The sequence below is a fragment of the Pyrus communis genome, chromosome 1, assembly GCF_963583255.1.
Source record: "Pyrus communis chromosome 1, drPyrComm1.1, whole genome shotgun sequence".
NCBI lineage: Eukaryota > Viridiplantae > Streptophyta > Magnoliopsida > Rosales > Rosaceae > Pyrus > Pyrus communis.
Genome location: NC_084803.1, coordinates 23,544,730 through 23,616,818, shown reverse-complemented (window position 1 = coordinate 23,616,818; position 72,089 = coordinate 23,544,730). Strand labels below are relative to the sequence as shown.

Below are 72,089 nucleotides of genomic sequence, written 5' to 3'. Positions count from 1 at the left end.
GATAGCGACGATAGCGAAACTTATTATAGTTCGGATGATGAGTAATGCAATTTATTTGTGACTTGCTATGTAAAACATATTAAATGAATTTTTTTTGTAATTTAATTATCTTATGTTAAAAATAATTGTTTTTTACTTGAATAAATATAAATTAAAAAAAAATTCCCTTGAGCTCATTGCGTAGCGAATTAATTTCCCTTCGGTTACACAAGGAGCTGAAAATTTTGACTTTTTGGTGGGCATGAAAATAATTTCGTGAAAATTTGAATTTTTTGCGTGACGAATATCTTCTGTTCGTCGCGCAAGAACCTCGGGATTAAACTGAAATTGCAAACATTTTCCTCTAACCTTTTCCTCTCTATAAACTCTCTCCCTCCTATAGCCATCTCCCTCAGATCTCTCGCACTCTCTCTTCCTCCTCCGACTACCCTCTATCTTCCTCTGACGACAAACCTCTCTTTTTGAGGTAATTTTCAATTTACTTAACTCTAGTAAATTTAGGAATTAAGGTTCTAATGTCCTTCAATTTTTATAATTAATTGATTTCTGGTTGCTCGAAATCTAATGCTTTGAATATGGGTTATAATTTGCTTTGATAATTGCTTTGATTTTATAATTGATGTTTATACACATAATTTGTCGACTGCACATTCATGGTAGGAGGGAGAGGGTAGTATTACAACGTCAGTGCCATTTATAACATCTGCTTGTTGAAGAGCTACACTTTATTGTTTGGAAATTTAAATTAATGGGTTGTGCTTGTTGAAGAGCTATGCTCTGTCACTATCTAAAGAGGGTGTGACAAGTTTATGGATGAATACCTGCAACAATTTAATTAGTTATCAACGACATGCTTTAGTAGGGCCTAGGAAACCACATATATATGAACATGGAGTCAAGGGAAAATTAGGGAACATCTCTGGAATCTGATTGTATAGAAGGGTGACAGAAGCTCTTATCATGTGAATATTAACTAAAAAGCAACAAGATGAAATACGTAATTGCTTTTCTAGTCATGTTAAAAATGTCAACATTAGCAGTTGGTCTGAGAAGGGATTCCTTTGAGTTGTTTGAGTTCAATTCAACAAACATATTTAACTGCAATCTGGTCATGTCAACATTAGTAGTTGGTCTGATAAGGGTACTAATTTTTCTTTGACTGCAATTTGTTGTTGAGTTGTTTTTTGCAAAACAGTTGAATTTATTTAACTGCACTTTTATTTTCCCCTTGGTTCATCTTGAATTATGTGCATTCAATGGGTTTATTTCAGTTTTCTTTTAAATTTTTCTTCTCAATAGTATTTTGGGATAGAATCATTTTTGTGTCTGTCAAGTAGAGTGGAGATTTGGTGAAGATAACATCGGTAACATTGTTATATTTGAGCTACAGTTCAACTTGCCTGTTTTGAGGTGGACATTGGGTGATATTTGTTGTACAGTTCAATGATCTTTTATAGTTCAAGCCCTATCTAACTTACTAAAGGATATTGAAATTGTAAATAAGCATAAGTTGTGTTAAAATTCTTGATGTTGGCTGTTAGGAATGTAAATGTTGATTGGAAGAGTTAAAGTTTGAGCTTGTCACTAATTGTGAAATCAATATAGTAGATGCTACTACTATTAAGCATGGTCAAAGCTCTTCTATGGTTATGATTTTTTCACTAGTGATTGAGTCATCCTGTTCATTTGTGTATGAATTGTACAAACATGTGCCGAGTCCCACTACACTATGCACTATAATTATAGAGGGCTATTTTAGTGTTTAGGTATATTGGGGTAAAGATAAGGATGTTATGTTTGTATTATGTTGATTTGATTCCAAACTAATTCTTATTGCAATTGCTTTCTTTAATAAGGTTTGCTATCCTATCAAGAAGGATGAAATACATGTTTTACAAGCTGTCATATCCGTGCATTATTATATTTTCAATTTAATTGATTGAACACTTGGGCAAAGAATACTACTAACTGATTGAATACAAGGATGAAATAGATGTTCATATTTGTGTTGCTTTCTTTAATAAAGTTTCGTGCTGCTTTATTCCTCATCATTTGTTATATTTGTGCATTGTTATATGGTCACACCCAACGGCGTTATTCACATTTTTCCTTAACGAGAAAAAGATAAAAAGTATAAAGTGAGCTTTCTTCTTTCTAACTTGTGTTTATTAGGTATGCCTACTTAAGTGGAACTCTCCCAATTATATACGAATTTCATCTTGAGGCTTTAGAACTAGAATTGTAATTAGAGCATCCATCACATTTATATTAACTTTATCCAACTTATTGTCATACATGAAGCATACTTCTTACAATGAGAATAAAGGGAAGTCCTTGCTACTTTTTGTTGGAGATTTTCTAGTTAATATGATCCTTTGAGTTGGCAATTTTCCAGTTAATATAGTTATTTTAGTTGGCCATCTGACATTCCATCTTTCTTATGCTAAGATTCAAACTACTATGCTAATTTTAATTTAATCAGTTGATGGTTTAGTCTGCTTATTTTTACTGTTGTAATTACTTGATTTTAATTCAAACAACTATAATGCTAGGTTTCAAAGTCTTGTGAAAGCATTTCCCTTGAAAACCTCATCAAGGTATAAATGGTTGATTTATTTGGATGCATCTAGTAAGTAGGCTTTTGTGGCTTAAATCCTATGTGCTTGCTTTCTTTCATAATCGATACACTGTTTTTCATCTTTAACACAAAACTTTATTGCACAAATTTCCAATAGAACTAGAATTTTTCTTATGTCCTTGATTCAGTGTTATTCTTTTTATGTATTATTTTTTAAAGTTTCTAATATAAATGGGAGAAGCTTATATGATTATTCTAATAAATACTATAGAAGTTTTAGAAGGATTATGACTGGTTGATTGTACAACCAACAGTCCAGAGAGCAATTTATTATCTTCTCATTGTGTAGATGTCACATCTAATTAGAAGTCGTACAGGCGATTTCGAATGCAACCCGTTCGATTCCCCCGCCTTTTACTTCAGCCACCACTGCTCCAACAGAAATGAACTACAGGCCGATTAATCCGATCGATCTGATTGATCCGATTGGTCCTGGGGTCTTCCAGGTGCTGGCATCATCAGCCTCTTCGGTGGTGCAACCTGTTAGTGCCAGGCATGGTCATCAACGCCTCCACACGTCCGACACATCGGCATCCACTACTGATGCCTCGGGGTCCCAACAAGGTAAACATGTGATAAACACTGAGAACTGAATTTTTCTATAATGCCTTGGTGATTTCTCCATATAGACTGTTCCATCTCATACAGGACGATCAATTAAGCTTTGCAACCTGAAAGTTTGTCATTTTATTTTCAAAAACTGCTCGAAGAAATCTCTTATGCTAAATTTTGTCAATATTTATATTTCTAATAAAATTTGCCGTATTCTGTTATCAGTGTTAGATATAAATGATTTTGTTTGTTGGAGCATGAATGCCAATGATCGATTTACTGTCAAACATGCTACTTGAATTCAAAATAATGTAACAACAAATAACTTAAAAACTAAGTTGCTAAATAGAATGTGGAAGTTAAATGTTCCTCATGCGATTAAAAATTTTAGTTGGCTTTTGATTCTAGATCGATTACAAACTAGATATACACTATGTAATGTTTAACTTGGCATCCACTACTGAAGTATTCAACTATCGTGATTGTTGTTTGATGTCATATATTATTCATTACATTGTCTAGGGTTTGGGAATTGTTATAACTTTAGGGGAAGTGCTGGTAAAATTTTGGTTTAATTTGTTGTGTTTGTTTCACTGTTTTTTATTTTTTTTAGAAAAGAAAAATGCCCAGGAACCTTGTCGCCAGTTGAAGACAGCGAAGGTCACCCAGGTGACCAACGGACGTATCACGATCGGATACGATGACCGGCATCGGGTTGCACCAACGGTGGAGTAGCATAGGGCATTGGCCCATGACATTGGCCACGTCGTTCGGACCTATTGCCCTATGTAATAGAAGTCTTGGAAGTCGATGCTAGGCAAGGTGAGGACGAAGGTGCGCGCACAGTTGTCGGTAAGTGTCCTGCCTTTTAATTGTTTTTCCTTTAAATTTTATATATTTATATTACTTAATGTATGTAATTAATTTGTTACATTGCAGATGAACTACAATTTCGACGACATTAACGATGATATGTTGGCGTACGTTGAGTGTGGCTCTACAATCAATTTCAGGAGCCCAGCTACGTCTACGTTTTTTATATTAAGTTTAAAAGTATTATCATTTCTTACTAATTTTTATTGTGAAGGAAATATTTGTGAAAACTAGTTTATTTGAGCAATATCTATACATGCAATTAACAATTAAAAGGATGAATCATGCTTGTATGCACTCAAAAACAAAACTTTACCCATGAAATTCAAGGCCTAGTGAGTGTGGTGAACCAAGACTCAACTCAAGAATAAACTGAGTTGAGAAATATTATACCTTTGTTGATTCCTCTTTGCATAAGCAAAGGCTAATCACCCAAGAGATAGGGCCTTCATTCCTTACTTCTTAGCTCTATGGATTTCTTGGATGATGATGGTAGAATGGATTCTCCAAGTTCCCAAAATAGAGAACCTCTAAGTCTCCACACCAAGGAGATCATTGATGAAGAGATGAGTGACCTAGAGAAAGGAAGATTTCTAGCTATGTTCCTCTAGGGTGGCCGGCCTCTTAGAGAGAAAAAAGAGCTTTTTGTGTCCAAACAAAACCTAAATGAATTTTGGCTATAAAGTTCTTTATATAGTCCCTTCACTTAAGTGACAAAAGAACCAAAACCCTTCATTCTCTAATGTGGCCGGACTTAAGGGTTTATTGGGCTTTCAAGCTCTTTATGTATTCAAGTTGTCATACAACTTGAGTTAATGGGCTTGACATTCAAATCCCATTGGGCCTTGTCCAAAACTAACCCGAGGTCTATAACGAAACTTATTCATTTGATTAATTAACATATTAATTAATCCTAGCCATAAATAATGAAACCATTTAATTATCATTACTTATCTCCGTTGTTTCTTCAATCTCTACCTTACACGGTGTATGATCCATTAGGTTCCTTTTAGCGAGGAAGTGGGCGATTAGAACTCTTCAAATCGATTGTGAATTGAAACATACTTTCAATTCTCCCTTTAGTGACTATACACATTTAGGGCTTCCACAAACCATGAATGACACCTAACAGTATGTCATGGCTACCCAAGCTAATCAGAAGAGGTGGATAACCTATTCAGTTTATGATTACAATGCAATACGGTCTTTCTTTAATACAATGCTCTTGACCACATTGTTTGGTTTGATAGTTTATTCATGTCTATTATCTAATGTGATTTTTCTAACTTATATGATTACCCTGAATGTGATTTGGAACGATTTCCTAAATCTCATTCATACTCTGGCCAAAGATTCTTAATCATATCATAGAGTACTCTCCTTCAAACGGTTTGAAGGTTAGAAATCCGTTGTTGTGCATTCACTTGCCCCCATGGCTTTGACATAGTAAAAGATCAAAGACCTAACCACAAGACAACTATGATGGCTCAGGTCAAATGACTACTTTGCATTATCCTAACTATGAGTTCTCAAGTGACATGAGTATGAGAACTCTTCGTTGATCGTGTTCAGTGGACTCATTCTCTATTGAGCACCTACATGCTTGTCTTGATGTCAATCACACCAATGACTCAAGACCAGTCACTCTCCTTAAGAGAAGACATGGCACGTACTGATCTTAATGGACTGTCAATGCCCAATTAGCAATCCTATGATCATGAACATTTAGGATATGTATACGAAAGAAAATGGTCTCATGAATCTAACTTCTTTAGATCACATTCTCCCAATTGCATATTCCTTGGACTTATCATTTAAGCATATAGCATTTATATAAGACGGCTTCAAACAATAATCTTTTCCGTTTATATTAAACTAGATTAGTTTAACATGTGAAATGTTCGTAAAGTATTATCATATGATTGGTTTTAGGGCACATTTCCAAGATATTGATTTTTTTATATTTCATTTAAATTAGAACTAATACATTTATTTTTTGTATAATAGAAAAAGGTGAAAGCCAACAAGAGCAATCAGGGGAAGAAATATGCTCTCCACCATTCCGATTCGAGACTCTTCTCATATAGGATGGAGGTGCGGCGACAAGTAGTAATAAAGTTTTTCATATTCAATTTTTTCTATGTCAATAATATTAATTTTTTTTTTCGTACTAACATTTTTCTTCTCTTGTTCTATTCAGGGGGGATCAAAATTTCCGGAGATCGATGTCTTTAGTGACATTTATGTTCGACCTGGGGATGAGTTGGCTGAGTCCCTTCATGTAAGTATTCTTCAATTGTAATTACTATCTTACCCATTCAAGTATCATGGTTATTATTTGAATGTTATTATTAATATTTCATGTTATATTACACAGGCGACAATGATGGAGAAGCGGCAGTTGGTTCTTCAGGAGTCCGCCTCCCAGTTTCTTCCCGAGACTCCACTCGAGTCTGTGGATCCCCCCCACAGGATATGGGGTTTCAGATCCTTACAGAGACCTTGGATCAGACTCTCGAACGAAGGCTGAGGACATACTATAGGGGGATGGGGAATGCTCGGTGGCAGGAACCTAGAGCCTCTTCATCATCCCAGTCAAAGAGTGAGGTGACAGTTTTGACAGCAGAGGTGGCCGACCTTAGGACTGAGCTCGCCTGGTATAAGAGCTAGATGCCATTGATTGTACAAGCCCTCAGTCAGTCCGGCATTCGTCTCCCGGATGTTCATCCCCCATCGACATCCGAGCCCCTCCAACCCAAGCATGCCCAGAACTTTGCCCCTTCGACCTTTGAGCCTGTCTCCAACCTTGAGACCTTCCAGTCACCTCCAAATAACGACCTCATATATTACGCCACATTATTTTCTTAGTTTTATACTCCTTTATTTTTTAAACATTTTCCTTGTACATACATTTTACATTTATTTAAATAAATTATTTTTCTCTTCATTACATTTTTAATTGCAATTTAATTTTATTATTTTATTACAAAATTGAAAAAACTAAACAAAAAATTAAATTTAAAAGAAATACATATTTTTCTTTTTGCATGATGAATACCTTCATCTCGCAAAATTCTAGAGACTAACAAGGTTTCGTCGTGAAAGAATAAATTGTCGTCGCGCAAAGTTTCGAGAGACGAATATTAGTCGTCCCACGTTTGTATCCTGGTATTTGTGCGACGAACGCATTCGTTCCTAAAAATTTTGTGCAACGAAGGCCAAACCGTTGTGCCGCGTTCTTGCGACCAATGCTATTGTTCATCGCGCAAAGTCTTTCTTCACCATCTTTGCGCAACGGATTATGTGCGATGAAATTTCCGTCGCGCAGACGATTGTGCAACGAAAATACACTTTGCGCGACCAACTTTTGTTCGTCGCGCAAATAGTTAAACGTAGTAGTGTTTAGTCATGCCTTTATCCTTAGCTTCTACACTAAATAACCTTTAATCTTATCTGAGGTTACTTGATATATTTTGAATTAATTCGAGCTGATTGATTTAATTTAGCTCATAATTAAGGGCTCGTTTTGGAAGTCCTTTTAAATAACTATAAATTCTTTTAGATAAAATGTTTGTGAAACCAATCTTTAGTAAAAATGTAAATTAATCCTCAAAAGGCACTTGAAAATGCCACTTGCAAGAAGACATAACTTATGCTTCTTGCAAGAAACACTTCAAGTTTTTTTGGAACCCAAAAAACGTTCACTTTGAAAACGCTTTCAGTTATTTAAAAGCACTTCACAAACGAGTCCTGAATAAAATCCTTAATTTGAGAAATCAATCTATAGTTGGGGAATTTTGACCAATTAGGGTTAATTTATCCCATTATAGAATTTGACATAAATTAATTGATGGAGATCTCAGTTGACACATGTCATTTTTGGTAGCCCGTTTTGTTTGAGAAGTCAAGTGCCACATGTATTGTGTGAGCTCCACAAATTGGACAAGCGAAATTTTGATTTTTCACATGTAATTAGAGTAAATATCTAGACTTAGGTTCTTCCTCTTTATAGTATATTTCTGTGCTTGATGATTTTTATCTGTTGCTAATAAATGGCGTTTTATTGCAGTAGAGGAAAACAATCATGCTTATACACTCTGATATGAGTTTAATCCTCACCGATTCCCTTCTTTCCTTAATAATTAACAATTTAACCTACTAACACTATCGTTTATCAAAATAAATAAATAAATATAAGCCTAGCAATATAGGTATAGAGGTCACTTTTTGTTTCTCTATTTGGGAAGAGATTTTTCAGTGTAACCGTCATACGGAGTGGTACACTACGTGTTACTATATAAATAGTAGGATATGTGTTTTTAAAAGTTAATAACTTAAAAAGTAAAATTTCTCACCACTTACATAAAAACACGTGGTGTATCACTTGTGTTCCAGTCACAATAAAAAATTTCTCCTATTTGGGACCGGGAAGGGCCGAGCGACGAGAGAATAGGATCAAAAAGCACGGAACCGGCATGCATCAACCGTTGCCATTTACAACTACGGCCTCTCCAAAAAACACGTTCTCACCTCCGACTCCCACTCCTGTTTCCTTTTGTTTGAGAGTGAGAGGTTCAGAGCAAGTAAAGGCCCGGTATTTTTTATTGGATACAGAAAAAAAAGGCCCTCCTCTATTATTATCATTTATCATCAACTCTTTTATTTGATCAACAACTTACAACACAAGAAAGAAAGAAAAAGAAAAAACAATAACAGAAAGAATAGGGTCGTCTCATCTCGTTGCAGCAATCAGAAAGAATAGGGTCGTCTCATCTCGTTGCAGCAATCAGCAATCGCAGCAGCATCGCAGGCAGGTGTGTACTAGTTAGTGTTATTATATGCCACACACACGATCGAGTTTCAAGCTTAAAGCTCCTCTGGTAACGCTATTTCTCTTTAAATCTATGATCACTTCGGCTTGCCTTCCGTTGGTTCATCGTTTTTGTTTTCTGCAATTTGGTTCAAATTTGATTTTCCTATTCACAATTTGTCGGTTCTAGCGCAGTTGCTTCCTTGATAGACCATTTATCACTATGATAGGTGTTTTTCGGATCCATCCTCATAGATCATCTACCTGCATTTTCCCACATCTCTTTTTGTTTGTTCTACTTTATTAACTAGGTGTTTTTCGGAACCAAGAAGTATCACCAAGTTATTGGGGCTTAAAATTCTTGATCTGCCATGCCTGAGATTAGGGCGAGTCCAAATTGTCTAAATATGCGAACTAGGTTTGGTTAAACGGTTGTTACCATGCTTCATTTTCATTTTCATTAAATATTCTCGTAGTTGTTAATCTACAGAAAATGTAGTGAGAGAAAGAAGAGATTCGAGAAATTCTAGAGAGAGTAATAGAAAACAGAAACTTTCAGTATATTGATTTTCTCAAGTGCTAAGCACTCTCATACAACAGTATTTATACACTTCTCAATATTCCTAACAACCTAATTGACTAACTAACTCTCTAATCTGAATACAAGTGGCAGTATCTCAGCCACACAATATATGTCTATCAGTAGTAACTACGCTTGATCAAGCAGAAAGTTAAGTAATGCAAGTGCAACATACGTGAATCTTGGCCATTTCACCTGTTACTGTGGTACATGATACAAAATACGCATTCCATGGCATACTGTTGGAATAAAGTAACAACTAATGTTGCAATATTGCAGACTTGCATTGGTTATAGAGTGAAACGAAAATGGTGAAGATATGTTGCATTGGTGCTGGATATGTTGGGGGACCTACAATGGCAGTGATTGCACTTAAGTGCCCATCTGTTGAAGTGGTCGTCGTTGATATCTGGGATAAACGGATTGCAGCTTGGAACAGTGACCAACTTCCCATTTATGAACCCGGCCTCGATGATGTCGTGAAGCAGTGCCGCGGCAAGAACCTCTTCTTCAGCACTGATGTGAAGAAGCACGTCAAGGAAGCCGATATAGTGTTTGTCTCCGTCAACACCCCGACCAAAACTACGGGTCTTGGAGCAGGTAAAGCTGCAGATTTGACATATTGGGAGAGTGCTGCTCGTATGATTGCAGATGTGTCCGACTCTAGCAAAGTTGTTGTTGAAAAATCGACCGTCCCTGTCAAAACAGCTGAGGCAATAGAAAAAATTTTGACCCACAACGGCAAGGGAATCAAATTCCAGATCCTCTCAAACCCTGAATTCCTTGCCGAGGGAACTGCGATCGAAGATCTTTTTAAACCGGACCGGGTCCTCATTGGTGGCAGGGAAACCGCTGAAGGCCAGAAGGCCATCAAAGCATTGAAGGATGTTTATGCTCAGTGGGTTCCTGAAGACCGTATCCTAACCACCAATCTTTGGTCCGCAGAGCTCTCCAAGCTTGCTGCCAATGCGTTCTTGGCACAGAGAATATCGTCTGTTAATTCCATGTCTGCGCTTTGTGAGGCTACTGGGGCCAATGTTACACAGGTTTCACACGCTGTTGGTAAGGACACTAGGATAGGCCGGAAGTTTCTTAACGCTAGTGTCGGTTTTGGGGGATCCTGCTTCCAGAAGGACATCCTGAATCTTGTTTACATCTGTGAATGCAATGGCCTTCCGGAGGTGGCAGAGTACTGGAAACAGGTTGTGAAGATCAATGAGTACCAAAAGAGCCGTTTTGTGAACCGTGTAGTTGCATCCATGTTCAACACTGTGTCGACAAAGAAGATAGCAATACTAGGGTTTGCCTTCAAGAAAGATACTGGTGATACAAGGGAGACCCCAGCAATTGATGTGTGCAAGGGGTTGTTGGTTGACAAGGCCGAACTGAGCATATATGATCCGCAGGTAACCGAGGACCAGATCCGCAGAGACTTGACTATGAGAAAGTTCGACTGGGATCACCCGATGCACCTGCAGCCGATGAGCAGTAGTAGCACTCTGGAGCAAGTGTGTGTGGTCTCGGATGCCTATGATGCAACAAAGGGTGCCCATGGTATTTGCATTCTCACTGAATGGGATGAGTTTAAGACTCTCGATTACAACAAGATATATGAGAATATGAAGAAACCGGCATTCATTTTCGACGGTAGGCATGTTATCGATGTAGATAAACTGCGCGAAATTGGCTTTATTGTCTTCGCAATTGGTAAGCCCCTGGATGCATGGCTCAAGGACATGCCTGCTGTCGCATAAAACTATAACTGCTGCTCAGTTTTCATTCCAACTCCTCCAGGTCTTGTTTTTATGTCTGTTTGTATTATTGTTGTTGTTGTTAGTATTATCTTTGATTAATTCCATATATTTAGATGTGGTAACACACCACATCACGTCGCAGATGAGGAAATAATGTCCATTTTCCAGATGTAATTTTTCTTTATTTAGTCAGGGTCCATTCTTTTAAGGTTCAATAATATATTTTTCATGTAATCAATTTGATTGTAGAATCTCGTACTGCAGATCAATCACAATATCGTAAACATAAACAGATGGCCATTTGGCGCATGAACATAGACATGAGCTTTTGATTTCGAAGGACTTGCACATTTAGTTTTAAAGCCTCTTTCCCGAAAGGTTTTCTGGTTATCAGCTTTCACAAGGAAACCCTCCACGCCCTACAGTGTCACATACACCGGAGTTGAATGAGATAAAAATATAATTGGAATTTAAAATTTTCTCACCGAAATGGACATGCATTGGTTGGTTTCAAAACAAAACTACATTTACATGCCGATTCCTTATAGCGGAAGAATACTTACAATTTAAAACTTTAAAACCTATTTTCCAAGATCTTTGATATAGAGATTATATATATATATATATATATATATATATATCTCACTTATTGTTGACCTTAAGAATTACACGGTATAGCCCAAAGTATCTAACTACGTCCTTATGTAGATGATTGTTGATCCGCGTACCAATTCGCTACCAAGCTCAATTGACCGAATAAGATGGATGTGGTGGAGTGATGATGAAATGTGTTATTGACTTCTACACCAAGCGTCTTCGGCTGAGGAGGAACACTCTTGGCATTGGGTTCTAAAACCTAAAGACAAGGTTATGCCTTTTGGTCGAAGTTTAATCTTCTATACCAGGTCCGGTCGTTTCAACTATATTGGTGAAAATATAGGTGCGCTTAATCGATATCAGGATGTAGGGACAAAGATACTCAAAAGAAATGAGCGTCTTTATAGTGAAAGTTGTCCGGTCGTCTAAATGTCAAACTCTGATACTTATGAATAACCGATTAAGAACACCTCACTTTGTTGGGAGAGTTGATGAAGTGGCCTCTTTTGGCGAAAGAATTAGAGACTCTTTACCAGTTGAGACTTGGGGTAGATAACCAGCTGAAAAATGAGTAAGCGTTGTTTAACCAAAAGCTGATTTTACAACTGTAGTGATGTTTAACCAAACTGAATTTATGTCGGCTGTCAACCCAATGATGTTCAACCAAACTGAATATGTGCTGACGTGTTAGTGGAGCAATTAGTATTTCTCAAGGTATGAGAAGATTTCGCATAGAGCGCTGATTTGTATGTTAAGTTGAAGGTCATCTCTACCTTGCAAAACCTCTTTTATTTATAGGGTACTTCTCTTCACATGCCTAACCACCAATCCGTAGACAGAATCCCAAACTGCACCTATCTCTTAGATGATAACACAATATTCACTTATCTCCTTTTTTTAGTGTCAACAGAGATATACTAATAACAGAGGAGATGAGAGAGATTTCATTTACCTTTTTTTTCTTCAACTAGCTGGACCCACCTCTCAAAGATGTCAATTTTTATTTTCCAACCAAGATAGATGAGTATTATAGAGCCCTTCCATTAGAGAGTTATCTTATAAAATCTCCAATGATTGGAAAATTTCTCCGGCCAATTAAGAAATATAAAGTTTTCATTCGAAAGAAACTTGCGCCTGGTATTAGAGATGCCCTAAAAGAAAATTAAAGGTAAGTCACTTAGGTTAACCTATTGACAATGAAGTTAGCTCTAGAATTAATTCGAAACTTTATAAGATAGAAACTTGCCGTATAAGAAAGGACCAAATTGGACTGATCAGTGATTGGTGATTAGTGGCCTGTGGATACTTGTGCACACCAAGTGGAAATAAAATTGAAAGAGACATCGTATGGTACTTGAAAATATGGGATATTTTGAGTACTTTTTATGTTAAATATTTTATTTAAATATAAAAAAACAAAAACAAATTGTATACTCCAAACCGTAAGAATTTGAATACTAACGCTGTGGGCCGGATTCTTGTACTCGCTTGTAGTAAAGCTGAAAACCAGATAACATAAACCAAAACAACACTGGATGATGAAAGCCATGAGGAGGACAGTGACGGAGAGGTTTTTGTCTTTCATTCAGTTCCGGTTTTTGTCTTTCATTATGTTATCCATCTGCGCCCATCGGTTTTCCATTTTTTTCAATTGTTTTTACCCAAATTTTCAGATAATCTTCTTCTTCTTATCCCTTCCTCGCATCCCATCGCTTTCGCTATCCTCCACCGTCAGATCATACTACTTCCTTCCTTCCTCCCGCTTAAATAATAATAATATGAACAAACTTCAGTAACCGCTACTCACAGAAGCTGCTGTGCCCACCAACTGCTTGCCGAAATGCCAGATACGAAAACGACGAGCTTCAATCTCCACTTCCTCTTCTTGCTCACCTATCCTATGCCGGCCAATGCCCAGAGCCCCGAGTTTCAGAACAACGGCTATGGCTACGTCAACAATTTGAACTCTTCAATGGCGCTCATCAGTGTCTTCCTCGTCTTTGCCTTCTTCTCCGTGGGCTTCCTCTCCGTCTACTTTCGCCGCTGCGTCGAGTCCGCACGCATGGAAGCCTCCGGAACTATAGCCCGCGCTGCCGGAACTCGAGCTCACGCCGCCTCCCTAGGTTTCAGCCGGCGAGGACTGGACCCGGCGGTGATCGAGACTTTCCCGATCCTCGTCTACTCCGCCGTCAAGGATCTCAAGATCGGCAAGGGAGCTCTCGAGTGCGCCGTGTGCTTAAGCGAGTTCGCCGACTTCGAAACGCTGCGTTTGCTTCCCAAATGCGATCACGTCTTCCATCCAGATTGCATCAACCCCTGGTTAGCCGCTCACGCGACGTGTCCGGTTTGCCGCTCCAACCTCACGTGCGCCGATTCGAATCCGCGCGCTACCGCGCGAAACACCGATTTAAATGTCGAAGATTCGAGTTCCAGGAGTCCGATTGAAATCGGCGTGGTACGAAACGACGCCGTTGTGCTCAATGTGGATGAAAATCAAAGCGGGGACCCACAAGCGGTTGAGAATGGTAAACCACGAACGAGATCTGGAATATGTGGAAAGTTTCCGAGATCGCACTCGACGGGTCACTCACTGATCCGACCCGGATTGAACACGGAGAGGTACACGTTGAGACTGCCGGAGGGGGTGAGGAAGCAGCTGGTTTCGAGCGGGAACAGTAAGCTGAGGCGTTCGACTAGCTACGACGTCCTTTTGCGCCGCGGCCTCGGGAGTTCGAGGAAGGGCTATAGGTGTGGCCGCGGTGAAGGGAAAAGCAGCGTGGATAATCAAATCGGTTGGGTCGACCCGTGGGTGATGTCGCCGTCGTTTTTACCTAGAGGAGGTGACGGAAATGTGGTGTCTGGGAAGACGCCGTTAATGTCTGTTAAAATGCCGTTGGATTGTCTCCATGTCAAGGCGGAGAGTTCAAAAGAATCGATGTCTCGGCTGCCTGTGTAATTTGTACATAATAATTGTGTATAATGTTTTTATTTTCGGAAGTCATTTGCATATAATTTTTTAGCTTGAAAAGTTGTGTTGGTATAGTTTGTAGGGAGGAATTTGTGTCTGCTCGTTATTGCGGGATTGAAAATTGTATGAAAAATTATATTAGAAAGAAATAAAAAATTGTGTTGTGAAAGATTAATAACCTTTTGTTGTCTAAACCCATGCTTTAGCTCTTTTCTTGGGGTCCTAACAAAGAATTAGTAGTTGTAGATTAGAGCTTAATCAAATTTATGCGAACAAATTAAATCAAGTAAAAGGAAAAGAACAAAAGTTAAGAATTGTAGCTTACATTGAAACTAGATTCAAGAATGTCACCGTTGAAAAACGCTGAAACTCTGGATTTTCAGAACCAGAAGGGAAGAATTCATGCATAAAGTTAAAGCAAAGATATAGATTACCAGCCCCAAATATTAAAACTAAAACAAAATTCAAGTTTCTGTGTGAAAACTTAATTGGGTTTGCGTATTAAAAGTAAAAAATCACAAAGCTAATAGTGATGAAATGAAGTGATGATTCTAGTTACCTCAAATCGTCGAGGACTGCTAACAGAGTGGATGAGCTTTGCGATGTGAAGTGGTTCATCACTGTTATTGTTAATTAAGTAAAAAGTGGCTCCTGCAGGAACTCTAATCACATCTCCGTGTTCCATGTTGAAGGTCTTCATTCTGGACTAGGATTCTCTCCCCTCCTCTTTCCATCCTCTTCCATTCTCTCCTCTCACATTCTCTTATTTTGTTTTTATCTTATTATAAAAAATTAATACAAGATGTTGACGTAGCTTAACCGTGACCGTTCAAATAGGAGGGGAAGGAAGGGGAGGGAAAAAAAGAGGGGAGAGAATCCTACTTCCTCCTTTCTTTCTTTCATCGAGAGAGTACAAGTACGTTGTCCTAAAATCGTAAAGTAACAACAAAACGGAGATATTAGAGCTTAATGTTGTAAGCATAATTTATTGAACAATTATGGAGGCTAGAGAGAGGTGAGGCACATAGAGAGAGAGAGAGGAGAGAGATGTGTAATTGTGAGGTGTGTGTTATTTCACACCATTGTGCCTTTATTTATAGTAGTAGGGAAGGTTAAATTCTTATCCTAATACTATTACAACTCTAATAGGATAATATCTAACTCTAGAGAATATTCCAAGATATCCCTATATACACTAGGATTGACACAATCACATTCCTAATCTAATAGGACTGCAATACTCCCCTAGAATGTGTAAATACTCAAACAAATGGTGCATCAGGTCTTTAGCGATGAAGTAAGTACAGTTGATGATGAGCGAATGAGAGTCTCATATGAATGGAAGAATGCATAAATGGTAAAACTCACAAAGCCTCGCTATGGTAAAACCCAAGGTGGGAGAAAAACCCATAGACTAAGGAGAAAAGTGAGAAGTTGCATTAAGTCAAAACTATACGTCTTCTATATCTAAATAGAAGATCTCACAGGGATATGATCAGCCCAGAATGGGTGCCTTGTCAAAACCTAGTTAGGTAGCAAAAACCCAGTGTGAAAAATACTTATAATTGTAAGGAAAAAGAGTACATTAAGATTAAGTGAGTATACTAGTACATTAAGATTAAGTGAGTATACTTCTGGATACTCCCCCTGAGTTTGACAAAATTTCCAAATAAGAACTACAAGCATTGCATATGAATAGTTAGGCATACCAATTCCACGGACAAGCTTTTGGAACGTTGACTTTGGCAATGACGTCATGTAGAGGTCGACAAGGTTGTCTAGGATCGGCTTGCATGGCTTCAATCTCCTTATGCTTTGCTGAAGTGATGTAGACGCAATATGTCTTGGTGTTGACTTTGTTGATTTTTCATGTCTTGGTCGGGTTGATACATGCGGCATAGTCTTCATGGATGGTCGTCGGGACTCAACGATGGATGAAAACAACAAGTACTTCGAATATGCTCAACAAGAGCTCTCAATCATATTTCATGTATGGCATAGTGAAGTAAGGAGAGTCTTGAAATGATTCGAAGATTTCGTAACTAAGGTTATATTGTGGACTTGCAAGATATTGCGATATCCATAACGGTAAAGACATACCATTCGGGGATTTGCCTTGTGCTGGTTTGATAAGTAACCAGCGTCAACATAACAACAAGGCCAACATCATTCCGAGGATCAAGGGGGTTGGATTTGCTCGAGATGATTTGGGATTAGCCCAAATCCGTAGTACTTTTCAGGGTAGTGGAAAACATCTTTAATACCAATTCAGTGGTTGCTTGTAGGCGCGGTGTTGCAACTTTAACAATAGATTAATAGCAAATGAGATGTCATATCTAACGCAATGAGCTAAGTACAACAAAGTGCAAAGTTGAACTCAAATATGAAAATTTGGATTCCATAACCTCTTCAAGGGTCTCATTTGCATATAGCGTTGGAAGATCATAGGTATACTTAAAAGGTAACACCTTCAGGGTGTAGTTCGACTAGTAAACCAAAATACCGTCAGAACAATGCTTCAACTTCAGGTTAAGGTATAAACGAGTTTTCCCCAGAGCCTTCATCTCAAATTCCATCTTCGGGTGCAAGGCAATTTTCTTAAGCTCTTTTAGAGTCTTAGTGAGATGTATGTCATCGACATAAACTGCAATTCTAGGAATTCGGAATAAGACTTCATAGTTTAACATGCAAGGGCATAATTCATATCCCTAACTGATCAAATAATCACTTAGACGGGTATACCGTGTGATCAAAATGGATAAAAATTTGGATGGATGAAATTTTTTTAAATCTAGCATCAAGGGGGAAATTGGCACCTCTATACAGGTCTAGGGGGCAAATCGACAAATATGCCTAAGATTTATATAGTATATGTACCCTTAAGTAATTTGGTCTAATGGTTTGCTTCCATTTTTCTATCCATTAATCATTTTTTACATTAAGAATTCATATGAGTACATCGCTTTTTTTTTTGGTCACATATGGGCTTTAATGTTGAAATGGTATATGGGTACATTCTTGTGAATTACTATAATTGTACGTAGGTACTTTTTCCTATAAGATTTATACAGTATTTACCCCCTTAAGTAATTTGATCTTATGGTTTGCTTCCATTTTTCTATACCATAATCATTTTTTACATTAAGAATTTATATGAGTACATTGCTCCTTTTTTTTTTTTTTTTTTTTTTTTTTTTTTTTTTTTTTTGTCACATATGGGTTTCAATGTTGAAATTGTGTATGGGGTACATTCTTGTGAATTATTATAAAGGAACTTTAACGAAAATCTCTTGGTACTGTTCACTTTAACGAAAAACTATATTTGTACACTAAAAAGTCAATCTTGATACTATTCACTTTACCCTTTATTTTGTCCTTATAGTTAAAATTCAAAGTTTTCAAGTCATTTTCATTAGTTTTTTTTTATTATAATTGCACATGCGTACATTCTTATGAGAACATTTATCTTTTATCATGACATTCAATAAAAAATAAATCTTTTTTATAACTTATTTTCCACATTTTAATCACCAATTTTTAATTGGTTTAAGGCTTTCTAAGGGTGGAGTTAGTTGTGTAATCCCATAAACGTTAAATTTCAAATCTTATGGGATTTTATATCCCATAAATATGGTAATTTATTTTATTTAATTGCTTTAAATGTTCGGACAAAAAAATTGCTTTAAAGGATGTCTATATTACAATATTTAATATATGTTTAATTTAAAATATAAAATAGTTGACATGGAAATTGATTAATGCTAATGTGTTGATGTGTACAAAGTCAAAGGACTTTGATCAAAATCTAAAAATTAATAGGGTCTCAATCAATGTACATGGACCGTATCCAAAGTATCTCCCAAAAAAAAATTCATGTTAATTATGCTTATCAAGAAGGTCCTGATGAGCATATTTAACAATGCGTAGGTCATGTTCACATGAAAGTTGCTAGGTCCAGGTGTTCCTTCCTTCTACTCCCCAATCTAGCACATAAACTAATCCATCCATGCTTGGGTATCTTTGGTTAACATTAATTCGGGCACCTCCTATTCTCTTATTGCGTTGAAATCATGCAGCTGCATTAGAGTCCCAAAAGGAATATCCTCATGTGGTAGTGGAGGCATCCCTATTTCAGGAGAAATGGTTCCAAAACACATAAGCTCTGGATTCCAACCTGGCGTAGGTACCATCACCATACTCTCTTAGGCTCTTCTTAATATTTTGTACTTCCCTGGATTAGGGTTTTAAGGAACATGATCCTCTCTGCCTTCAGCCTTACTATTAACCCTTTCTAGTTATTTCTTGCTTCTCCAACTAAGTCGTCTCTCTCTTTCTTGGGTAAACTTCTTGAACTTAACATTTTTCAGAAGCCTTTAAAATAGCAGGAATTTTCAATGAGTTCATATGAGCTTTATGTTGCCTCTAAACCTTTCTTATCATGTATGCCCCCATTTCTAGGGCAGGTCTTCCATCTCTGCCCACTATATACCATTTTCGACCCAGTCGGGCTGAATTCACCTTTGTAACTGGTGGTATCGGGCTCATGGTTATTTCACGCCTTCCTTGTTTCATATCGTTGTACTTATCTTCTACTTCTTAAGAGGCTTCGAAATTTCTAAATACTTAAGACAAACCCTTAGGCTCTGAATCTCCTCCCAACATCTGGAACACATTCTTAGTAGTTTCCTTGTTTGTTTCAACAACCTTAAGAATACTCTTGCTGGCATTCTGTTCTTCTATCTCATTTCTTTTGAACAACACTCGATCAATGATGGCACTTGATGTTGGTACCTTGAGCTCACACTCACATTGACATTTGCTACACAAAACTACTCTTTTGACCATAACTGCTTGGGGCATGTTAGGCAATCTTCTGACGCTTTCTGTTGGCCTACCTACTTGCCTTCTTTTTCCTTTTTCATCCAAGGTAACTTTTCCTTTCCCCCTCTCAACCCAATTAAGATTTATCATGTTGATTGGGGCCTCAGGGAATGGATCTATGTCAATCATCATGTTGACCTGGGGTTTCTCCAGTAACAATTTCCCTTTTACTATAAGGTTTTAGATCCAATCTCTGAATTGCATACAATTATGAATGTGGTTAAGGGTATAGTGGACCTTGCAATATTTCTTCCCTCTCAGTTCTTCAGGTTTGGGCATCTTTTTGGTGCTATCGAGCAAGATTAGCCGAGCCTTCACCAGTTCTTTATAGATATATACGGCCTTAGTTAAGTCAAAGGAATATGATTGATACTTTTCAGGCTTTATAGGTACAAAGCCACCATCATTCATCATGATCTTCTGGTCTTTGATGGGTTGAACTAATCCCTTCACCATCAAAGGTTTAAAAGGAGTGGTCATCTCTGTAGCACATAACTCTATCCTTTCTCTTATGCTGTTATCATTTTCTCCTACCTATAGGCCTTCAAACTCCAACTAGTGTATTAGCGCTTTACTTTTATAAAATGGAGGCACTTTAGATGAATGTTTCACTTGGTGTTCTTCCGCCAACAACTTCTCATACTTAGTGGCCACAATTACCAACTTATGAAGCTCGTTAAACTGTATATTTGGGAATTAACATTTCATACTGGTCTTCCTAAACCTCATCATAAAATCCTTCATAGATTCATGTTCATATTGCTTCACTTCCACCAGATCATTAATGGTTATTTCAGGTTCCACCCTATAGAACTGCTCACGAAAAGCCATCTCCATCTGCCCCCAGTTGGTAATGGAATTAGGGGGGTAACACAGAGTACCATTGGGAAGTCAAGCCTACTAGTGAGTTTCCAAGCAATCTTAGTTTGTAGTTGGGGTTGTTCTCGAATGCTACACAGTGATTTGAAAACTTGAAAATGTGATATCTGGAAGACACATTACAGTCTTCCCCACTAAAAGTTGGGAACTGAGGCACCTTGAAATTGAGAAGGAAAGGATTATTCTCTTCAATTTACTTAGGACAAAGCTTCTGATATGTTATCTTAAGCATCGAGCGAGCTTGCGGTTGAGCATTATGTACCACCATCTTCCTCAATTTTGCCAATTCATTCATGAGTTGTTAGTTAGCCATATTATTGTGTAGGGGATAAGAAGTCCCCCACTTCGGGCTATGATCGATGCCCGAGAAAGGTTCCTTTTGTGGGTTTGGTTATCTTCATCTAGCTTTTCATCTTCCTTATCAACCAATGGTGGTGGCGTGTAAGGAAGAGGCTTGGCCCTAGCTATGGATAAGCCATTTCTGTTTGTTTTTCCCATCGAGTTAGATGCACCAATCTTTATCCCTTCCTGCCCGACCTGCCTTCTAACATTTGGTGGTGGTGGCAGCGGATCGGGTAAGCTTATCTCTTAAAACTCTTCTTCTTCTCACTGACTGGTTTGAGACTCTTCCTTCCTTTTCCCTTTGTTCTTCCTTTCTTCAAATAAAGGAAACAAAGGAATTGTTGGTTCCTTTTCTGGGCTTGCCTGCATGATTTTTTTACTGGTATAACCATCTTTTAGTAAGGAGTACTCTAACTATAACAACCTTTGTAGCGTTCCTATTAAGGAACACATCCTGCTAACTTCTCATCTAGTTTCCAGAGAGATCATCTCCATACTCCTCAATACTTGCACCATGGTGGCTTGTAAATCTTCACTAGTGACCTTTCCACCCGACTTCTCAAAAGAGGTCGAACTTTCTAAGATTCTGGGGCCGTTTAGTGAAGGAAAGTCTTATGGGTAATCTGTCATGCCTGCTTCTGTTAGACAAAGAGGTTGTTAGAATTGCACCTTCCATCTGAATGTTCGATCCTTCTTTTGTCATGGCATACAATATCACAAAATAGGTCCCATCGGGTGTGCCAAAACTATGGTCGGGCTAGATTTGTGCCTCACACAACTCCCCGAGGTCTTGCTTATCGGGCAAGATTTGCTGCTTGGTGTGCTACAATATGAGTTTGCTATTAGTTTGAATGGTGCCCTTGTGGGGCATTTGTTAGGCCTTAAGGCTCATAATCAAAACTAGTATGGATCTGAGCATGCCACTGTTATCTTTGTATAACAGATTATTCTTTATTAAATGAGTTGATTACCTGCGCCACAAGTTACTTAGACTTTTTTATCTTATTGGATTGTTACAAATAGTTTAAGTCTATATAAGGTTATTTTTCTTGCCTTGTAAACAAGCACTTTTACTCATAATATTGTATGTCCAGAGAAAGGGAGTTCAGGGCCCTTCGAACCATTTCTTTGATTACAGTTAATACTAAAGAAGTAAGGTTAATTAGTTTAACTAGATTATTCATATATGAAACTTTGAACAACAAGCAGTTGAAAAAGGATTTAAAACATAATGAAAGATACATTAAACAACATATATACTTTATGTAAGCACAAACAAAAGAGACTCGGGCAAGATTATAACCTTGTCAGGTAAGGTTCATCTTCTTGCGACTATTTCTCTTTGTGTGTTTTACAAGGGTTGTAATGTTTGGAGAATGAAATGTAAAACAGATTTACTAAAGGGATTCGATACTACAATACTGGGAAAAGGTAGTAGAGCTTATAAAACTTGACAAAAGATGGCTTTCTATGGTGAATCTATGAATAAAAGAGCAGAGTCTGGACAAAATGAAGCTTTTTGGTTTCTGGCTTATTTGAGAGCAAAGTTGGATGTCTTTTGATTGATTGGTTGAGTGTTCTTGTCTTTGGTGTCCCTTGCTACTTTTACAGACTTTTTAGCCCTACTGTCTAAGCCTTGCCTTTTGGGGATGGCCTCCAGAGTATGGTGAGTCACCACTTATTTACCTATCAATGCCCTTGAAAAGTACTTTTTGCTGGGGATGACCTATCCTTCTGAGTGTCATTTCTCACGTAGGCTTGTTGCCTATTCCTTGGCAAAAATAATTTTTAATGCCTCCTAGGTTATCGACTTGTCCTAGCCCAATTCTCCTTTTGCTTTTTATATTCTTGGGCCTCCATTCTCACTACGCCCAACATTAAATATCCACTCAAACAACTCCAAGCAAGGAAACAAATTAAGGGAGGCTGACTCCTCAAAATGGAAGGTATAAAACCTATTTGTTTTCTTTGTTCTTTGTGTGTGCAAGAGATCGACACTCATTGCTTCCAAGTCCTAATTCACATTGGAAATACCAACTCTAGTTGTCAGACAATGCCTTCTGCGAGCAAGCCTCTTTGCTATCAAAACTCTCGCACAAAGCCTTGAAAATGAAGCAAGTGATGATCTTTGCAAGGATGGTTAAAGTCCTGTCATCAAGAACTTTCTCAGCACAACATGTCTGCACACAGACACGGAGGTGCCCGAAAGTAAACTCATCCAAAATGTTCATCTTCAGCAGCTCGGATCTACTCATCAAGCTTCTTCTCGACACAACATGTCTCTATGTAGACATGGAGGTGCAGAAAAATGATCTTTACGGGGAAGGTCAAAATTTATTCAGCATTTTCTCGGCACAACATGTCTCCACATAGACACAGAGGTGTCGGAAAGTGACCTTTACGGAGAAGATCGAAATCTACTTGTCAAGAATTTTCTCGGCACAACATGTCTCTATGTAGACACAGAGGTGTCTAAAGTTATTAGGAATGTTTCTCACGTGGAGAACAAAAAGAAAAGGTCGTTTATGGCTAAATTATGCCACCTGCTGCACTATTTCTTCCCCAAGTCACAAACAAGAGTCAAGCAAGTCAACTTCTGCTGCCAACTTCTAGGCTAAATTTTGAAGTGGTATTTATTCTTCTTTTTTCCAAGTCTACTTGCTATTTGAAGACCAAAAGAAAGAATAAAGCCAAAGTCGAGGTTTCAACTAATATGCACCTGAAAGGCTCATCGTTGGCAACGAAGTCTCAATTATAGAAACAATGTGCAATTTGACTCCCTAAGACAAATTATTGAGAGAGAAACCCGTTTGCAAGCTTCGCGAGGTCAGCTCTATAATGCAATATGCAACACTAAAATGATCTTGAATTACACTCAAAGCTAGCTCAAAACCAAATTCAAGTGTCAATAATAAATTAGTGGGTTCACATAAAATTGCCCATTAATTTTATTTGACAACCAAATGGCATAAAGCTGTTTCAAATTTCAAATTACACAAAGCCACTCCAAGTGGCACAAAGTCCTTGCCTGCATGAGCTGAAATTGCACAAGGCATCAAATCCAAACAAATACATAACGAACTAAGTCGGTTTGATTCCATCAAGGATATTTAAGCAATATAGTATCACATTGTAGACAGTACTGCAAATCCAAAATATCAAACTGAATCCCCAGTTCACCTCAACCAAATTCACCACATACAAATTGAATTCTTGGTTCATTCAACCAAATTCACCCAAATAAACCAAACACAAAATCCTTGTTTTTAGTGGGTCATTCATTCACTAAAAATCTCAAACGAAATCAAAGGAACTACGAGTGACTTGATTCGTCAAAAGGGTACGTAGGCAATCTAGGGCTTAACCTAGGTGCGGTCGCAAAATCAAACAAACACCCAAGTCCCCAAGTTACGATTGATTCATAATGAAATCAAAGGATTTTCCCTTTTTAATGAAGGATTGTAATGAAGGAAATATTTGTTAAAACAAGTTCATTTGAGCAACATCTACAACATACAATTAACAATTAAAGGTGGAATCATGCTTGTATGCACTCAAAAACAAAACTTTACGCATGAAATTAAAGGCCTAGTGAGTGTGGTGAACCAATACTCCACTCAAGAACAAAGTGAGTTGAGAAACTTTTATAACTTTGAAGCACCTCTTTGCTTAGCAAAAGGATAATCACCCAAGAAAGAGGGCCTTCATTCCTTGCTTCTTAGCTCCATGGATTGCTTAGATGAGGATGGTTGAATGGATTCTCCAAGTTCCCGAAATAGAGAACCTCTAAGTCTCTACACCAAGGAGAGACTAGAAGAAGAGATGAGTAACCTTGGAGGAGGGAAGATTGCTAGCTAATCTCCTCCAAGGGGCCGGCCTCCTAGAGAGAAAGGGAGAGACTTGTACTATCCAATTTCCTCTAAAAGAACCCTAAATGAATTTTGGCTATAAAGTTCTTTATATAGTCACTTCACTTAAGTGACAAAAAGAACCAAAAACCTATTACATCAATATGGCTGGCCTTCTATGGTCTTTGGGCCCTCTTGAATTTTTATTCATTAAGTTGTCATACAACTTAAGTCAATGGGGTTGACATTTGAAGCCCATTGGGCCTTGAGGCCCAAAACTAACCCAAGGTCTAAAACAAACTTATTTGTTTGATTAATTAACATATTAATTAATCCTAACCATAAAGAATTAAACCATTTAATTATCCTTACTCATCTCCGTTGTTTCTTCAATCTCTACCTTACATAGTGTACGATCCATTAGGTTCCTTTTAGTGAGGCAGTGTGGAATTAGAACTCTTCAAATCGATTGTGAATTGAAACATACTTTCAATTATCCCCTTACTGATTAAGGCTTCCACAAACCATGAGTGACTCCTAGCAGTATGTTATGGTTACCCAAGCTAATCAGAAGAGGTGGAGAACCTATTCAAATTAGGATTAAAATACAATACGGTATTTCTCTAATACAATACTCTTGACCACATTGTTTGGTTTGATAGCTTATTCATGTCTACTATCCAATGTGATTCTCTTACTTATATGATTACCTTGAATGTGATTAGGAACGACTTCCTAAATCTCATTCATACTCTGGCCAGAGATTCTTAATTATATCATATAGTATTCTCCCTCAAATAGTTTGAAGGTTAGAGATCCTTTGTTGCACATTCACTTGCTTCTATGGCTAAGTGGCTTAAACCCAACTATGCCGTGGACACCCTTTGACGGAGTGACTTTGACATATTCAAAGATCAAGGACCTAACCACAAGACAACTATGATTCCTCAGGTCAAATGACTAATTTGCATTATCCTAACCATGAGTTCTTATGTGACATGAGTATGAGAACTCCTTATTGATCGCGTTCAATGGACTCATTCTCTATTGAGCACCTACATGTTTGTCTTGGTGCTAGTCACATCAATGACTCGAGACCAATCACTCTCTTTTAAAGAAGACATAGCACGTACTAATCTTAACGGACTGTCAATGCCCAATTGGAAATCCTATGATCAGGAACGTTTAGGATATGTATACGTAAGAGAATGGTCTCATGTATCTAACTTCTTTAGATCACATCCTCCCAATTACATATTTCTTGGACTTATCGTTTAAGCATATAACATTTATATTAGACGGCCCTAAACAATAATATTTGCCTTTTATATTAAACTAGATTAGCTTAACATGTGAAATGTCCGTAAAGTATCATCATATGATTTGCTTTTAGGGCACATTTCCAACAATCTCCCACTTGCACTAGAGCCAATCAGCTTGGTCATCAGTGATGATACCTCTTCTGAATTCATTTAAAAAATGGCTGAATAGTAAGCCTAGACTGTAAAATCTCACATCGCCCAGGGGAATGGATCCTATAAGCCTTATATGTATGTTCCCATCTCTACCTAGCACAAGGCCTTTTGGTAGCTCACTGGCTTCGGGTTCCATCGGAACTTCGAAGTTAAACGAGTTCGGGCGAGAGCATTCCTAAGATGGGTGACCCATAGGGAAATTCTCATGTGAGTTCCCAGAAACAAAATCGTGAGGGCGTGGTCAGGGCCCAAAGCGGACAATATCGTGCTACAATGAAGTCGAGCCTGAGATGTGGTGGGGGCCTGGACCGGGATGTGACAATTTGGTATCATAGCCAATCCCTGGCCAGAAGTGTGCCAACGAGGACATCGGGCCCCTAAGGAGGGTGGATTGTAACATCCCACATCACCTAGGGGAGTGGATCCTCTAAGCCTTATATGTATATTCCCATCTCTACCTAGTACGATGCCTTTTGGGAGCTCATTAGCTTCGAGTTTCGTCGGAACTCCGAAGTTAAGCGAGTTCGGGCATAGTTGGGGCCCAAAGCGGACAATATCGTGCTACGGTGGAGTCAAGCCCAGGATGTAGTAGGGGCCCGAGCCGGGATGTGACATAGACAATGGATATCTATATGTTATCCATACAAGCAACCTTGGGAATAACGACATCACCATTATACATGATTCTTAATCATGTGGTTTAGTCTCTCATTTGAGTTCGGATCTTGATGAGACCTTGATTCTCTAGCTTGGGCTATCGCCCCATAAGTGTCGTAGTGTCGGCACACTAGAGACACTTTCTGGTTAGAACCGATTAGAGAATTCATAAATGAACTTTCCCATCCAAACAACATTGTTGTAAGCTTCTATATGGCGATATATTTTGCATGCACGATGGAACACACTAAAGTCATTACTTTTAATATTTCCACTCAAATATCTCTTTAGTCATAATAACGAGATGTCCAATTATCTCTTCATTCAAAATGAAGAGACATCCAATGATGGATACGATATTAGATTCATAATCTAATACATTTACGCTTCCATTGTGTTACTTTAATTCTTCCTCATTCTTGATGAATCTATCCTTTAGTATGTCTTAAATACTTAAGGACTCACTTGACAGTTGCCATGGTAATGATCCTGGGCTTGCACTGATATCGTCTTGTACCAATTTTGGCACAACTCATATCAATATTTTCATACAATATGAAATACGTAAATCACCTTTTTGCGTATGCATAAAGGATTCTATTTACGCTTTATGCTTCTTTGGGAGTCAAAAGGTTGCATTCCCTTTTAGAAGAACAACTCCCAGTTTGACTGGAATTATCCTTTCATTTGAAGTTTATCATTCGAGAAACTTCCTATATCTATCGTCTATCAATAGGAATTGAGATAATCCAATAATATCTTGAAATCTATCATTATAGATTTCCATCCCATGTATATAGACTATGTCTCCCATATACATTCTATCATTATAGAATGTTTTAAGTCATAACTTTAACGAAGACGAATTCCTTTCATTTCCAAAATTAATATATCATATATATGTTCAAATTTAGGAATATGGTTAACTCTCACTAATCTTTTGTAAACCTAGTAAACAAATGATTCATTTACATCCTTATGAGAAATCAAACGATTTGATCTTTCTCTCATAAGACACTTATGGCTCCCAGTAGCTTGCTAAGATTCATTATGGATGGATCTCTACAACTTACACGTCTTGTGATTCCTAGTTTTAGACATATATTATCAAGACTATCTTGATAATGGTTTTAGAAACCCATATTATGTCCAAACATTGAATCACCGTTTAGTTGTAGCTAGCAATCTTCGAATTAATTGAAACTAAGACTACATCAAAGATGGTTTCTTCCAAGTCAACCAATCTTGTTGATTGTAGTCACCTTAAGCTACCATTTAGCTATGTAGGTTTCATTATTTCAGGTCAAATGGTACTATACCATTTCCTTGAGTATATGTTATATGTACACTCAATGTAGTCATAAGGATTCTCATTCTTATTTCTTTCGAATTAAGAGGTGTAACTCTATGACATAGTCATAAAGTTCAAACCATTCAACTTAGACGGTTTATAAATCCTTCTCGACTACCTTGGAGCTTGTGGTGTAGGAACTTGGTTGTTATATTTGTTGATTATTATCTTGTCTCTCAAAGAACCCATTTTTTGAGTTCTATCTCTCGTTCATTTGATCTATGTTAGGCAAATCCTAGTGTAGGATTACAATGAGCTACCCAACGAACAACATTTGTTAGTTGGTTAGTAGAAATGATATCCAAAGGTTAATATAAGGATGTCACACAAGATTGTTCTCAAACAAATATTGCTTATTAGCACACAACCTCAAATCTTAACATGCTTACTACTTGTCTTTCTTTCCAACTACATCCTATGGAGTCATGAAAATTTTGGAAGATCTTCTAATTGACAATCATATTGTTTTAGAAGTATATATCCTATATATGGGTAATTGATAACATCCAACGAACTAAATCTTATTCAAGTTCGTTCTTCTCCCAATGGAGAAATCCATTATCTTATGATGCTACTTTCCTTGATATCTTTCAAGGAAACTCTTATAAAATGTTATTTTTCCTTGGATCAAATCTAAGGAGATAAATACTTTAGACGTCTTGCTCATCAACTTACATTCTTGAATTCTTTGAAACCTTTTGCAAAGTATTCAAACTTGTGTCTATTCAAAATAAACGATAGTCTAACCGAGAGCGATCTTCGGTGAATGTCATACAACATGAGTAGTATTATGTTGTAGACAAGTTCCACTAACATCTAAGTGAATTAACCTCAACAACTTTGTGATTCTTAATTCTTTCCAAAAGAATAAAGATTCAAACATTTTGCCTCTATATAGTTTTAACAAGAAGGCATTGGATCCTGATCTAACGATCAAAAGCATCCATTTATGACCAACTAGTAATTTATGTTTTAGAGGTGTCACAACTCAGTGGGATTAGTCACTATCTTGCACCCTTTTGGGTTTTAAGCATCGTTATATTCTAAACAGTTAACACTACCACATCATCTCTACTATAGAGACAATCAATTAGATTACAATAATCCAATCATTCATTAATAAAGAATAATGTTTTGTCAAACAAAACATCTCTTATAGTGATGGAATTAAGTTCCTTATTCAAATTGGAATGTAAAGACAATCTTTGGTTTTCCAATTTCTTTGGTAGTTCATATGAGGAAGTAAGTATTATCTGCATTCGCAGAGATCTATATTTTATTCACGTTTCGAATGTGAAGTACTTTCTCTTCTCTCATTAATCTTCTACTTCTTATTAGCCACACTTTTTCAACTATTGTAAAACATAGTTACTTATTAGCCACACTTGCCATACATTTCTTGCAAATGCCCCTTCCAATGTCCATCCTTTCATAAATAAAGTTTGTTCCCTTGGAGTTATTTCGCCTTCTTCATTTGACATCTCCTTTGACTACAATAGTCATGGTCCTTAAACTCCCACTATCCCCCTTGAAACTTATTTCAGTTGTGTTTATACACATCAAACAATTTGGACAATGTGTTGTTAATGTTCACTATATAGTTTACAATAAACTTAGCGAACCATTTGGATAGGGACACAAAAGTGAAATCCTTGCCTAGTTTTCATCTCTTGAAGTGGTTTAACACTTCAACACTGAATGATTCAAAATCATCATAAGTCCATGTTGATGGACTATTTTTGTCAATCAACCATTATGTTCTAAACATAATTACAAACTTTCGAGAATTGTTCAAGGCAACTCTCATTTCTTCATACAACAATTTGTAAGTGAAGAATCATGGTTCATAAAGTGCCCATACCCTTGTGCTTACTTTTCAAGTTCCTTGTTCATTTAACAAAGAAACAAACACTAGTGTTTGCGTTAACTAAGGGTTGTTCAAAGCAACTCTTATTTCTTCATACAACAATTTGAAAGTGAAGAATTATGACACTAATAGTGTTGTCAATAGGAAGATTGTGAGAATGAGACTACTTAGGTACATATACAATCAATCAAGACAATCTATGGGATTGTGGTACCAAGTTCGGAAACTAAAGCCTTCAGCTTTTCTTTGTCAAGTTTTGGATAGCGTTTGCAAATATATCGGTAAATAAATACATAACGAATATAAATTGATTGATTTTAAGCTATTTGATCTCGATCATTAAATCAAATAGCACTACTCACTATTTTTGGCAAATTCCATATCCTTCATCGGAATTCGAGAGTTTTGGAGGAAACTCTTAGTAGGGTATGGGAGTCTCACTATTACCAAGCCCACCTCACAATGATATGATGTTGGCTCCTAAGTTATTCCCACCATGCAAGTTCGCGTAGGGATTCAAGAACAACCTCACAATGATATGATGTTGATCATTCTCGTTGCCTACCTTCACAACATCATGTATGCGTATAGGACTCCTCCTGAGTGTAAGCATTCACTTTGTACTCCCCCATGATAGGGTGAAGTCGGTGTACGAGTCACAAACAATCGAAGCCTACCACAGTGGAAGGCCACAAAAAAGTGTTTAAAGCACTCTCCCGCTTGTCAACTTAATAATGGTTTGGTTGAGGGTTTTAGGTCTCACCACATATAAGCATGCTTTTTAATCTTATTAAAAAAGTTGGTCATATTACAACTATTGGTCCATGTTATTGATTTAGTAGTATATGATACTCCCACTATGCTTGTAAAACGGTTTTTAAAGCAAGAATATATGATACTACTAACATAAGCTTTGCATTCATTGACGGACTATATAGTTGCCTTAGGGCCTTAGGATGACTATGAACCTTTGATTCAATCCAACACAAGCCTAGTGTTGGATCTCGGTCTAGGAATGGTGATTGATTTTAGTTACGCGTTTAATCACATTAAGGCGTGTTTTCTTATTGGGCGTTGGACCCTACTACTCTAATTTCATGCATATCAAATAAAACAAGAAAGGAGTACTTCAAAGTAAAAAATAGCCTATGCTCTGTCACAACTTAACGGGATTAGTCACTACCTTGCAACCTTTTTGGTTTTAAGTATCGTTATATTCTAAACAGTTAACACTACCACATCATCTCTACTATAGAGACAATCAATCAGATTACAATAATCTAATCATTCATTAATAAAGAACAATGTTTTGTCAAACAAAACATTCATCCATCTCTTATAGTGACGGAATTAAGTTCCTTATTCAAATTGGAATGTAAAGACAATCTTTGTTTTTCCAATTTCTTTGGTAGTTCATATGAGGAAGTAAATATTATCTACTTTCGCAAAGATCTATATTTTATTCACGTTCCGAATGTGAAGTACTTTCTCTTCTTTCATTAATCTTCTCATTCTTATTAGCCACACTTTTACAATGATTGTAAAACATAGTTACTAATACGGAATCAAGCATTCAAGTAGAAGAACCAACTGTTTTGAACTATTCAAGATCAATTTAAACACCTTCGAAAGGTGTGTTCTTTACACTTGCAAGACATTTCTTGCAAATACCACTTCCAATGTCCATCCTTTCATAAAGAAAGTTTGTTCCCTTGGAATTATTTCACCTTCTTCATTTGACTTCTCCTTTTACTACAATAGTCATGGTCCCTAAACTCCCACTATCTCACTTGAAACTTATTTCAATTATGTTATACACATCAAACGATTTGGAGAGCGTGCGGTTATTGTTCACTATATAGTTTACAATAAACTTAGTGAACCATATGGATAGGAACACAAAGGTGAAGTCCTTACCTAGTTTCCATCTCCTGAAGTGGTTTAACACTTCAACACTCAATGATTCAAAATCATCATAAATCCATGTTGATGGACTATTTTTGTCAATCAACCATTATGTTCTAAACATGATTACAAACTTTCAAGAATTGTTCAAGGCAACTCTCATTTCTTCATACAACAATTTGTAAGCGAAGAATCATGGCACATAAAGTGTCCATGCCCTTGTACTTACTTCTCAAGTTCCTTATTCATATAACAAAGAAACAAGCACTAGTGTTTGCGTTAACTAAGGGTTGTTCAAAGCAACTCTTATTTCTTCATACAACAATTTGTAATGGAAGAATTATGACACTAAAAATGTCCATGTCATTGTGCTAATCTTCTCAAGTTCCTTTGTTCATACAACAAAGGAATAAGCACTAGTTGTTTGTGTTGTCCTCTTTATGATAGACTTATCTAACATGTTCTTCCATTGATACATTATCATTAGGAAGATTGTGAGGATGAGACTACTTAGGTACGTATACAATCCATTCAAGACAATCTATGGGATTGTGGTACCAAGTCCGGAAACTAAAGCCTTCGGCTTTTCTTTGTCAAGTTTTTGGATAGCATTTGCAAATATAACGGTAAATAAATACATAATGAATATAACTTGATTGATTTTAAGCTATTTGATCTGGGTCTTTAAATCAAATAGCACCACACACTATTTTTGGCAAATTCCATATCCCTCATCGGAATTCGAGAGTTTTGGAGGAAACTCTTAGTAGGGTATGAGAGGCTCACTATTACCAAGCCCACCTCACAATAATGAGAGAGTATGCTTACTCATTTACATCTCATATAAGTACCCATCTAATTTGTCCTTTAGAGAATGATGCCTCATAATGATATGATGTTGGCTCCATTGCACTTAGTTAAGTCATTCCCACCATGCAAGTTCGGGTAGGGGTTCAAGAATAACCTCACAATGATATGATGTTGATCATTCTCGTTGCCTACCTTCACAACATCATGTATGCATATAGAACTCCTCCTAAGTGTAAGCACATACTTTGTACTCCCCCATGATAGGGTGAAGTTGGTGTATGAGTCACAAACGATTGGAGCTTACCACTGTGGAAGGCCATGAAAGAGTGTTGAAAGCACTCTCACGCTTGTCAACTTAATAACGGTTTGGTTGAGGGTTTTTAGGTCTCATCACATATAAGCATGCATTTTAATCTTATTAAAACAATTTGGTCCTATTACAACTATTGGTCCATGTGATTGATTTAGTAGTATATGATACTCTCACTATTCTTGTGAAACGGTTTTTAAAGTAAGAGTATATGGTACTACTAACATAAGCTTTGCATTCATTGATGGACTATATAGTTGCCTTAGGGCCTTAGGATGATTATGAACCTTTGATTCGATCCAACACGAGCCTAGTGTTAAATCTCGGTATAGGGATGGTGATTGATTTTAGTTACGCGTTTAATCACATTAAGGCGTGTTTTCTTATTGGGCGTTGGACCCTACTACTCCAATTTCATGCATATCAAATAAAACAAGAAAGGAGTACTTCAAAGTAAAGAAGAGCTTATGCTCTATTACAACATTTAGCCAAACCAAATTACTTTAAAGTAAAGAAGAGCTTATGCTCTTTTACAACATTTGATTATATCAAATTACAACCAAAATCTAATCCATACATTCCCATGGTTCAAACAATTTGAGAGACAGCCTTTCACATAGCTCAATTATCGTAGGCCTAGGTTCATAATCACCATTTCTTTAATTAATTAACGCTTTAACTAATTAAATTTGAATGCAACATTGTCATTTGGTTTTTGTATCCATAGAATTGATTTAGATGGAGCTAAATGAAATGAAAATCCAATTCTCATTTAAAGATACAAACCTAATTTGTTCTCAACTAATTTGGGCCAAAATACAATAACCTCAACTTTTGGGCTATATTGCAAAACACAAACTTTTGAGGTTACTTTGTAAAAACGCAAAAGTCCACTACTTCATGTAATTACAATTAGAACCCAAAAATGCCAACAAATGCAAAACCTTCATTAAAGGAGCAAAACAATTTGTCCTTTAGTGATTTTAAGCCTTTACGTAAAAACGTAAACTTTCCGGTCAAAGTGCAAATACACAAAAGTATCAAAACTTTATGTAATTGCATAAAAGCCCCAAAAGTGCCCCCATTATAGGTGTGGCCGGTCATGGTGAGTAGTGATGGTGTGTGTGAGTTGATTTGTATGTTTGAAAGGTGATTGAAAGTTGTAAGTGATTGGTATGGTGTGAATAGTAAAAAGGGTATGGTATTGTTTGAAAAATCATACCCTCCATCACTAACAAAAAAATAAAATAAAATAAACAACCAAACACCCTTTTTGAATCAAAAACAACAAACTTTTTGTTCTTGGTAAGAACAACAGGAACAAAGCAAGAACATTGAAGAACATCCATGAAAACCCATAAGAGCTCCATGAATGTTTTCACTCAATAAAACTCAAATTTTCACTACTCAAAAAAGGGTTAACATCCTAGGGTACTTAGTGGGTTCCAAAAGTCACTTTAAAACACTTTTAACAAGACAAACATGAACCCAAAAATCCACCCTTTAGATTTGGCCGAATTTCCCCATAACACATGGCACCAAATTTTAGCTCCAAAATTCATGCTCATATGAACTACATCTACAACATTTGAGTTGGCAAATTTTCAAGCAAAATTTACATTCAAAGAAGTAAGAATAAAGCTTGTAACAATTACAACATCCAAATCAAAGCCTATGTACTACAAAACCCGAAAGGATTCACCAGCTACTAGACCTAGGCTTTGATAGCACTTGAAGGAAATATTTGTGAAAACTAGTTCATTTGAGCAACATCTATGCATACAATTAACAATTAAAAGGCGGAATCATGCTTGTATGTACTAAAAAAAACAAAACTTTACCCATGAAATTCAAGGCCTAGTAATTGTGATGAACCAAGACTCAACCCAAATCTTAAAGAAAAGAGTTGAGAAACTTTTATACCTTTGAAGCACCTCTATGCTTAGCAAAGGATATTTACCCATGTGAGGGCCTTCTTTCCTTAGTCTCCTTGCTCCTTGACTCCATGCACGTGGATGGAGGAACTTTGTTTCTTGACTCCATGACTTCTTGGATAGATGAAGGAATGGATTCTCCAAGTTCCTAAAATAAGGAACCTCTAAGTCTCCACACCAAGGAGAGCATTAAGGAATAAATGAGTGACCTAGAGGAAGAAACATTGCTAGCTATTTTACTCTAGGGTGGCCGGCCTCCTAAGAGAAGAGAGAGCTTTGTGTTCTCACATTTTCCCTCCAGAAAACCCTAATGAACTTTTGGCTATAAAGCCTTTTATATAGTCACTTCACTTAAGTGACAAAAAGAACCAAAACCCATTCATTTACAATACGGGCGGCCTTCTAAAGGCTTTGGGCTATTTAGGACTTTTGAGTCTTTAGTCATTAAGTTGTCATACAACTTAAGTTAATGGGCTTGACGGTTCTAATCTCAATAGGCCTTGAGGTTGAATAATTACTCAAAAGTTAAAACGAACTTATTCATTTGATTAATTAACATATTAATTAATCATAGCCATAAATAATTAAACCATTTAATTATCCTTACTCATTTTCATTGTTTCTTCAATCACTACCTTACACGGTGTACAATCCATTAGGTTCCTTTTAGCAAGGCAGTGGGCGATTAGAACTCTTTAAATCGATTGTGAATTGAAACATACTTTCAATTCTCCCTTAAGTGATTATACACCTTTAGGGCTTCCACAAATCATGAGTGACACCTAGCAGTATATCATGGCTATCTAAGCTAATCAGAAGAGGTGGAGAACCTATTTAGTTTAGGTTTACAATGCAATACGGTCTTTCTCTAATACAATACTTTTGACCACATTGTTTGGTTTGATAGTTTATTCATGTCTACTATCCAATGTCATTCTCTTACTTATATGATTACCTTGAATGTGATTTGGAACGAATTCCTAAATATCATTCATACTTTGGCCAGAGATTCTTAATCATATCATAGAGTATTCTCCCTCAAACAGTTTGAAGGTTAGAGATCCCTTGTTGTGCATTCACGTGGCTTAACCCCAATTATGTCGTGGACACCCTTTGATGGAGTGACTTTGACATAGTCAAAGATCAAGGACTTAACCACAAGACAATTATGATGCCTCAGGACAAAAGACTACTTTGCATTATCCCAACCATGAGTTCTCGTGCGACATGAGTATGAGAACTCCTCGTTGATTGCGTTCAGTGGACTCATTCTTTATTGAGCACCAACATGCTTGTCTTGGTGTCATTCACACCAATGACTCGAGACCAGTCACTTTCTCTAAGAGAAGACATAGCACGTACTGATCTTAATGGACTGTCAATGCCCAATTGGCAATCCTTTGATCAGGAATGTTTAGGGTATGTATACGAAAGAGAATGGTCACATGAATCTAACTTCTTTTGATCACATTCTCTCAATTACATATTCCTTAGACTTATCGTTTAAGCATATAACATTTATATGAGACGGCTTTAAACAATAATATTTGCCATTTATATTAAACTAAATTAATTTAGCATGTGAAATGTCCGTAAAGTATCATCATATAATTAGCTTTTATGGTACATTTCCAACATTGAATACACTTAATTAAAGATTTCCTCCAACAAATTGGCCAACATAAATAATAAAAAAGTAATGAATTAGTTGAAAGTCTTTAATTTAGAATTTTCTCTCCCGACAATAAATATATAAAATATGACAAGGCCATTGATATTCATGAACAAGGATTCTCTTCAAATCCACGGATCTGAGGATTAATCAATTGTGTTTGTTCATCGTGCATCATGCGGTCAGCTTTCATTAGATATTATTGATATTCAATTTTAAATTAAAAAATTAAACGATTTCTAACCGTACGATATACGATGAATGAACACGATTGATTAATCGTTCGAATCCTTACAAAAAGAAATTGGAGAGGATGCTATTCCGATATTCATATCAGAACCCGCCAACCGATAAACCCGTGGCCGACACAAACACATGACATGGGAAAAACAAGAAAGATGAGAGACCTGATGGGGGCAATCAAAGACAAAGCCTCTCAAAGCAAAGCAGCCATCCTCTCCAAACTATCCGCCTCCGCCGCCTCCGCCGCGTCCTCCTACCCCTTCTCTCTTCACCTCACCCTCCTCCGCGCCACAACCCACGACCCCTTCACACCCCCACCCCAAAAACACCTCGCCAATCTCCTCTCCTTTGGCAACAGCTCACGCGCCACCGCCTCCGCCGCCGTCGAATCCCTTATGGACCGCCTCCAAACCACCCACGACTCAGCCGTCGCCCTCAAGTGCCTTCTCGCCGTCCACCACGTGATCAAGTACGGCTCCTTCATCCTCCAGGACCAGCTCGCCGTCTACCCCGCCGCAGGGGGCAGAAACTACCTCAACCTCTCCAATTTTAGAGACGATTCTACCCCTTTAGCTTGGGAACTCTCCTCCTGGGTCCGATGGTACGCTCAATACGTCGAGAACCTCCTCCTCACATCTCGGCTTCTGGGTTTCTTCCTTGGATCCAATTCCTGCACTGTGGATAAAGAAAAGGAGGAGGACCGAGTCTCCGCCCTTATGAATGCTGAGTTGGTCCGAGAGACCGAGTCGTTGGTGAGTCTGGTGGAAGAGATTTGCAGAAGGCCCGAGTTGTTGGATTTGGACGGGAACAGATTGGTGATGGAGATTTTGGGTTTGGTGGGTGAGGACCAGATTTGTGCGATGAATGAAACTATAGTCCGAGTCAACGAGTTCGACGAGAGGCTGAGTTGTCTGAGTTTATGCGACTCGGTCGAGTTGCTGAGTGCGTTGAAGCGGTCGGAGGAGTGCGCAGGGCGGCTTCTGGCGGTGCCGAATGTGAAGAGTGATCTGGTTAATGGGTTTTGGAGGCTGATTAAAGAGACGGTGGTGAAGGCTGCGAAGGTGAAGGAGGAGGAGGGGAACGGTAAGTTGGTGGTGGCCATGAGGAGACATAGTTTGAGTGAGTCGGCTCGGTTTGGTGACCGAGATATCAGACCATCTGACTCGGTTCGATTCCCGTCGGGGAGACGTGTTTCATTTGGGTATTGAATTGTGTGCTCGATGAATGTACATTTTTTTTCAAAATTTTGTTCTTATTTTTTGGCTCTTTGCCTCGTACATGTAAAATTCTTGATATGAATTTACTCGAACAAACCCTAAATAATTGAACGAGCAAATTTTCTTTTTGCTTAATTATTTGCAAAATAAACTTTGCATGTGCAAGTGCAAGCTCGGCGTTGGATTCTTTCTCATTTTCTTCAATTATTCGTAGCGTTGAGTTTTAATTTGTATTCGAGATTTTTGTTTGGTCAAATTATGTTATTGAGTTTTAATTTGTATTCGAGATTTTTGTTTGGTCAAATTATGTTTGAGTTAAATATCCTGTCCTACATCTTTAAGTGATATCAATTTCCGACGGAAAGCGAAAGCGGTAGAAGAGTTCTGTTTAGTTGTGAATAGAACTTACTTGAAAGAAATAAGAAAGAAATAGAACTTACTTGTTTAGTTGTAAATAGAACTTACACAGTTTTTATTAATTTTTGTCATTTGATCTTCTTTAATTAATTTATCAGACGAATAACAATTAAAAATATGAAAGAAATAAAAATGAATGTATTGATAACACACTTCTATTTTATATCAAAACAAAAATGTCCACAAGAAATTATTGTCAACCATAATTAAATTGAACAAGTGGCAAAAGCAGATAGTGAAAGGCGATAGAAACGATAGATAAGTTGCACCGTATTATGTTGAAGCTACTAGACAATTTGATGTGATAGTTTTAGGAAATAATCACTAATGAGCAGTGAATGAATCAAATTTCTACCTCTTATCTTTGAGATTAATGTTGCATGATAAAGTTTCACTTGGGGAGAAAAATTTATGTGCAGACGCTTGGACTAGGTAACTTGTAAGAAAGTTTAAACAAAAATATGAGATTTTCTACATTTTGGTCACACCGATCTTACTTGATACGAGAACTTAAAGCTTTCTAATTAATCAAACACCAGTACACAAATTTTTCTCCACTCAGGGCTAACCATGATAAAATACATGAGCAATATACGTAGACTGGCAAAGATGTTTCATCCACACCATAATCAAGTTTTGACGTGCAATATACACGTCAATATATGTAAGAATTACCTCTGCATGTAACGAGATGCTTAAGCTGGCTATCTATTAAGCAAGAGCAAATTGTTCCTATACATGTCCGCACCATCGTATGGTCCATATAAATGAGGTCCAAGGCCTCCCATTGGAACCCTAAGCAAGACCTTAAGTAAGACCCTATAATACAGGGCCTCATCGGAGGTTGTATAAAAGTTCCCAGAGGACTCCATATAGGGACTAAGCTGTGGAACCAAGTGGAGCCATTAGAGCACTTCCAGCGTGGTGGAAGCCCCCTAAAGCTATCCACTATGCTATCCACCCAGCGAACAGCAACTGTCCTTAATGAACAATAATCGCCTTTTGCATCTCCATCCCTGCACTTGAATAGCCCTGGCAATTGGCAATAAAATATTACTATTTTTTATTTATAAAATAATACAAAATAATTTTATTTGTAATTTCAAATAAGATTTTTAATCGTTCTCGTTGCGCCACGTGTCATTATCCGAAAAGACAATTATTGATGATGGATTTCCGATAAGATTCTTAATCGTTCTCGTTGCACCACGTGTCATTATCCGAAAATACAATTATTGGTGATGGATTTCTGATAAGATTTTTAACCAATCACGGCGCGCCACGTGTCACAATTTGGTCAGATTTTTAACGAATGACGGCATGCCACATGGCATTATCTACAATCTAATTATTTCTGAATCCTCTATATAATCCACCATCCATCCTCACAAGCCTCACACCAATTTTCTCAAGATCTTTATCATTATTCATAGTTTATGCTTCATTCTTCACCAAAATCAAAATTTGTATCATTATTCATAGTTTATGCTTCCTTCTTTCAATGTCTTCTTCTTCCTCAAGGATGATGTGGGAAATCGATCAACAAGAGGAAGAATTGTTTAACCACTCAGAATGAATGTTTAATCTCCAAGTGGCCCAAAATGAGATGGAAGATGATGAGGAGCGTAGATGGAGAGATGACGAAGCAAGAATGGCCAGAACCTCACATTCCCAATGGGTCATCCAAGTAGTGGCTCAGATCTGTAGGCCCAGCTGTTCTGCAAACCTTGATAAAAGCAGGCAACGATGAGGTATAGAACTCTTGGACAATTATTTTGTCCGTAACAGTGCATTCCCTGATATGTACTTTAGACGTCGTTATAGAATGGAACGACATTTGTTCAACAAAATCATGGTCACTGGTTGCAACCATGATTCTTACTTTGTGCAAAAGAATGATGCTTTTGATGCTATGGGTCGCTTTCTTGAGCAAAAAATTACTGCTGCCTTGCGGATGCTTGCATATGGAGCATCTGCAGACCAAGTGGGCAAGATAGCGAGGATGGGGAAATCAACCATTCTTGAATCCCTGATGAGGTTTTGTGGAGCAATCGACTCTATCTACACCGTAGAGTACCTCTGGAAACCTACTGAAATGGACTTGCAAAGGCTTCTGAAGAAGGGTGAGATGCGAGGTTTTCCTAGGATGATTGGAAGCATCAACTGTATGCACTGGACTTGGAAAAAACTGTCCAAGTGCATGGCAAGGTGCTTATAGGGACAGAAAAGGAGCAAAAAATATCATTTTGGAGGCGGTGACACCTTTTGATTTATGGATTTGGCAAGCCTTTTTCGAGGTTCCGGGAGCTTAAAATGACCTCAATGTCCTTGCCCAATCCCCAATGTTCAACGATATCCTACAAGGAAAGGCACCAAAAGTCACGTACTGGGTCAATGGACATATGTACGACGGGCCATACTACCTAGCAGACGACATTAACCAAAGGTGGTCATCGTTTGTCAAAACAGTGCCACGGCCGCGAAGTGCAAAGGAAAAACACTTTGCAAGCTGTCAAGATGGGTGCAGGAAGAATGTGGAACGTGGTTTTGGTATCCTTCAAGCTCGATGGGCTATTGTTAGGGGTGCTATCAGAATGTTTGATGTAGAGTCTCTTCGATCCATCATGATGATGTACATCATTCTTCACAACATGATTGTGGAAGATGAGTAAGATTATGATGTTGTTGATGAATATGAGCCAGACACGATGAACAATTCCATAACATAAATATATTGTGCTCATGACGCCACCGAAAAACCCGTGCAACACGAACCATTAGAAAGGGATGGACATTACAATGAAAGGGTCATTCAACGATATACTGCACTTCAAAGGCCATATATGTACAATGTTAGGCAAATTGACCTGATAGAGCACCAGTGGGAATTAGAACAAGCTCAATGTACTTAAGTTCATTTAGTGTGTTTGTTTTTATTTGGTGTGTTTATTCAATTTTATTTGTTGTGTTTTTTTCAGTTCATTCAGTGAGTTTTTTTATTATTTGGTATGTTTATGTAATTTTATTTGGTGTGTTTATGTCATTTGAATAAAGATTCTCTTAGTATAATAAATAAATTACCAAATTAAAACAATTTACTCTCACATTAAATAAAGTACTAAATTCAATAAATTGGAAACAACATAAAGTACTCTATTCAATAAATAATAAATTACAACCCAAAGTGATTGGAAAATTATGGGCTCCGATTACAAAAAGTACTCTATTCATCATCACTTAACCAATTTGTGGTGCTAGGATGATCTTCTCTTGTCGTGCTAGGACCATCTCCTCTTGCTCTCTCTTCTCTTGCACGCCTCATTCGCACCACGTCCACTTTCTCCGACTTCCAAAAATATTTAGAATTTGGTGACTTCCCTTCTAAAGGCGTGTTCATAATGTCACGATCTCGTTGAGCCATTCTTTCTTCTCTAACTTGTTCCCTTTCTTGCCTAAGTAGCTCTCTTTCTCTCTCATTAGTTTGAAATTTTCTCTCAACAGTTGCAACTTTTGCCTCCTCTCTGGCCTTATCAGCCTCAAATTTCAGCATTTCTCACGCCAAAGTCAATTCACCTTGGCGAGCAAGTTCTTCCATATACTTTGCATAATCATTCTTGGAAGCACTCCCTTTTCTCTTGGAAACCTTCTTACCTTGAGGCCTAATTGGATAACGGGTCGACCTAGACGCTTGTTCATGGGGGGGCATTTTTGGCACTTCTTCTGCGTCATCTTTATGAACAAGCAAGGCATGATCGGGTGTAGGGTGTGGAGGGGTGCTGTTCATGAAAACTTTTGGACCAACATGCACAACTCTGAATTTAGGACAATCTTTGACAATATTCCAACATTCCCACCGGGTGAATGATTTGCTTTTGCTTTTGGCATTATACCAAGCTTGTGCTTGAAGTTCCTACACAATGCGGGAGAAGAAATAATTATAATGAAAGTAGGTAACAAATAAATAATACAAAAAAATAATTATAATCAAAGTAAAAATAATTATAATCAAAGTAGCTAGCAAATAAATAATACCAACAAATAATTATAATCAAAGTAGCTAACAAATAAATAATACAAACAAATCATTATAATCAAAGTAGCTAACAAATAATTAAGACAAACAAATAAATAATATATTGTTACCTGATCCGCTAAATTTTCCCCACTTTAAAGATTACCACTAGTTTATGCCAAGGCGTCTCTCCACATACTAAATGATTGGCTAAGTAATTTCCAACGATTGGACATCGATTCTTTAGTTGTTTTTCCACCCATTTTGTCAAGATAATTGGTATGAATAAGACTCCACATTTCTCGCTACTGCATCTCATTACCCATAAGTGAATCATGAGTAACTTCAACCCAGCTAGTACACAACGCAACATCTTCAAGAAGCGTCCAATAAGTACCTGCCTCATTAGTAATTTTGTTGGGAAAATAATTGGATTGAAATTTTGAGAGAAAGATAGGAATGTGGTTGAAAGTAGTTGAGAAAATAAGAAATTGTGGTGTAAGGCAAAAGATTATGAGAAGGTATTTATAGAAAAGTAAAATCAATTTTCTCTTTTTATTTTTCGGATTTTTAATAATTTCTTACATTTTTTTTAAATTTTTTATTCACCTACTTAATCTATACCGTTGGATTTAAACAAATTTGAATTCCAACACTCCAGATTGTGCCACGTGGCACAACGGCAACATTTCTGATTTTTTAACTGTTTTTTATTTTTTTTAAAGTCGAATAACGTGGACCATTGATCTCAGATCCAACTGCGGATATTAAATAAGCTTATTTAATTTTTTCTATAGCAACCTTTTGCTAGCAAAAAACTTAGTAGTGAAGAAACTTGCAATCCAAGCAGATTCTAAGCTGACCACTAACCAAGCCTCAGGGGGTATCTGGCAAAACGTTCAAGGATTGCTCAACACTTGGATAAAGTATGGGAGTAGCTCACGGCGCTACTCACTCACCCCCCATCTGGGTAAGCTCTCCAATGCGAGAGGATAAACTAATTTCCTAACACCCATCTATTAAGCTCTCCAGTGCGAGGAGGTGAATTAATTCCTTGACACGTATTTGGGTGTGCTCTCTAGTGCGAGAGTGTAAACTAATTGCCCGACACCGATCTAGTTAAGTTATCTAGTACAACAGGGTAAACTAATTACCCAACACCCATCTGGGTCTGCTCTCCAATGCGAAAGGATAAACTAATATCCCGACACCCATTTGGTAATCTCTCTAGTGCAAGAAGGTAAACTAATTCCTCAACACCCATATGGGTTTACTCTCCAGCAGGAGAGGGCCAACTTCCCATGAATTTCTACACAACTACACATTTTTTATGTGATTAGTTAACAATTTTCATATCCCACATATCTTTATCATGTTGTGATGTAGGCACGTAGCTCAAAGGATCGAATACTCAAAGACTAGCTAAGCAGTAGATAGTTAAGGGGCAAAAACTCATGACGAACTCAAATAGCTTGACTTTGCCCCAAAAAGCCAAAGCTCACAGCCATAAGTAAATTCGTGGGATCGTCTTTTTTTTTTTGCAAGATGCTTTAAGCAATCAAAGTTTCAAGAAAAATAAAAATGGAGTAGAGTGAAGAAAGCAATTTATTAAATTTCTAGGTAATTGATAAACTTGCACAAAGGTCGCTAAAATCCAGCACAAGCTAAATAAAGTAGACTACTCATTTAGTAGCTTGGATGACATTGGGCTCTCTAGCAGCCATCCTGCCTTCAGTAGCTACTTCACACTCAGTAGTTTGCTCATCTGACTCTTCATCTTCAGTAGCTCCAATCTTGGCAACTCTATCCTCGAATGTTCCATCTATGACAACTGAAAAATCAAACTAAAGCAGTTTCGTCCTTCTTGGCAAGCAGCACATACGTGGTAATAGCAGAAGGAGTAGACTTTGATGCCTCTTTAAAAACTGAATTCATTTCTCCACGTGACAAACTTTCTTCCCCTACTTCTCGTAGTGGCGAGCTTTTCAGAAGCCGATCCAGACTTAGCCACAGTTGGATATTTCACTTTATCTCAAAACCTGGACGGTGGAAACAGTTCAACATCAAGCCTTCCGGAAGCAGTAGAAGGACTTCTTCTCAACTAAAGGTCCAGTAAGCAAGCTTACCTACTAGCATAGCCTCGTGTAATTCTCCTCGACTCGGGCTGAGCCAACTCTTGGCCCTAGCTAACCAATCGCACCACAACCCGAAACAGCTCCCGCAAGTTGCCTTACCTACACCACATCCCCGTGGCTACCCAATCACTTCCTTAGCCCCTGTTGAGCCATTCCACCAAGCCCTGAGGCTCTAGAAACTTAAAGAAGAAAAATTCAACTCTTCGAAGGGGTAAGCAAAAAAGAAAACTAGATGAGAGGTTTACAATATTCTTTACCCTTTTCTTTCTTTCTTAAATTTTTATGTGATTTTATTTAACCTTCTACTTAAGACATACTTATATAAGTCTTGGTGGCAATTGGCTTCCTTATCCCATGAATACTTTGTTTCCAAAACAAGGTGAAAAAAATACATCAAATTGGGAAACAACTCTCTGCATACCTAAGCAGCTTGGATCTCTACACCTACTGCCATTTTCTGCTTTTAACCCAGCAAGTGTGGAGCATTTGTGGAGCTAGAAATAATCCAAGAAATCCAGAAGACAACACATAAACTTTTTCTCAAGGAAGATAAAATTGCCTTCATTAAATGGGCAGGACCCTCAACTACTCCTACGCACAGCTTAACACCCCTGAAGGTTCGAGCAACTAATATGACTGCTTAAAGCTCCCTGGTTCGTGGCATGGAAAAGTCAAAGTATTAAAGATAGAGTTAATTACTAAATTCTATCTTTAATACATTCTTAATTGAAGATGATCAACTCAATCAAGTAAGGAATTCCTATCACAATCAATTGGGGATACTTCCACCATTATCCCAAGATATTTTCTCCTAATTAATATCCTGGAAATATTATTTCCTCATTCATCCAATAGGTGACACACCTTGGCTAATAGGATGTTGCCATGTGTAGGGCAAAATCTTAACCCCATGGCCGGCCACCTCCTATTAATACCTCAACCTCCACCAAATTTTGGTAGGCGTTTTTCTACACATACAAGCCCTAAACACTTACTCTTTTCAGAGAAATTAATTTAGGCATTGTAAATCCATTAGCCAAACCCCCCAACCCACCTCGTGGGTACGTGAAGCGGTGGTCTTTGATCAAAGGTGTTGATTGTTTTGTAGATACAAATTCGTCAAGATTGAAAACAACGATTTTTTTTCTACCACAATACGAATTAGACTCATAGTGCCTAATGCTTATATGTAGACAACACACTCAACTAAACCACTGTGGAATGCCTAAGATTTGAACCTTTGGGGATATAGGCGCATTAACCTAGATTATTATATATTGTCTCCAATAAGAAAGTCCTTATAGTATAAATCTTAATTTATATAGTTTAAACAGTTGATGTCCAACAATAAAAAGGCACTAAAAATCCACAGCCGATCTACACCGTTGAATGTAACAGTTTACAAAAAAATAAAAAATAAAGCAGTACAACTCAGTCAATATTAGCACATCAACTTTCACGTAGGTGCACAACTTTCCACCCAAAGCGCCTAAGAGTAGCTCCAGCGGGAGCTCGTGCTCAAGGGACAGGTTGCGGAATAGGGCTTGATTGCCCGAAGGAGGAAGCATAGTGTTGGCTGGCGAGTGAGCCCAAGCAAGCCCGAGGGAGAGCCTTGTCGATTCGTGCTGGCCCGAGCGCCCGAAGGCAGTTTGACGTGGGCTGACGTCAAGAAGACGTCAACCGCCTTTTTTATATTTTTTCTGTCAGGCATGTGGCCTTCAAGCGTGCGTGCACGCTCGTCAGCCGACAAAAATTCAGAAAAAGGGGCCCGTGGCGCACTCAGTTTTCTTACCGTTGGGGAGCCACGTGGCTTTGCCTCCTTCGTTGGATTTCAACGGCTACAATTTGTGGACCGTTGGATTTCTTGAGAAATTTTGTATAGCATAATAAATGGAGAATTAAGCGGAGCGATCGAATAAGGAAGGAAGAGGAAAAATAACCCAAAATCAAAAGCTTTCCGCATTTCAAGTCTCAAAAACCAACTCTCCGGTTTCCAAGGCCTTCTAAATTATAATAAAAGAATAAAATACAATTACCCACTCCAGCATTAAATAAATACACATAAAAATTATTAGGATAATGTTTTATTATCTTCTTTTTCTTTTTAAAATCACACCACACTTACAACTTTCACATTACATATCTATATTCTTCTTATAAAAAATAACATATTATTCAATTTATATATTATTAGATAAATTTAGTTTATTTATACGATATATGATATATTAACTTAAATCTGCCTAGACTGCCTAGGCGCTAGACCTCAGTCCACCACCCTAACTAACGCTTAACATCTTTTAGAGCCTTGATTAAAACTACACTTTAGTTGTAAAAAATGACTTACATGGCATGGGTAAACTGTTATAGTGTCGTCTCGTATAAATAAAATAAAGATATGTATAAGTTTTGGTTCTCATGTCCTTATTTCATTAGTATGGAACTCCACCGTAACGGTGTACATGTGCGATGTAAGTTGCTCTTCTAACTGTATGATGACTAGAATCTAGTTGGCTTTCCTGACTTGGATCCTTATGTTATGTCTATATACATTCCCTCAAACTAAATTAGTGAAAACCAAGAGAAAGGATGGACTGCAAGTATTTGATTCTCGATTTAGATAAAGCCTTAGTGTAAATGTCTACAAGTTGATCATTGCTGCAGAGTGAAGAATGAAGAAAGTTGAGGTTACATAATAAATCCAATTGACAGTATGGGGAGTAGTCCAACTACTTATGAGTAAGCGTGGGTTTTTTTCAGATCAATTCATTTTTTTGCTAAAACTGAAAACTGAACAGAAATCACTACCAGGTTCCATTGGATTCGGTTTTCCTTTCCCTTTTTTCGGTTCGGTTTGTCTTCAGTTCGATTTTTGTCGTTTCGGTTTCAATGTCGGTTTTTTTTTTTTTTGTTTTTTTTACCCATTTATTTGACTCTTTCCAAAACTCTACTCTTCCCATGTTTTTACGAGACTTGAGCCATTAGTGACATTTTAATGGAAGTTCTTATTTTAATTTGTTATGAGTGTTGATATTGTATCTGCAAATACTAGTTTAATTGCTTAATTATGGTTTATTTTACTAATAAATGAGTCTGGTATTGAAATTAAAGCCTAAGGCTACAAATGTATCATCTGAAACTGAGGAACCACAGTCTGAGGAACCAAATCCTACTCCTGAGAGAGTGGAACAGCACCCCGAAAGCGCAAGCCCCCTCCGCAGGAGAACACTAACTCAAATCTCGGGGTGCAAGAAAAATCTGCCAAAAAAACATGGAAGAAAAAATGGACTATTTTCTACAACTCTTTGAAAAAAATGAATTCAAAGGTCACCTTGCAATGGAATAAAATTTTGTTACTTACTGATATGTATTATAATTAATTTATGTTCGTTATTCATAATATTGTTTTTGTGAAATCAGGAAAAGAAGAGGGGTAAAAATCTAGGCTGTCTAGGCCCGAAAGATGTGAATAAGCGTAAATTACCGCTAATTGTCTCTTTTTTAAAAAAGAAAAACCTAAGCTGTCCATCCAACTACATAATTCCAAAAAAAAAAAAAAAAAGGGAAACTTGACCAATCACTCGTGCGCAATACGAAACAAGTTTTCTATTAGTCATGCAAAACCATTACCCAATTTCGATGCTCGCGATAATTAATCACTCAAAGTTCTTGATTCTTCAAACATACCAGTGCATTCCAATTAGCTAGCTGTTATTTGTCATACTAGCAGACAGAGTGAGAGAGCAGCACTGCAGCAGAGAGCAGACTAACTCGATAGTAGAGTAACTTGTAGTAATGATTTTTTAATTTTAATAAAATTAGAGTGATAGCTCTTCAATTAAAAATTCATTATCATTGGTCCCTTAACTCATTAAAATGTGTAGCTATGGTTCTTTTCATCAACTTCATTAGAATTTTGTCAAAATAAGTTATGTTGGGATGACCATTTCTACAATTGGGGTCCCTCAACTCATCAAATGTGTAACTTGTTGGAAATGTGCCCTAAAATCAATCATATGATGATACTTTACAGACATTTCACATGTTAAACTAATCTAGTTTAATATAAAGGGAAAATATTATTGTTTAAAGCCATCTCATATAAATGTTATATGCTTAAACGATAAGTCCAAGGAAAATGTAATTGAGAGAATGTGATCTAAAGAAGTTTGTTGTGATGCTGCATATGACTGATGCTACATCTACTGATGCTGCATATGGAGTCTACTACCAAGGTGACCCCTAGGGTAAATCTCAAAGGTAAGGCTTATTGTAATCTTTAGGGTAAGGCTATGTAAATCACCTTTTCCCTTGACTTAAGGGAGGAGACTGATTAGGGTAATGTCTTTGTGTAAGGTTTAGATTAGGTAGGCAACATGCCTTTTTCTTTCTTGTCGGCTGCTTGTTGTAGCCATCCTTCCCATCTATTTTCCCTCTCCCTTCTCATATATACCCAGACTCACTCTTGTACAAACATACATGAAATATACATTGAAACTTTAAAACCAGAAAATCTACATGGTATCAGAGCAAGTTTTGTAACCTGCCTTTGGCCATTTTTTTTTTTTTTTTTCCGTTGCATCTTTCCTTCAATCTTAAGCCATGGCTGAAGAAGATTCAGTAAACATAAAGGGTGACATCTCGCATACATCTCCTTCAAATTTCTCAGACGTCAAGGTTAACACCAATCAACGTTTGTGTTCAGTTTTGTTGAACGAGTTTAATTATCTCCCTTAGTCTGGAGCTGTGTCTTTTACTCTCGGAGGCAAAGGGAAATTAGGGTTTGTAGATAGAAGTGTGGAAGCTCCAGCTCTTCCTTTACATATGGTGCATGGCTTTGCAAGGATCAACTTGTCATGTCTTTGCTGCTCAGCACCTTGGAGAAACATATTGCTAAGATTTTTAATTACTACAATTCTTCATGTAAGCTTTGGAAAGCCTTGCAGGATATGTATGGAAATCAAAACAACCATGCACGTGTCTTTTAACTTAAGGACATTACTAGTGCCCAACAAGAAGGGAAAGCATTTGTTCAACCCCTTGGATGCCCCAAGGCTATGTGGAATGAGTTGGATGTATACCTTTCACATACCATAGATCCTGCCATTCTCCTAAAACGAGCCGAGGAAGACAGAATCTACCAGTTGTTGGGGAGTTTGAACTTCGAGTACAAGGATCTAAAGAGTCACGTCTTGATGAGTTAAGAGCTTCTCACCTTCAACAATGTCTGTGCAACTATCCAACGACAAGAAGTAAGGAAGAAAGTGATGAATGCTGAGCACAACTTGAGATTGACTAAGACTTATGCATATGCCTCAAATTACAAAACCTCAGAGGCTAAGGTGTACAAGGGTAGAAATCCACACCTGAAATGCAAATATTGCAATGGTATTGGTCATGTGGAAGTGTTGGGAACTTCATCCTGAACTCAAGCCTAAGTTCAGTAAAGATGGAAAAATGATACCAAGGTCCTCACAGCAATTTCAACCTCAATACAATGCCTAACTTGCTAATGCTCATCCCTCTATTGTCTCACAAGGATCCATGGAGTTCACTGCCAATCCATTGTCTTTTATCAATGAGTTTGCAGCTTATCTTCAAAGTAAGGGACATGGAGGAGGTTCACAAGCTCAAGGAAATGAAGAGAACAATCATGCATCCATGTTGGGACAGTTTGCTGGCTTTCTTGCTAGAAATGAGAAAGCTTCACATGATGAAGCACCAGGTATACTCAAAGCATTCACTACTGCCTTGTTAACTAGTACTGAAAATGATTGTTGGATAATTAATTCAGGAACCACAAATCATATGACAAACAAAATCACAAATTTGCATCATTTTAAACGTCTTTCAAATCCCTCACATGTGTCTGTTGCAAAGGGAAAAACTGTTTTAGTTTTGGGAAAATGAGAAATAAACTTACTCTCACACAAAACACCTTCCACTGCCTTATATGTACCAACCTTTCCTTTCCAACTTCTGTCAATTAGAAAGATCACAAACACCCTAAACTGTCGTGCCATTTTCTCACCAAATAACATGATGTCTCAGGATGTTCTCACCATGAAGATGATTGGTGAAGGGGTCTTCATAAATTGACCAAGAACACCTGTTTTACTCAGGCTCTTCAAACTCAATCAAAGTTCATAGATGAAAACCAACTTTGGCATAAGAGATTAGCTCACCCCTCTGAAGTTATCTTGTTTAAACTGTTTCCAAATTTTTGTAAATCACATTTTACTTGTGATACTTGTCAATTTTCTAAGTTTACCTAGACTACCTTTTGGTAACTCAATGTCTAGGACAAGTAAATTTTTTGAAATGGTCCACACCGATGTATGGGGACTAGCAAATGAATCAATAGAAGGGTTTAGGTACTTTGGCTTATTTGTTGATGACTTCTCTCGAATGAGTTTTGTGTATCTTATGAAATCAAAGAGTGAAGTCCAAACTATTTTCATATGCATGTTAAAACACAATTTTAATCAAACATTAAGGTGTTGAGATCAGATAATGGCATTGAATTTCTATCCAACAACATGCTTCAATACATAAGTTCTCAAGGCATAATACATCAAATCAGCTGTGTAGGGACTCCCTAACAAATGGAGTAGCTGAGAGAAAAAATAGAGATCCTTTGGAGAAGACTTGTGCTCTTATGCTTCACATGCATGTTCTAAAGAAATTTTGGTCATTAGCCATCCTCACTGCCACTTACCTTATTAACCGACTCCCAAGTCATGTGCTAGGGTTTAAATCTCCCTATGAAGCACTCAAGGGTAGAAAAATTGATTTGACACACCTCAAGGTACTTAGATGTGTTTGCTTTGTTCACATTTAAGCCTTGAACCGTGACAAATTAGATGCCAGGGCAACCAAGTGTGTATTTATGGGGTATTCTTCCACCCAAAAGGGATACAAGTGCTATAATCCAGCCACTAAGAAGTGTGTTGTGTCAAGGGATGTGAAATTTGAAAAAGATTACCCTTATTTTACTCACAAAGGGAATACTGCAGGTCAGGGGAATGAACTATTTGAAATGTTTCCACTTCCTCCGGTCATTAATAATCCAGTGTTGGAAGAAAGCTCAGCTGCTGTGATGCCAGATATTGAAGAATAACAAACTGACTTAATCTCTGATCATCGTATCTCTGCCAATGAAGGAAATGAGGAGTCTCATTCTGATCATTCACAATCTCCTATTGAGTCTCAGGGCTTAGAAGAAATCTTCCTCGAACCAGAAAACCTCCAAGTAGGCTACAAGACTATGTTACTTATGCATCACGGCATCCTATCAGTGAAAGTATTAACCTTGGTGAGTTCTCAACATCCCATGCTGCATTTCTCTGTGAAATTGATAAACATAGTGAACCTAAAAGCTTTCAAGAGGCATCTCTCCTCCCACAATGGAATCAAGCCATGGCAGATGAGCTTCATGCTCTAGAATAAAATAAAACTTGGAGCTTGGTTCAACTACCACTAGGAAAAAAGGCTGTTGGAAGTCGTTGGATTTACAAGATTAAATTCAAGGTTGATGGTTCTATCGAGAGACACAAGGCCAGGCTTGTTGCTCGAGGGTTCACTCAAACCATTGGGGTAAATTACAAGGAAACATTTGCATATATGGCCAAGATGAATTCAGTGAGGGTTCTACTCTCAGTTGCAATCAATTATGGGTGGACTCTTTATCAAATGGATGTGAAGAATGATTTCCTTCACGGAAAGTTACAAGAAGAAGTGTACATGCAACCTCCTCCAAGTTATGATGGTATTAAAGGCAACATGGTTTGTAAACTGCACAAGGTAATCTATGGATTGAAACAATTCCCAAGAGCTTGGTATGCCAAGCTCAGCTCAGTTCTAGAGAACGCTGGATTCCTACAAAGTAATGCTGACTCCTCATTGTTTGTAAGAATTGGCACTAGTAGGAAATTGGTAGTGCTTATCTATGTGGATAATCTCATCATCACATGAGATAATGCCGTTGAAATTGAGGACTAAACTCTAACTACGCCAAACCTTTGCTATCAAAGACCTGGGAAAGTTGAAGTATTTTTTGAGCATCAAAATGGCAACCTCTTCAAAGGGATTGTTTCTACATCAACAAAAATATGTATTGGATCTTCTTCAGGAAGCAAAAATGCTTGATTCTGCCATCACTCTCGTGGACTTTAAACTAAAGCTCAAACTTATATATCTCACCATCACACGTCCTGATATCACATATGCAGTGAGCTTGGCAAGCGAATTTATGCATTCTCCTATGGTTGATCATCTTAACATGTTAAGAGAGTCCTGTGTTATCTCAAGGGTTTGATAGGACAAGGAATCATCATGCGTAAAAACAAGTTCAATGCCATCAGTGGCTACACTGATGCAAATAAGGTAGGGAATGCACTTGATTAGAAATCTACCACTGGCTATTGCATGTTTGTTGGTAGAAATCTTGTCATTTGAAATAGCAAGAAGCAACATGTTATTGCTCGCTTCAGCGCAAAAGCTGAATATCGAGCCATGGTAGCCACTGCATGTGAACTTATATGGCTTAAAGGGCTTCTTTCAAACTTAGGGTTTACTAGTACTACCCCTTATGTCTCTTATGTGTGATAATCAAGCAGCCATGCACATTGCTGCTAACCCTGTGTTCCATGAAAGAATGAAACACATTAAAGTGGACTGTCATTTTGTTAGAGCAAAAGTGCAAACTCAAGTCATCTGGACCATCTTCATGCGAAACCATGATTAACTAGCAGATCTTTTTACCAAGGCTTTGGCATCTGCTCTATTCCATCGTTTTCTAGGCAAGATTGGCTCGATTAACCTCCTCAATCCAGCTTAAGGGCGAGTGTTGTGATGTTGCATCTATTGATGTTGCATATGATTGATGCTGCATCAGTGATGCTGCATATGGAGTCTACTACCAAGGTGAACCCTAAGGTAAATCTCAAGGGTACGGCTCATTATAATCTTTAGGGTAGGGGTATGCAAATCACATTTTTCCCTTGATTTAAGGGAGGAAACTGATTGGGGTAATGTCTTTGTGTAAGGTTTAGATTAGGTAGGCAACATGCCTTTTTCTTTCTTGTCGGCTGCTTGTTGTAGCCATCATTCCCATCTTTTTTCCCTCTCTCTTCTCATATATACGCGGACTCACTCTTGTACAAACATACATGAAATATACATTGAAACTTTAAAACCAGAAAATCTACAAAGTTAGATTCATGAGATCATTCTCTTTCGTATACATATCTTAAACGTTCCTGATCATAGGATTGCCAATTGAGCATTGACAGTCCGTTAAGATCAATATGTGCTATGTCTTCTCTTAAAAAGAGTGACTGGTCTCGAGTCATTGGTGTGACCGACACCAAGACAAGCATGTAAGTGCTTAACAGAGAACGAGTCCACTAAACACGATCAATGAGAAGTTCTCATACTCATGTCATATGAGAACTCATGATTGGGATAATGCAAAGTAGTCCCTTGACCTGAGGCATCATAGTTGTCTTGTGGTTAGGTCCTTGATCTTTGACTATGTCAAAGTCGCTTCGTCAAAGGGTGTACACGGCATAGTTGGGGTTAAGCCACTTAGCCATAGAGGCAAGTGAATGCACAACTTCAAACCATTTGAGGGAAAATACTCTATGATATGATTAAGAATCTCTGACCAGAGTATGAATGAGATTTAGGAAGTCGTTCCAAATCACATTCAAGGTAATCGTATAAGTAAAAGAATCACATTGGATAGTAGAAATGAATAAACTATCAAACCAAACAATGTGGTTAAGAGTATTGTATTAGAGAAAGACCGTATTGCATTGTAATCCTAAACTGAATAGGTTCTCCACATCTTCTGATTAGCTTGGGTAGCCATGACATACTGCTAGATGTCACTCATGGTTTGTGGAAGCCCTAAAGGTGTATAATCACTAAAGGGAGAATTGAAAGTATGTTTCAATTCACAATCGATTTGAAGAGTTCTAATTGCCCACTGCCTCGCTAAAAGGAACGTAATAGATCGTACACCGATTAAGGTAGAGATTGAAGAAACAACAGAGATGAGTAAGGATAATTAAATGGTTTAATTATTTATGCCTTGGATTAATTAATATGTTAATTAATCAAACGAATATGTTCGTTATAGAACTCAGGTTGGTTTTGGGGCGCAAGGCCCAATGAGATTTGAATGTCAAGCCCATTAACTCAAGTTGTATGACAACTTGAAAACACAAGGGGCTTGAAAAGCCCAATGAACCCTTAAGGCCAGCCACATTAGGGGATGAAGGGTTTTGGTTCTTTTGTCACTTAATTGAAGGGACTATATAAAGAACTTTATAACATTTCATTATTAGGGTTTTTTGAGGAAATTGGAGAGAACTCAATGCTCTCATTTCTCTCTAAGAGACCGGCCACCCTAGAGGAAAATAGCTAGCAATCTTTCTTCCTCTAGGTTACTCATCTCTTCCTCAATAATCTCCTTGGTGTGGAGACTTAGAGGTTCCCTATTTTGGGAACTTGGAGAATCCATTCCTTCATCCTCCTCCAAGAAATCCATGGAGCTAAGAAGTAAGGAATGAAGGCCCTATCTCTTGGGTGATTAGCATTTGCTTATGCAAAGAGGAATCAACAAAGGTATAAGATTTCTCAACTCACTTTGTTTTGAGTTGAGTCTTGGTTCACTATAACCACTAGGCTTTGAATTTCATGGGTTAAGTTTTGTTTTTGAGTGCATACAAGCATGATTCCGCCTTTTAATGGTTAATAGCATGCATAGATGTTGCTCGAATTAACTAGTTTTCACAAATATATCCTTCATAACTATGGTCATTTTCGTCAACTTCGTTAGAATTTTGTCAAAATGAGTTATATTGGAAGGACCATTGCTACAATTGGGTTAAAGTTGAGGGACCATTGCTCCAATTAGGTTAGAGTTGAATGACCATTTCTCCAGTTGGATTAAAATTGAGGGACCAATGGTAATGGACTTTTCGTTGAGGGACTATAGATGCACGTTTTGATGAGTTGAGGGATCATTGCTCTAATTGAGTTAAAGTTAAGGGACCATTGCTACAATTTGCTCCTCGATAATATTAGTGTTGATAAATGAAATGACGTCGTTTTAAGTGGATTCTAGATTCGGTTTTTTTTTTTTTTTTTTTGAACTTCTGAAACCGAAACCGAATTAACTCATTTTGGTTTGGTTCGGTTTGTTTAATTTAGTTTGGCTTTTTTCTGATTCGGTGTTCGGTTTGGTTTTTTTTCGTTTTTTCGGTTTTTCGAACCCATCCCTACTTATAAGCACATGTAAAGTCATTCCTTCTATTAATGTGGGATTCATTCTCAACATGCCCACTCATATGTGACAAATTTTTCAATCCTAGTATGTGGACAACACAAACGGAATGACGTGAAGCATGTGGCCGTTGGGCTTCACACGTGAGACAACTTTCCTTGATACCATGTCTCTCATTTCTCCGTCCGATGTGGGATTAAAACTCTCTATTGAAGATTGGCTAAAACAAGCTCTAATGTAGTGATAGTGTGTATCCACATTCTTTGTGCGAACTTGAAATAGTGGAGTTGAAGCAAGGGATATGGCTGAAACATTATCATGTAAGGCTTTACATGTGTATTGAGTCTCACATCGATAAATTACTGAGTTAATATACACTTATATTGAGTCTCCCATCGATAAATTACTGAGTTAATATATGCTTTATACATACAGTGAGCCTCATTAGTGCCTAGTCGTTTTGGTTTGTAATGTTGACGTGGCATATACTTTGCCTTGGATCATTGCATTTTCTTTGGTATAAGAGGGAAGGCCCAAAGTAACAAAAGCTTTATCAGCATTTTCACGGCCATAATTAACCATTAATCAACCTCAGCGGCTCAGCCTACTTCCGAGAGTGAGGGAGAACCTTAAAATGTGTTAGCCCAAATCCAAGGTTTTAGTTATTATATGTAGTTGAGATCTTTTTTTTTTTTTTTAACAAACATCATTATTTACATTAAGAGGTGGGTGAGTGGGTTAAGCCTCATAATAGGTTAGCCATAATAATACGGTTCAAATTTTCTTTTGGCGATAATCGAACATAAGATCTCTCACTTACAAATGAAGAGGAATACCACTAAACCGTAGTACTCAGTTGTAATTAAGACCCAATTAGGTAAATAGTAAAAATACACAAAAAAAATTTCTATTGTTGTTGCCTTTGTATGATTTATTTAATTAAAATGGTCAAAAAGAGGGGTGGGCATTTGAGAGGCAAAAAAATGATATGTGAAAACCAGATCTCTTCGATTATAAACACAATATAATCATTTAAATTTGTTATTTATAATTTTTCACACGAAATGGAAAAGAAAAAAATGCACGGAGTTCAAATTTAGTCATTTTAAATTAGAAAATGTTACATAATATTTCGAAAAGATTACTTGGTTCCATTTTACTTTTCATCCAAATGGATTAACACGTGTATCAAGTTTCGGGGAAGCACGCAAAAGAAAGATTAATGGTGCACTTTCACCTATGACGAAGACTTTTGAAACCACGAGTCAACGTCAAGGATTGGAAGGAACCTAAGGAGTTGGATTCCATCTTTTTGGCATGGAAATATACATTAAGGGGTGTGCTATTCACACATCCCATTTTACTTCTTACACACCTCCTGATAATTTATATTCGTTGATCTACTTCAATTCATTTGATCCGATAGCCGAAAATTGAAAAGATGTGTGAGAAGTAAAATAAAGTGTGTGCATATCACATCCCCTGCAACAAATGCTTTAGACTTTGTCAAAAGGCAAAGCCACCCAACCCTAGAGAATAAAGGCTCCATTTTTCTGCAATCCCCTATTTTGGAAATGTGATAAATTTAACAAAGGTATTTGAAAATTTACGATAATAAATTGCATAAAATTAAACGTAAAATGAATGAGTAAAATTTGTTAATATCTTGATGCACTTAAATTCGCAAGCTATTGTAATGACACCCGAATCTTAGAAAGAGTTAAAAGTATGAAAAGTTCAAAGCTCCCTAAGAAAAAGAATGACAAACTGTTTTATTCAACTATGATCAGATAGATGTACATCCAACGACTCATCTACAAATGGGTGCACGTGTCGACTGTAAAACAATGAATCACCATAATTAATCACATCACGACCGTCCAAATCCACCAAGAAACTGCCAAACCCAATAATCACCATATGGATTGAAAAGACACGAAGTTAAACAAATCTAAAACAAAAAAAAAAAAAAAAAACATTAACAAAAATAAACAATAGAAGAAAAAGAAAATAATAGATCTCGACCGTCCATCAAAACCCAGATCTGAGAGTCGATGAGGAGTGACGAATAGCAAAACCCGAAAGGGTAAACCCCTTGAATCTAAGCCAACACAACGGCGAAGAAGACTCCAGCAAGAGCAGTTCCAGCAATAACAACGCGGCTGATGGCGGAGGTGCCACTTGGAGGAAGAGCCTCTGCCGGTGGGGAGTTCGGGCTTGCGCCAGAGGGAGCAGGTGGGGACGACGGAGACTCAGCAGATGGTGTGGAAGCTGGTGTGGAAGCTGGTGGGGAGGCACTTGGGGTTGGTGCTGTCACTGGTGATGGAGTTGGTGACACGGTTGGTGTTTTGCTGGGTGATGGAACTGGTACGGCTGATGGCGGTGTGGCGGTTGGTGGGGTGGCCGTTGGTGGGGTGGCCGTTGGTGGGGTGGCCGTTGGTGGGGTGGCCGTTGGCGGCGTGGCGGTTGGGGGTGAGGCTGTGGGTGCAGCTCCTGGGGCCTGGGCTATGCATGATGTGGCCAAAAGACTCAAAACCATCAAAACTTGGAACCCTGCAAAACCCATCTTCATTTTTAGAGAGAGAAAGAGAGAGAATTTGACGAGTGAGAGGGAGAGAAGGAGTTTCAGAGATGTGGGAGTGAGGGGGTTTCAAAAGGAGAGGGGAATATAAAAAGGTTGGAGAGAAAGTGGGGGGGGTGCTGAGGGACAGCGTTACAAATTCAATAATGCTGGATTGAGATTCCCACAATGGTTAAATTATATAATAATTTTGTTAAGCCAGCGAGGGTGGTCGTGTGAATAATTGGTCAGCCTTGGACACCCTTTCTAATAGTTTGAACTTTCTTCAAGGATCATCTACGGGTAGAACCACCAAACGCGGTTTCGTTTTGTTTCGGTTCGCTTCGCTTCGATTAGGGTTGTATTAGTAATCTAGTGTAAATTGTTGAAGAATGTAACTTTATATCCGAAACTAAACAGAATAAATACTACTTGTATTGAATGGTTTTACTTTTAATTGAATCGTGACATTTTGTGATAAAACAAAAAACCTATCAAAACTATGACATAATGAAATTGTGATAATATTATGAACTGCTGGCGAGACTAAAAAATCATTGATAAAAGCATGGTTTGTGCGCTTTTAAGATTGTATGATGTAGGGGGGAAATTGTGTTTGAACATGTCACATGGATTTGGTTGCTGATGAGGGTTAGTAATACGTCTCTTTCTACCACATTTTCTGGTGTATTAGCATTTTGGCAATATAATAGTGAGGATCTTAGCTTTTAATAGTCTGGATTTGGTCGTTTTGCCCTTTTCAACAACTACAAGTGTGGTCGATGATTTTACTAAAATGACCCTTTCATTATCAGTTGTTGTCCATATGCATCCTTAATCAACAATCACACTATCTTGTTTTTAGAAAGGCTAAATAACTCTCTCATTCTTTTGATTTGCTCAGATTTTCAGTTTGGTACTTGTCATTTTGGTCATTTTTACGTAATTTTAAAGGTAATTTACAGATATATATATGTAACGTAGCAATTCAAAAAATAGATAAACATATTTTATGAGATAAAACACACGACTCAAATACATCAAACTCAAACCACAAAGATCAAAATGAGTATTGAACTCCTTAGATTGCCATCAAATGCACCAAATTTACTAATCGCATGGTATACGTTATCTCTAAGAATTATGAGATCTACCATAAAGAATATTGTGACATACTTCTATTAGAGTTGTGGTTTACAATATAGTTTGTACAATCAATCTTTTTCTTACAGTTAGCTTTTTCCACATTGTATTTTGTTACGAAAGTTATCCATGAATAATGTTACTATGTTTAACGTGCATAAGATAGATAAATAGCATGTGTAGGCCATTTGGAGCTGTGATCAATGATTTAATCGAAATTGGGATCCAGCACATTGTACATTTGGACGAGGGGCCTTTTCTTCTATACAATAAACTTCCATTTGTTTACTTAATTTTATGGCACAGAGGTCACAGGGGTAATGCTTGGGGAAAGAGAAAATATTTTATAACATAATTAATATTATTTTATCAGATTAAGTTATAATTTTAATCATGTTACCGTTGCTGAGTTGCAAATGGAAAACAACTAACATGCTCATTTCAACCAACAGAATTAAAAAAATTTCCTGGGCCTCTAAAAAATAATTGTCTTCTTTGTCGTCTTTTGACTTCGTGCATGGAAGATTGGAAAGAAATACGTTCAATCTCTGGTGCATTTGAAGAGAACAACTGAAGAGAACAACTCTCCTCCTATATCATCTTCAACTCTCCTCCTATATCATCTTCATTTTTTTTTTCCTTGTGAAAACCCATTCTTCTACTACTTAATTATGATTTAACATAATCATTCTGATGAGTATGGTAGTAACAATTTAGCTTGATGTGTAGTACGAATACGTTTTCAGATATACACCACTTGACGTGTTGATGCAATATTATACTAAATTTTTTTCGAATTTGAAGAAAGTTGAAATTCCACCATAAAGCTAATTGGCAATGTGGAAAATAGTTCAATCTCTTATAAGCCATTGTAAGGTTTCTACTTTCACCAATGTGAGACTTTTTTACCTTCACATTCTCACACGTCCCCTTACTTATGGCGAATTTTCAAGCCAAACACGTGGAAAACACGAATTGGGTGACGTTGAGTATGTATGGTCATTGGGCTTTACACATGGGTCAACCTAGCTCTGATACCATGAAGAAAGTTGAGGTTTCATCATAAAATTAATTGGCAATATGGGGAGTACTCAACTTCATATAAGTTCTTGCAAGTTTCTACTTTCACAATGTATGACTCTTTTACCTTCACATCCTCACAAAATTTATGTCATTATCTAGTCATTGGTTTCCCCATCTTAGATTTGGGGTTTGGATATTAATATGTTGCTGCACATTTTTAATTTAGATCAATTTGATACGTGCTATTATAGTGTTACGTGGTGTATCAGATATACGTAAAACTTTTTTATGGCAATTGTATCATGACATGTAATTAGTGGCAATTAGCAAAATTATACCCAATGGAACAAAGTAGCTTACTAAATTTTTGGTATTGTATCCCATCATTGTCATCAGTTGAGTGGAACTTATTTGGCCTTATTTTATTTAGTGACTTATAAACATATGTTTAGTTGCATGATGAATAGGAGCTGGCAGAAGCTGGCAAGAAGAGATGCAAACATGTTCTCCACCACAAGTCTTCTACATGATTATTGGTGAGAAGATGGTGTTAATTTTAAGTTGTTCACAAACATGGAGACATTGGAGTCCCAATAAATTGGCTTTGTGAATTAATCGAAGACATATACATATAGATTGGATTGTACAGTGGGAATTTAATTTTAGGAGAAGATGTAATCACTTTTTTGTTTTTTAATTCTATTGATTCAAACTTTATTGTTTTTTCAAATTTTTTATCAAGTTACCTTGGTTTTTGTCTATGTTATTATTTTAATAAATTATAATATTTACATATCAACATATTTAAGTTTTATAACTAAAAATTATCTGACTATTTTCAAATAAATCCATTTAGTGTTACAAAATTTTTATAGCTAAATTTTTATCATATATTTCTATGTACAACTTTTTTTGTTCTAGTTTATACCCATATATTTCTTTTTTTTTTTTTTTTTTGCCCATATTTTTTGAACTTTTATTTGTACCCATAATTTTTTAATCCTGTATTTCAACTTATAAATTGACACACCCCGACCGAAATCAAGGCGTGTTGGCCATCACGCGAAGGTGACGTAGCCATGTGCACAGTGCGGAAGCAATAATAATATAAGAAATGTGAATAAATAAGAACCAAACTAACTAGAGCACTAAATAAAATAAGGAGCAAGACAAAAATAAGTGTGAATTCACAACCAGAGCATAAGTAGCCTAGGTGCAGTCCAGCAGGACAAATACTAATTATACAACACCAAAGGTAATCCTACACTGGTGATAATCTGTCAGAGCTTCCGTGTATTCCTCGCAAGCCACCAAAAAGCACTCCTAACTAGAACCTGGAGGGGCGCAAAATAGAAAGTGTGAGTGGGCAAAAACAAAGTTTTTCAAAACCATTTCAATTATCAAAGATTGTAACCCCTCGCCATAAAACCTGTATAATTTCCCAGAAAATAGAATACATATCTATACCACAACCATGCTCAAAATAACAAAATTCACAATATGCCATGTCGAATATCTCAGCATAAAAATATGTAAACCAGGTGATATAAATAAATGCAAATGATATGTTAGCCGGAGTCACCGAACGTGATCTGTACGGCTGAATCTAGAGCTCATCCATCTAGCCGAAGTCACCTAACGTGACATGTACGACTTAAATCCACATCTCAACAAATATACCTACACACGAGTCGAAACCACCTAAAGTGGTATGTACGACAGGACTGGGTGTAAATAAATACGCTCAAGTGCTACGATCACGTGAAGACTGTGCGAATAATCGAGAGTCACCTACAAGTCGGAACCACCTATAGTGGTCTGTACGATAGGATTGTGCACCTAACTTGGATCCAAGATGAGCGTATGGTGAAGGAGGTGAACATCACATGAAGGACTGTACCCTAACCATGGGCAGGAGCACTAACACCGGGGTGCAGGTTTATGAGCTCTCAACGCATCTCACATAATCACCAATTCACATAAACAGTCTACAACTCACCTGGTACTTACCTGAGCGTCCACCGCGTCCAATCACAATATGCACATATCATACAAATTCATAGTCTAAGCATAAATCAATAGGCATGGCATTTCAAACATAATTTCATTTAAATCGATTTTCTGGGAAAAATCTCAAGTATATAGGTATATACAAAAAACCAAAAGCCCATTCACTGGTATATGGAGGGGTGTAGCCCCCAAGCCTCGATTGACTGCGCTCATCCTGAGAATAGGTCTCACCTATATGCGAAACAACTATATAAACGTTAATTTAAAGCACATAAACGAAACTAGCTAATAACTTCTCATACATTGTTCAAATGGGGTGTTTGAATATATCAACGTGATCTACTCAACACCACAAACATCCCCATATTTTTAGAAAAAATTTCCGATCACCCACGCGCCGGCCAAGGTACGGCCAGACGCACCCCCATGTGCGGCCACGTGCCTGGCATGCCTAACGAAAAAGTTAACGCCGTAACAAATATTCCGTTAAAACTAACCTGACGCCGTTAGCTGCCGTTATCGCGGTCGCCGGAAACTAGAAAAATATTTAAAGCTTCATATCTCACTCGATTTTCAACCAAAATTCATGAAATTTTCACCAAAATGAAGCTTAGGATGAGAAGAACACATTCTTACCAATTTCAAGCCCTAAAATCCACGGGATCTCGCCGGAGAATCCTCAATAATCAGGCCAAAATTTCAAATTCGCCAAACTCAACTTCCCGATTTCCAAAACACTTCGTTTTTCTTCTTCGAGCTTCGTGAAGATGTTCTAAAGCTTCCTAGCAGCTTAAAATCTCTTCAAAACTTCACATTTACGATTGCATGAACAGTGCTCAAATCGGAAATTATGGTTCTCAGGTTTTCCAACGGCTTCGTCCTAAAAATCGTATAAATGAGATTGTATGGTTACAAGGAATATGAACATGACATCAAAACCCTCGATCCTTGAAGAAAAATGGTTGATTTGGATGATGTCCGTACGACTTGTACGGAAATGCAGAAAAAATCCGAGAGAGAGAAGAGAGAGAGTCAATGGGAGTGACAGAGAGGGTGTGAGTGTGTGGTCCAAATTTGGGCATCCAATCACAACAAACAAAACCACACAACTGCACAAAACTTCCAAGGGCAATTTCCTCTTTTCACACCTGCGATAAAATGTTTCGGGACGGGCTGTCACATAAATTATTTATCTAGCAACAAACATCTATGTCCACTGTAACTCTCATTTTACATAATGAAACCGAATCGACACCAATGTAGATGTAGCTCGAACTTGGGGTGAACCATGATATATTGTTGTGTTCTTGTCTATATGTGTGGTTAACGATGTAGCTCGAACTTGGGGTGAACCATGATATATTGTTGTGTTCTTGTCTATATGTGTGGTTAACGATCGGATTTAGTTGGTCTAAGATCGACCTGATTTTGTGCATCAACATATGTAAAATGTACCCCCATTTTCTTGATAAAATATATTCACTTTTTTTTATTTATATACCTATATTTATAATATGTATCTTTTTCTAATTTTTTTTGTTTCAAATGATAGATTTTGTTATATTCGATGTTAGATTAGCCACCGACGGATATTGAACCCACGCCGTCATACAAGAGCTCAACACTTTTCCACCACTGCGGTAAAAGGCCACGTGCGTATCTTTTTCTAATTTAAAATGCTCCAATATCTAAAAAAATAAAAATAAATTATTTTGAAAAAAATGAAAAATTTGACTAGTTTTCACACAATTCAAATTTGAGAAAAGAATTAAAAATTCCGTATTAATCTTTGCATGATTTTAGGAAGGATTTAATACTTTTTGTTATTAATTTTCTTAATTAATACTGAAATTAGCATTTTTTTCCTTGGTCAAAGTATTTAAATTAATAAAATTTTCGATACAGAATTTTAGTTAATTAGGGACCGATCGAAATAAATAAAATAAAAAAAGTCTTTATTTTATTTTAGTTTTTGAGACTGATTGTATGTGAGAATTGATTTGGCATAAAATATGTCCTGATCCAACATAAAAGGCTTCTGGCCTTTTCCATTATCTAGTTGAACATTCCAAATGAAGATTTCTTTTTTTTTGTCAACATTCCAAATTACGATTGTTTACTTTAGGCATGGACATTTTCTTGTAGTTATTGGAACTCCAATTAAACCTGGAAATTTCTTACATGACTTGTTAACACGATACGTAAACGATACGAAAATAACGAATTTCGGGTCGACACGATAACTAATCAAGTCATTATCGGGCCACATGATAAGAACCTATAACAGGTTTACACGAAAGTAACACACGGGTAACCCGTTTCGACACGTTAAGAAAAAAGTTATTTTGATGATTTTAATTTTTTGAACTACTTAAAAAAACTTACTATAAAATACAATTAGCCATAGTGTATATGTATATATTGTATATTAAAATATGTATTATTGCATTATTATTCTATATAAATTTGAAAATTGTAATTTTTATTTATTTTTATGGTATACTATACGCAAAGAGTGAGATTACAAAATTATAAAGCACACTAAAAATAAAAATATCAAGCAATTTAAAAAGGGGTGTGCTATCCACACACCTCATTTTACTTCTCACACACCCCTTGATAATTTCTATCCGTTGATCTTCTTCAATTCATTCAATCTGACGGCCGAAAATTAAAAAAGCGTGTGAGAAATAAAATGGAGTGTGTGAATATCATATCCCTTTAAAAATACCAACCACATTAAAAAATATAATAATTAATTTACAACAAATTCTCGTGATCACATCATCTACGCTTTGAGGATGGGTACATTGTTGTTTGAATTTTTAAAACCATACAGACCCTCATGAATAGTAATTTTAAGGGAGTTCAAAATAAACCAATATCATTTCCCTTGGTGATTGATGAAAATTGAAGGGTTTTATTGTAAAAAACGTGCAAGGTTTCATCAACCTTGAAACACAACTCCTTTCATTTTGCATATCCTTAAACATTTGGTATTTTGTAGTAATGTACTAATATTTTTTCGTTAGACTCTTATTTTGGGTATGTAATATTTAAAAGACAAATGTTGTTTTTATATTTTGAAGTAATATTTATGTGACAATGTGATATACATATGCAAATTTAGTATTATGTTTTCAATTTTTTTGGGGTCAAATTATGTTTTTCATTTTCATTATTTATTGATTTAAAATATATTTTCCTTAACGGGTAATGGGTCAAGTCATATTACCTGATAATATTAATGGGTCGATTTCGGATCGGGTCATATTACCCATTTACTTTAACGGGTGTTACAAGACACGACCCGTTAAGATATCGAGTATGTCACGAAAACGACACAAACACGAAAAACACGACACAAATGTCAGATCTAACTCCAGTGTTTGGGAATCAGTCTTACTGGCCTTTCCATCCTACACTTATAAAGAATCATTCTTATCTTCTTTTTTTGTACGGAGTTTTTGGTGATTATATACATAACGTAAGCACATAAACTAGTGAATTGTTATTGACATTCCAAAAATCTCATTTTATACTCTAGATTTTATATAATCAAAAATAAAAATACACTTGTGAGGAGTCAGAGATGAAATTTTTTAAATGCTAATAAGAGTTCCTATAAACTAAATCATACTTATCTAATAATAGATGATGTTGTGGGCACCACCACATAATTGTGGTAAAAATCTTCTTTGAAACGAAACTTTTGATACAATGATAATATACTTTGAGGACGAGGATAAAGTCTGGAATGCAAAACTCAACAAAAATATAATTCTTCATTGTCATTCATGAGAATGAAACATAAGATCTTTAACTTATAAGTAAGGAGAGATATCACTCGACCGTAATATTTTAACGAATTGAGCTACGCCAGGTAAAGAGAAGATTAGGGAAATGGATAAACCAAATAAAGTAACCTTTTATGTCACCTAGAAGTCCGTCTGATTCTTGGTTAACTAATTAGCTTACGACATATATGTAATGAGCTTTTCTTTTCCACATTTTGCCTTTGTCACCATCCATATATATCACATCCCAACATTAACAAACGTCTTTACTTATCTCTAGCAGTGATATTATCTAGATCATGATAAGAGTCGGACAAATTAAGCCATCAAGTGAAATCGAATTCAAAATTTATCAAAACCGACCATCAGTAACGATAAGTCATTTTTTTTCCTCTTTGTTTTTACAAAGGAAATGATACCTAGCTAAAATAAATGTCAACCCAGCGTAGCTTAACTACTTTTTCATTTTACTGATATGGTTGGTCGATTCAAACTTGAAATCTTTTCCATTATTAAAAAAAAAATACTAAACTAACAACTACTTGATCAACGTAAACTAACTCGAGTTTACACGAATGGAACATATAAAAAATTTCATTTTTCATGTTAATTTGGCATGCAAAGTCTCATTTTCTTTATCCAGTTTCTTTTCCTACGATTTTACTTGATTGGTTTTTTTTGGCCCCTGTCGTTTCCGCATGCCGGTCTCTTTGTTCATTTTGTTGATCATTAATGAAATATTTCTTAACCTCAAAAAAAATATATATATTCGTTCTCTGGGTAATGATGATAAGATTTGCTGCAATTAACATCTTCGAAGGAGAAAAATGATAAAAGTATTAGAATTAAGGGTTAATCTCAATTTACCACCTTAAAGTTTTTTTTTTTTTTCAACATTTGGTATATGAAGTTTTTTTCGTTCTAGTACCTAAAGTCATAATTCTATGACACTTTCATACATCTGTTAAGTTTTATATCAGAACCTCTGTTAACTGATGACATAACACCCACGTAGACAAAGAATAGGCAACATGTGTCAATATGGGTCCACGTGGATATTAAAAAAATTAAAAAAAAATATTAACAAATATTAACAAAAAAAAAAATTCCTTACAAACCCAATCCGCCTCCTACTCACCCCACCACCCCCTGCCTCCCTTCTCCCTTCCTTCTCTCCTTTGCAACCACCCATCCACTCCTCTCCTCTCTCCTTCACCCTCTTCATCTCCACCCGTTGCAAAAACCCTAATCCCCAAAACAAGATCTTGAAGTTTAGGAAGAAGATTGTAGGAAATGAAGGGGTATTTCAACCTCTTCTATCCCTCAAGATCTCAACCTGGGATTGGGGACAATCCTCGACGTCGGTTCTGGCCTCGACGACGCCAAAGCATCGCTTCTCCTCCATGAACGCAGCGGTTTCAGTCCGACTAGTTACTTCGTCAAAGAGGTTATCACTCGATGAGACCGATCTCCACTACTCCTGGGTTCGGGTACAATTTCTATTCATAAAGCCATTTCGATTCGGAGTTCTTCATTTTTTGTAATTTCATTGATTATTTTTGCTAACTCAGTGGTTTTGATTTAGGCAGCGAGGACAACAAGGAGTCTAGAGGAGAGGACCACAAGGTTGGAGGACATAGGCTGGCTGATTTGGAATTTGATGTGGGTTTGGTGGAATTTGAGGTTTTGATGTGGGATTAAGCTTCTTCAACTCGACGTTCTTAGTGGAATTGGAATTGGAATTGGAGGTGGATTTCAAAATCTTGGCTTGGTTCTTGGAGGATGACAAGTTTGGTTTACAAAGAAAAAGATTTTTTTTTTTATAATTTTTAATTATTAATATTCATGTGGGCCCATATTGACACGTGGCGCCCAGTCATTATCCACGTGACACCACGTCATCAGTTAACAGATGTTCTAATATAAAACTTAACGTATGTATGAAAGTGTCCCAAAATTATGACTTTAGGGACCATAATGGTTGGACAAAAAAAACTTCATGTACCAAATGTTGAAAAGTAAGAAACTTCAGGGGTAGTAAATTGAGATTAACCCTAGAATTAAACTCTAAAAGTCTAATGCTAATTAGTTTACATACTTATACTCGAGAAAGTGGAGTTCTATTTGATGAGATATCATGTTCGGTCCTGACTTTTTTGGTGCCTGGGGCGAAGGTTAAAAAATGTGCATTTTTCCAATATACAAACATATATTAAAAAAAAAAAAATTAAAGAAGGCTGGAACCCAGTCAAAATTGGGAGGCTAGGCTCTCACACCCATATTATATTACTTGAAAAAAAATATACAACGCCAACGATTAAAAACAAAATCATATACAACCAATCCAAACAAAACTCTTTGAAATTTCAACCTTTAAGAAATTGTCTTCTTATATCTTCTTTAAGCAAAATCATCGATTATATCATCATACTCCAAGTCTTCAACCTCATCATTTTCAATGCATAAGATTGCTAATCCATTTCGCCTATCTTGAGTCATAGTGGTCCGCAAGTAAGAGTTCAATAATTTCAATTTTGAAAAACTTCTTTATGATGATGTCATAGTCACAGGTACAGTCAATAGTACAAGATAAGCAATCAACACATTTTGACACATGTCAATTTCTCTTACAAACTTTGCTATTACCATGGATGTCCAAGACCTATTAGATTGAAATGATTCTTCAGGTAACATCGTTTGCAATATCTGTAATTCAATACATAAGACGGCTCCATCTACATCAATGGAATTTCCATGTTTAAAATGTGCTTCAAGATTCATGCAATATTCTTTTAGCTCCTGATCGTCTAGAAATCCTTCAACTGTTCAAACATGTGATTTAATTGAGAAAAAGCAATATCCACAGTAACAAGAAAATAATCTACTCTAAATGATTCTTCAGTAGACTATTGTTCCCTTTCACTACCATCAATTTCATCATGATGTCTTTTTCTAGTTCTATGATGTTAAGTTTGAAAAACAGGGTCAATTCCAAAATCAAGTGCAATTTCTTTAGCATTACTCATGGCAGAAGCAAAACCAATTTCTCCATAGTTTTCAAAAAACATAACAATCGCTTCCGATACCTTCACAGAAACATCAAGACGCATGCCTTCAGATTGTAATTTTGTACTCACAATGTTAATCTTTAACAAAATATCATACCAAATAACCAAACTTAATACAAAGTCAAAACTTGAAAGTTCTCCTGATGCTAAGCATCCTGGATCCGTACTCAATTTGGGATTCTCAATAAATTTCACCAGCTGAAACAAAGCATCTATTCTAGACACTTGGGATTTAATTGTTTTAACACTTTCAATGTGACTTTCCCATCGAGTAGTTGACACTGATTTCAAAGTTAAAGCATCAATATGTATTCCATGGCTTTGTAAAGTTGGAAAACACAGTGTAGACATGTCACATGCTCCAAAAAAAGCTTTCGTTTTAAGACACGAACTTGTCATATCACAAACTATTAGATTAAGACAATGGGAACCACATGACATGTAAAAGGCTCTAGGATTTATGTCTAACAATCTTTTTTTGTACAACTTAGTGTTTCCCTTTCATATTAGATCGATTATCATAACATTGTCCCCTCACGTTATCAATATCAAGAGACTTTAGTACATCTTGCAACTCAATAAAAAGTCTTTGTCTTGACGTATTTTCCACACTTAAAAACTCCAAAAAATACTCTTTTATTTTTATTGATCTACTTGACAAGTTAACACATCTTAAAATTAAAGTCATTTGTTCTATGTGACTTGCATCAGGGGTACAATCAAGGATGATAGAAAAAAAATTTGGCCTCTTTTATTTTTTTTTAATGATTGTGGTTTTGGTTCTTGAAGCTAAAGTAGCTATTAGCTCATTTTGAATTTTATGGCTGAAATAGTGATGATGAATCTCTTTATTGTCAATGAGTCGAAAATGCTCTTGCATTATTGGATCAAACTCAACAATCATTTCAAGTAAACCTAAGAATTCATTAGAGACTTCAAAAGGTCTTTCATTCATTCAACTAAATGTTAAATTATGTATGGCAAGAAATTTCACAACAGCAATAATTTTAAGCATCGCTTGTTTCCAATGATGTTTCTCTTTCTTGATTCGCATTTGAAATTTTTCATTAATTGTTTAATTTTTTGTCAATCTAGTTTTCATTACCACCCCAAGTTTTCGAATTAGTGAGATGTTCTTTACTTTTTTCATGTTGCTCAAGTTTCTCACCAAGATGTCTCCAATCACTAATTTCATCTTTTGCTAACTCACTATTTGAGACCATTGTTTTCAACAATTTACAACAGAAACAAAATACTATATCCAACTCTATTGAGTACACAAGCCATTTCCTGCCACAAGTTTCACATGTTGGTAATTTTCAGTCATAATAGTGTGTGGAAAATTTCTAGAAAGCTTGTCTTAAGCTAAGTAAGATTGTTTTCCCTAATTGGCCCTTTTTTCTACAAGTATGTATCTCATTTCTGCATTAAGACCATCACGAACTCTTGGATCATAAATGTTTAAGTGGAATGCAAGTTCTTGAGATTCAATATTCTCCTCGGCATCAATTTGGTCAGCACCAACATTTCCCTCTACATCACCACCATTTTCATGGTCATGAAACTCATCACTAACAACTTCCTCTACACTGTCACCATTTTCATGATCATGAAACTCCTCACCAACATCTTGTAACTCTTCAACATCATTTTCTACCAAAGTTTCAATCGATTCGTTCTTTTTAGAAAGAAAAAAAAATTATTGAGAGATCCTCTTAAACTTTCAGCAATTTCTTTATCCTTGTTTGTTTTTTTCTTCTCTTCATATTACCAGAGAGTTGTTTCCTAAAAGACATAGCTTCAATTAACAAAAATTCTCAGTTCAAATTATCATTCCAACGTATATTAATGTTATAAAAATACTAACATATCATTCTAACATATATTAGAAAATAAAAAAAATTAGCAACAAATATCATATCAATTAAAATTTCAACATATATTATAAAAATAACTTACTTGCCAATCACCACTCGAACTTTGTTGCTTTGCGGTCCTAATACAAAAGTAAAACTAATTTCAAAAAGCAAACTGATTAGTAAACTTAAAACTTATTTATAAAAAGAAAATAAATGGAAAAAAATTTAAGAAAAACTGAACAAAAAATAATAAAAACAAAATCGAGTGAAAAAGAATAGTGATCAGTGAAATCAAAAATTTAGTGGGACTGGCCCTCTGCCACTAGGTCGTCTGACTCTGGCTCGTCTGGAGTCTGTTTGTCACAGTAATAGTGGCATCATGGGTCACAGCCCTCACCACCTCTGAAATTCTGAAATGGTTTTGGCTCATCCACCTCTGGGTCTGGCAGTTTGCCATGCTTCGTGTGGTGACAGGGAACGACGTGAATTGGTAAGTGGACGGATGGGATGTCACCACGTCGGAGATGAAGGCTCTGAGGCACAAGCAAGGAAATTGCTTCAAAATTCTGGAACAGAAAGTTGAAGCTACTTCGGTTAGGTTGTGAAATT

General features: G+C 36.9%; 4 protein-coding genes across 4 annotated transcripts; 3 read left to right on the top strand and 1 right to left on the bottom strand.

Moving 5' to 3' along the window:
- Window positions 1-9,761: 9,761 nt before the first annotated feature.
- LOC137720061 (UDP-glucose 6-dehydrogenase 1-like) lies at window positions 9,762-11,410 on the top strand. The gene has a single exon (XM_068459070.1). The coding sequence runs from the start codon at window positions 9,762-9,764 to the stop codon at window positions 11,205-11,207; it is 1,446 nt and encodes a 481-aa protein (XP_068315171.1). The 3' UTR covers window positions 11,208-11,410.
- A 1,891-nt stretch (window positions 11,411-13,301) lies between these two features.
- LOC137719095 (E3 ubiquitin-protein ligase ATL31-like) lies at window positions 13,302-14,914 on the top strand. Its single transcript, XM_068458400.1, has one exon. The coding sequence runs from the start codon at window positions 13,645-13,647 to the stop codon at window positions 14,758-14,760; it is 1,116 nt and encodes a 371-aa protein (XP_068314501.1). The 5' UTR covers window positions 13,302-13,644; the 3' UTR covers window positions 14,761-14,914.
- Window positions 14,915-36,836: 21,922 nt separating this feature from the next.
- LOC137709134 (putative clathrin assembly protein At4g40080) lies at window positions 36,837-38,351 on the top strand. The gene has a single exon (XM_068448260.1). It carries the CDS (start codon window positions 37,084-37,086, stop codon window positions 38,152-38,154), a length of 1,071 nt encoding a protein of 356 aa, XP_068304361.1. The 5' UTR covers window positions 36,837-37,083; the 3' UTR covers window positions 38,155-38,351.
- Window positions 38,352-57,768: 19,417 nt separating this feature from the next.
- LOC137715322 (classical arabinogalactan protein 4-like) lies at window positions 57,769-58,855 on the bottom strand. The gene has a single exon (XM_068454609.1). The coding sequence runs from the start codon at window positions 58,590-58,592 to the stop codon at window positions 58,122-58,124; it is 471 nt and encodes a 156-aa protein (XP_068310710.1). The 5' UTR covers window positions 58,593-58,855; the 3' UTR covers window positions 57,769-58,121.
- Between the last annotated feature and the right edge of the window lie 13,234 nt (window positions 58,856-72,089).

What these genes read in the sequence shown, in the direction of transcription:
- LOC137709134 (XM_068448260.1), top strand. Translation starts at nt 37,084, where the DNA reads ATGGGAAAAACAAGAAAGATGAGAGACCTGATGGGGGCAATCAAAGAC.
- LOC137720061 (XM_068459070.1), top strand. Translation starts at nt 9,762, where the DNA reads ATGGTGAAGATATGTTGCATTGGTGCTGGATATGTTGGGGGACCTACA.
- LOC137715322 (XM_068454609.1), bottom strand. Translation starts at nt 58,592, where the DNA reads ATGAAGATGGGTTTTGCAGGGTTCCAAGTTTTGATGGTTTTGAGTCTT.
- LOC137719095 (XM_068458400.1), top strand. Translation starts at nt 13,645, where the DNA reads ATGCCAGATACGAAAACGACGAGCTTCAATCTCCACTTCCTCTTCTTG.